Source organism: Meles meles, chromosome 9, assembly GCF_922984935.1.
Source record: "Meles meles chromosome 9, mMelMel3.1 paternal haplotype, whole genome shotgun sequence".
Taxonomy (NCBI): domain Eukaryota; kingdom Metazoa; phylum Chordata; class Mammalia; order Carnivora; family Mustelidae; genus Meles; species Meles meles.
Genome location: NC_060074.1, coordinates 44,094,927 through 44,167,015, shown reverse-complemented (window position 1 = coordinate 44,167,015; position 72,089 = coordinate 44,094,927).

The window sequence follows — 72,089 nt, the reverse complement described above, 5'->3', positions numbered from 1 at the left end:
ATATTATTTGAATTTAAAGTATGAAATGTTAAAAATGTGTATTTTAAATCCTAGGGCAACCCACCCTCCCCCACAAAAAAGAAAGACAGACAGTGGTAAAGCTAATAAATAATAGTAGATATAAAATGGAATCACAAAAACCACAAAATTAATTTTTAAAAAGATAGGTGAAAGGAAAAAAAGAAATGCATATCAGATTAGAAGAAAACAAATCAAAATATGTTACACCTTAATGGACACATAGCTATAAGTACATTGAATATAAATTATCTAAACATGCATTATTTCATATGATCCTCACTAGCCACATTGGTTATTTGAATTTAAATTTAATTAATTATAATAAAATAAAATAAAAATGTCAGTGCCCATTCAATCTAGAAACATGTCCAGGGTTCAGTAGTCACAGGTGGCTAGTGGCTGCCAATTTTGGCAGTCTAGATAGGCAGAACTGACAGTCCTGTTCAACAATGCTCATCTAAATATATGGACTGAAACACAGACTTTTCAGACGGGATGAAACAACATGGTCCCCCTGGATGCTGTCTCAAAAAAACTTAAATGCAAGAAAGCAATGCAATAGTCATAAATATAAAGATATAAGTAGGTTGAAGTAAAACCAGGTGGGATTCATCCCTGGGTTGCAAGGTTGGTTCAACATTCGCAAATCAATCAGTGTGATAGAACACATCAATAAGAGAAGAGAGAAGAACCACATGGTCCTCTCAATTGATGCAGAAAAAGCATTTGACAAAATCCAGCATCCGTTCCTGATGAAAACGCTTCAAAGTATAGGGATAGAGGGAACATTCCTGAACTTCATAAAATCTATCTATGAAAGACCCACAGCAAATATCATCCTCAATGGGAAAAAGCTTGCAGCCTTCCCGTTGAGATCAGGAACACGACAAGGATGCCCACTCTCACCACTCTTGTTCAACATAGTATTAGAAGTTCTAGCAACGGCAATCAGACAACAAAGAGAAATAAAAGGTATCCAAATTGGCAAGGAAGAAGTCAAACTCTCTCTCTTCGCAGATGACATGATTCTTTATATGGAAAACCCCAAAGACTCCACCCCCAAACTACTAGAACTCATACAGCAATTCAGTAACGTGGCAGGATACAAAGTCAATGTACAGAAATCAGTGGCTTTCTTATACACTAACAATGAAAATACAGAAAGGGAAATTAGAGAATCGATTCCATTTACTATAGCACCAAAAACCGTAAGATACCTGGGCATAAACCTAACCAAAGGAGTAAAGGACCTGTACTCGAGGAACTACAGAACACTCATGAAAGAAATTGAAGAAGACACAAAAAGATGGAAGACTGTCCCATGCTCTTGGATTGGAAGAATAAACATTGTTAAAATGTCTATACTGCCTAGAGCAATCTATACTTTTAATGCCATTCCGATCAAAATTCCACCGATATTTTTCAAAGAGCTGGAGCAAATAATCCTAAAATTTGTATGGAGTCAGAAGAGACCCCGAATTGCTAAGGAAATGTTGAAAAACAAAAACAAAACTGGCGGCATCACGTTACCCGATTTCAAGCTTTACTACAAAGCTGGGATCACCAAGACAGCGTGGTACTGGCATAAAAACAGACACATAGACCAGTGGAACAGAGTGGAGAGCCCAGATATGGACCCTCAACTCTATGGTCAAATAATCTTCGACAAAACAGGAAAAAATATTCAATGGAAAAAAGACAGTCTCTTCAATAAATGGTGCTGGGAAAACTGGACAGCGATATGTAGAAGAATGAAACTCGACCATTCTCTTACACCGTTCACAAAGATAAACTCGAAATGGATAAAAGACCTCAACGTGAGACAGGAATCTATCAGAATCCTAGAGGAGAACATAGGCAGTAACCTCTTCGATATCAGCCACAGCAACTTCTTTCAAGATAAGTCTCCAAAGGCCAAGGAAACAAAAGCAAAAATGAACTTTTGGGACTTCATCAAGATCAAAAGCTTCTGCACAGCAAAGGAAACAGTCAACAAAACAAAGAGGCAACCCACGGAATGGGAGAAGATATTTGTAAATGACAGTACAGACAAAAGGTTGATATCCAGGATCTACAAAGAACTTCTCAAACTCAACACACACAAAACAGATAATCATATCAAAAAATGGGCAGAAGATATGAACACACTTCTCCAACGAAGACATACAAATGGCTATCAGACACATGAAAAAATGTTCATCATCACTAGCCATCAGGGAGATTCAAATTAAAACAACATTGAGATACCACCTGACACCAGTTAGAATGGCCAAAATTAGCAAGACAGGAAACAACGTGTGCTGGAGAGGATGTGGAGAAAGGGGAACCCTCTTACACTGTTGGTGGGAATGCAAGTTAGTGCAGCCACTTTGGAGAACAATGTGGAGATTCCTGAAGAAATTAAAAATAGAGCTTCCCTATGACCCTGCAATTGCACTGCTGGGTATTTACCCCAAAGATACAGATGTAGTGAAAAGAAGGGCCATTTGTACCCCAATGTTTATTGCAGCAATGGCTACGGTCGCCAAACTGTGGAAAGAACCAAGATGCCCTTCAACGGATGAATGGATAAGGAAGATGTGGTCCATATACACAATGGAGTATTATGCCTCCATCAGAAAGGACGAATACCCAACTTTTGTAGCAACATGGACAGGACTGGAAGAAATTATGCTGAGCGAAATAAGTCAAACAGAGAGAGTCAAGTATCATATGGTCTCACTTATTTGTGGAGCATAACAAATAACATGGAGGACATGGGGAGATGGAGAGGAGAGGGAGTTGAGGGAAACTGGAAGGGGAGATGAACCATGAGAGACTATGGACTCTGAAAAACAACCAGAGGGTTATGAAGGGGCGGCGGGAGGGGGTGGGGTGGGGTGGGAGGTTGAGGAACCAGGTGGTGGGTAATAGGGAGGGCACGTACTGCATGGAGCATTGGGTGTGATGCCAAAACAATGAACACTGTTATGCTGTAAATAAGCAAATAAAAATAAATAAATTAATTAAAAAAAAAAAAAGAATGGAAACAGAAAAGCCGCTCATGGGCCACAATCACAAGAGAGCTAATGGAAACTTGACAATAGGGGATCTTGCCAGGACTCGAGGGGATCATTTCATATGATAAAGGACTTGCTTCATCATGATGACATGTGATACTAACACATGTGTACCTAATAGCAGAATTTCAAAATAGATAAGGCACAACTAGCAGAACTTGAAGGAGAAATGGACATACTCATAATTATATTTGGAGATTTAAAAAACATCTCTCTCAATAAGTGATAGCATAAATAGAAAATCAATTGGGATGCCCTAGACTTGGGGAACACTATTACCCAAGTTGACCTGAATGACCTTTATGAAAACACTACATGTCAAAACTGCAGAAAACATATACTATTCTCCAAGATAGACAAAATATTGGTTATAAAATAACTCTCAATAAATTTTAAAGGATTGAATTCATAGTGTTGCTGTGTGCTTTATTTTTTTTATCAAAATTGAAGTAAATGATAAATCAGTAACAGATATGTACATGGAACATCTCCAGATTATCAACAATGAAACAAAACACTTCTAAAGAACACATAGGTCAAAGAGAAACTTCTATTTCGAACCAAATTAAAATGAAAATGAGACATAGCAAAATTTTTAGTATACAGCTAATGTAGTTACAGAGGAAATTTTTTACCTTTAAATCCTTATGGAAAGAATTAAAATCCATGACCTAATGTTCCGATGTAGAAACTGGAAAAAGAACAATCTGAACCTAAAGTAAATGGAAGGGAAGAAACTTAAGAGTGGGTATCCACGAAATAGAAAGCAGACACACAATAGGGAAAATTAATAACACTAAGACCTGGTTTATTGAAAAGATTCAATAATCCTGGTATGACTGATCAAGTAAAAAAAGAAAAATATATAAATTCTCAATATCAGGAATCAAAGAGGGGATATCACTTCAGACCCAACAGATATTAGAAGGTCAATAGGAGAATATTTGATAACTTTATTTTTTTTTAATTTTCTTTTAAAATTTGACAGACAGAGATCACAAGGAGGTGGAGATGCAAGCAGAGAGAGGGAGAGGAGGAAGCAGGCTCCCCACTGAGCAGAGATCCCAGGACCCTGGGATCATGACCTGAGCTGAAGGCAGAGGCTTAACCCACTGAGTCACCCAGGTGCCCCTTTGATAACTTTATGACAACAAACACAGTAACTTAGGTGAAAAAGAAATTCTTTGAAAACTACAAATTAATGAAATCCACAAAAGAGATGCAAGAAGAAACAGAAAAATCTCAGTAATCCCAGATCCAATAAAGGAACTGAATTCATAACTTCAGAGTTTCTCCCAAAGGAAATACCAGGCCCATGTGATCCCACTGAAGCATTCTATGAAATATTTAAGGAAGAAATAATATTGATCCTACACAAATTCTTTCAGAAAGTAGAGAGGGGAGGGAAAACTTCCAGACCCATTTTGTGAGGCCAGCATCAAGCTTATGCCAAAACCCAACAAAAGTATTATAAGAAAAGACAACTACAGACACACCCCTTGTGAATATATATGCAAATGCCTTCATAGCGTATTAGAAAATAATATCCAGCAATACATACAAAAAATATCATTTCCAAGTGGGTTTTATTATAGGAATACAAGAAAATCAATCAAACATACTTGTTATAGTAACAGAACAAAAGAGAAGAACCACATGATAATCTCAATAAATGTAGAAAAAGCATTTGGCATTACTTAAACCCCATTTGTCTTTTAAAACTGTCAGCACACTAGGGATAAAATGAAATGCCCTCACCTTGATGAAGAGCATCTATAATCAATCTCTAGCTCACTTCATATAGAATGGTGAATTTGAATACATTTTTTTTCTCAGGGGGGAAATGATGCAAAATAATCCCTCATCACTTCCAGGGAACGTTGTACTGGAAGTCCCAGCCAGTGCAGTACAGTGAGATAAAAAAGAATTTGGAAGACAATGGAAGACAAAAATATGTGTAGAAAATCCTTTTCAGGGATCTACCAGAAAATGAAAAAAAAAAACAAAAAAAAAACAAAAACCAAAAAACAAAACCTGATGGAACCAAGGAATGACTTCCACCAGATGAAACAGCCACAGAACAGTAGAACAGTCAGCTGTATTCCTGCATACCAGCAACAAACAACTAAAAATTGGAAACTTAAAAATCAATGATTATAATAGCATCAAAAATACAAACATGTGGGAATAAAATTAACAAGGTGCGTGTAGGGGTTGTGCCACGAAAATTACAAAACACCGTTGAGAAATGAAAGAAGACTTACGTAAATGAGGAAGGTAATGTGTCATTGGATCCTGAGACTCTCTTGGGTTAAGATGTCTCTTCTCTTGGACTGCTCTATGGCTTTAAGACAACTCAAATCAAATTATCAGTGGGCTTGGTTTTGCACAAATTTGTGGCTTATTTTGAAGTTTATTAAGAATTTCAAGTGTCCCCTAATAGGCAAAAAAGTTTAGAAAATGAAGAAGTTTGAGGATGTAACTACTTCTAGAAGAAGGGTAGATCAGTCAGGGTTTCTACACCTGCTGTTCTAGACATACATGGCTATCTTACTTTCTTAGTGTAAAGTTGTCACCGAAACAAATTCCCAACTCTTCTGGAGCATAGAAAGAAATGGAATATTGCCTGAATCATTTTATGAAGACCGTACAATCTAGATTCCCAAATCTGTGTACCAAAATGGGATAACAGTCAATATACAAACACAGACTGATCTCACTTAGATGAAGGATTACACGAAAAATAGTATCACTGAGAATAAGCAGTGCATTTGAAGGATGACACTACATTATTTAAGGGAGATTATTTAAATAATTCAGGAAGATTAAATATCAAAGAATCCATTTCTTCTACCTAAGAAAGTTAACACTTGTTAGCTGTTAATGGGCATTTAAAAAAATCTGTGCGTGAATCGCCATGTCATTTTCAATGTCAATCAACTAACACTCCAGCCCCAATGCAGCCAGTTAATAGCTTGTGTCTATACTAGCTTTTCTGTTCTTACCTGAAGGGTCTGTTTATTTAAGCGGCCTTTGTGGTTCTTAACCCATCAAAAGTGTTAGTTTAACAAAGAATACCAAACAATTAACCTCTGGTGGAAAAAAGGAAAGGATTAAAACAAGCAAAATTTATCACTTTGTCAGGTTCTGCAAACATCACCTTGAGGAGCTAAAAGCCCCTAATAGAAGAACAGATGCCTATAAAACGTGAATTTCAATTACCGTGCTGTGTGAATTTCTACCGAAATAGATCAGCGAACAGGGTGATGGGTCTGCATGAAGCAGCATGACAGATTTGATGGATGTCTTCCCTGAATTAAGTGGGCGTTGGATTTTGCCATCTTGAGAAAATGACAGAGAACCCCTTGCACGCTCATCACCCTGCAGGGCTGGAGGTCGGAAAAGAGGGGTGTGGACTGGTCCGTGTGGTCCCCCAGCGAGCCAGCTGGCCCTGAGAGCTGCCCAACCCTGCACTGGCTTAAGGTTCCTTCCTGGGAGAAGGAAAGTCAGGGGCTATGTCCAAGGCTCCCTCAGTCAGCCCCAACAACCCAGTGACCTCACGAGTTCTTCTCACAGACACATCGATGAAGCCAGACAGGGAGCTGCCTTCTTCCAGGCGGAGACGGCAAACCTGTGGACAGCAGGTCCAGGCCCCACTCAAGACACATCATTACTCTGCACACCGTCGACATCTTCCCCACCAGGTGACTAGAAGACAAGATGAGATAGGGCTGGCAGGATCGGTTTCCTCTTGGACAACCCTGACCTTCTTGATGGAGTCCAGGTGTCTGCCTGCTCTCCACAGGCTGTCCTGCAGCCCTTTGAGGCCCCTTGGGGCCTGGGCAAGACAGGAGATTACTCACTTGTTCTGTATCTGGAAGCATTTTAGTGGGGTAGGGAGAACCCTGATTTGTGCTCTGAAACAACCACAGAATGTTCCTTCTACCCCATGAGATTTCAGGGACAAATGGGAATGTTATGCCTTTTATAGATCCTGCTGATATTCCTTTCTCAAAATAATCCCTAAAATACAATGGTAGGGAGAAGCTTAGCCTTTAGCTAGGCCTGGAGCCTGAGATGGCGTGTAGTAGGGAATCTCCACCACTGGATGGAAAGTCTCACTCATAATGGATCACGTACACACCTTTTGAGTTTTCTCGTGGGGTCTTCTGCCAAGTGAGTCCTGCAGCTCTCTCTCTGGCCTTGTTCCTTTTCTCCTTCCCCAGGATTCTGAGGATCTTTTTTGTCCCTCTCCATCGGGCTCTGTCTCAGAGGGTAATGGCAGACCCCTGGAGCTTTAACAATCCCAGCTTCTTCATGGAGCAGCAATTCTAAGACAAACTACCTCTTGCCCTTACTAGACCTTTCTCAGAGCTTCCTGAAGTCAGTCAATATCTTACTATTCTAATGAAGCCTCTTGTTAATACAGTATTGCCAAAAAGCCTCTCCTTCCAAATGATGTGGAAAAGAAAGAGCAGAGGTGGGGCCACCCATCCTGCCTGGTCTCTCCCCTTAAAAGCATATACACATGGACTCCACGACGATCTCTGCAGCCGCCAAAACCAGCAGGCATTGATGTGGCCTCCGGATCCATCTGGCAGAATGCCCTCAACTCAAAGACTCTAGGCTCTACTTTTCTCCTGATTTTTTGCAAAGAGTCCTGATGTCTGAATTTTTTTATCATAAAAGAAAAAGCTCTTGCATACCAGGGAAATCTGAAACCTGGCCCCACGTCCTCAGGGGCAAGAGTGCATGGTAACAGGTTCAAAGGACAGAATGGGAGGTGAGGGCTGGTCACAGGGGAGGACTTGTTTGTTTGAAGAGGCAGGCGACTTGCAGGAAGGGTCACTTTTTATGAGCTGTAAATACATTCCTGAGGCAGCTCCTCCAGGTATCCAGAAAGTTCTCAGAAAATGGAAGGGGGATTTAACTTCACTAATTAAAGGGTCTATTGCCAGTGGCAGTCACCAATCTCTGCTCTGAGCTTGTTTATGTAACCAGCCCTTTCAATTGCCAATCGACCACATGTGGCCCTGGTGGCTTCGCGCAGAGACGCGGAGGTTAGATCTCTTAGCTGAGGCTGTGTGGAGCGACACAGCCAGCCTCAGCTCTGTTTGACAGATTCTGGAGGCAAGTACAGTTTTCATGAAAAATACAGAGGGACTGTGACCTCAGGTTAGGAGAGAGGAGGAAAAATGCCTGAAAACATTCCTTCTTTGTCGCAAATTGGTCCTTGATGTAGAACAGTGCATTAGACTCCCTAGATTTGCAACAAAGCCTCAACGGTCATGGTCAAGACTTGCCAGAGGTTTCAGGGGAAATACTGACGTGCATGAAGTTACTCTTCAGGTCAGCGATCAACACTTCTGTCGCAGTGGCAGGCATGCTTAGGAGAAGACGGGCTCAAATTATTTGAAAATTTGACATACACATCTACCAATGAACAGATATTACACAGAAAAATTCCCTACTTGATAGGAAAACCTATGACACAAAACTAAATAGCCAAGAATAAAAATCAGTGCTCTGTCTATGTACTTGAGAAACAGAGAGGATAACATTTCAATTTACAAAGAATGCAGAAATCAGCCCGTAATTAAAGAGTTTTGCTTTTTGTGTCGATTTTAATATCGTATTTTCTGCCTCAAGCTGTGAGGCCTTTTATCCTTGCTCTGAACCAAACTAAAAATGTCTTTTCCTTTCTGATATCTTGTTCCGACTGAGCAATTTCTTATTTCCTGCTCATTGTGTGTGTGTGCATGTGTGTGCACATATACAGCTTTTCTAGAAGCCAGTAATATCCTCCCCTGTTCTAGCCAGACAGAATACATAAAACTCCTTTCACATCCCAACAAGTATAGTAGGTTCTTAAGGATTAGGGACCACATGCATTAGTGAATTGATTTCCGAGGGGCCCAGAGCAATTCCATCGTTCGGACCACCTAGTCACTGGGATTACTCGCCCCTCACACAATGTAGTTTCCATGTGTGATGTGGGCACCTGTTTACCTTAGAACTGCCATAGGCCTTGGATCTGATTTCACCACGGTCCACCACAGCTGCCAAGTGCCAAATGCTCACGGCCACCTCTGGCCACGGCCAGCCACCCAACATTAGCCGGAGGTGAAAGGTCCCATATGTCTCAACTAATCTCAGGATGCATGACTAGTCCAATGTTTTCTTTTTTGTGCCCAGATCCCCATTTTGAAAAAAAAAAAAAAAACAAACCCACAACTGCGTCCACATACTCCTTTCTCATGATTTTGCTTCCTGTGTATGGCTTTCGGATGGCTTCATGAGCAATGAGCAAAGCCTACTAATGTAGAAATGCCAATTCAGGAAGAAATTGTCTATGTTCTGGTGATCCTGGATGAACCCGAATCATTCACCCCAGGTCTTTTACTTTTAAAAGCCAAAATAGTGTCAGCAGCAACAACAACAGACCACAAACCCTCTACCTGATTAATCTGGATTCAACAAGCCCCAGAAAATGCTGGAATCCTTGTGTTTGCTGAGAGGCCCCCAGCACTCCCTCAACAGCCTGAATCAGTGGGCCAACACTAGCCCACCTGAACTTGTAACCTGCATCCTAGCTCCCTAGCTACCCAGTTCTTATTCTGAGCTTCATCCAACAATCACAGCAACTAATTGCAAAGTGTCACATTGAATGTTGAATCCAGGTTAAATAGATTTATTTTGTTTGGTTTGGTTTTCAATAAAGGATTGAGGTAAGTGATGTAGGGTGAAGAGGAAGGGTTATAAAACCTCAAAAAATTCTCCCTTCATGTGAGTGTGCTAAGCATTTCATATAGAAGAGTGATCTGTTCTAACAACCCAATGGGAGGGGGTTCTCTCTAGCTCTGTTTTAGAGATTGGAAGATTAAGAAGGTTGCCCAAATTTACGTAGACAGTAAGTAACATTGTAGGCACCTGATGGCTCCTATGTTCATGCATGATTCTGCTATAACTTGCTGCCTTCTTAGAAGTAACCTAAAATCCTCTCTAGGCAGCATGGCATCCAATATTGGATTCCAAGTGACAATCTGTTCAAGGTGCCTTTTCTTCCTCTGCATGGAAGGCCCTGACAAAGAGTTTTCTGGGGAATTGAAGACAATTTAAAATGATAGGTGGCTAAACTTAAAAAAAGGAAGGAAGGAAGGAAGGGAGGAAGGAAGGAAGGAAATGATATGTGGTATATACTGGACCATCATGAAAAAACTGCCCAGTTCTAGTCTTTAAAATTAAAGCTCACTATTATAAAAGTAAATCAAGGAGGAGCTCACAAAATAGTCAAATGTTTGGAAAACTAAAAAAAAAAAAATGGCAGAATTGCATTTGTCCTAATTGAAAGAGTTCAAGACTTAGAGCTTTCAGGATTGGAAAAAATAATGCAGTTTGACAATGATCAATCTGTGTTTCCTCATCCTTTAGGGAGCAAAAATTTAAAACAATGTTCTTTGAGTGTTGAGTTTTAGGAGTTCTTTATAGATCTTGGATATCAGTCCTTTGTCTGTAGTGTCATTTGTGAATATCGTTTCCCATTCAGTGAGTTGTCTCTTTGTTTTAAGAAACAGATAATCATGTCAAAAAAATGGGCAGAAGACATGAACAGATACTCCTCCAAAGAAGACATACAAATGGCTAACAGAAACATGAAAAAATGTTCATCATCATTAGCCATCAGGGAGATTCAAATTAAAACCACATTGAGATACCACATTACACCAGTCAGAATGGCCAAAATTAACAAGACAGTAAACAACAAGTGTTGGAGAGGATGCAGAGAAAGGGGAACCCTCTTACACTGTTGGTGAGAATGCATGTTGGTGCAGCCACTTTGGAAAACCGTGTAGAGATTTCTTGAGAAATTAAAAATAGAGCTACCCTATGACTCTGCAATTGCACTCCTGGGTATTTACCCCAAAGATACAGTGAAAAGATGGGGCCATTTCTAGATTGGGGGCCCCAATAGATGGGGCCATCTGTACCCCAATGTTCATAGCAGCAATGGTCACAGTTACCAAACTGTGGAAAGAGCCAAAGAGCCAAGCCCTTCAACAGTTAAATGGATAAAGAAGATATGGTCCATATATACAATGGAGTATCATGCCTCCATCAGAAAAGATAAATATCCAACTTTTGTATCAACATGGACAGGACTGGAGGAGATTATGCTGAGTGAAATATGTCAAGCAGAGAGAATCAATTATCATATGGTTTCACTTACTTGTGGAGCATAAGGAAAAATATAAGAAGCGTAATATAAGAAGAGAAGAATAATATAATATAGTATAATATAATAAGAGAAGAATATAAGAAGGAGAGAATTGAGTTGGGGGAAATCGGAGGGGGAGATGAGCCATGAGAGACTGTGGACTCTGAGAAACAAACTGAGGGTTTTGGAGGGGAGAGGGGTGGGAGGTTGGGTGAGCCTGGTGGTAGGTATTAAGTAGGGCACTTATTGCATGGAGCACTGGGTATGGTGCATAAACAATGAATCTTGGAACACTTTTTTTAAACTTGGAACATTTTTTTAAAAATAAAAATAAAACAATGTTCTTAGATGTCTAGTACCTCTGTGCTGTGGTCATTAATTGTAATAGGCAGGCTTTGGTGTTCTTGCGTATTCACCCAATGTAGGTCTCAGGATCCATGGACATCTGCCTGACAATCTCTTGTCATAGGAAAAATGGGAGGTTTTGGAGGCTCAGTGTTCTCTCTGTTGATTTCTCTAATACCGGGAGTCTTTGGAGCTTGTCTTACTTCAGAAGACCCTGGTTTTTGTATATAGAGAATCATTGTCTTCTCACACTTCTTCACAATCCCTAATGACACTCAACTAATCATCTTCAGTGCACAGCCAGGCTCTGGGAGTGCTTCAAAGCTACGATGGCACTCTAATCAAAACCTCTTCGATATCAGCCACAGCAACTTTTTTCAAGATATGTCTCCAAAGGCCAAGGAAACAAAAGCAAAAATGAACTTTTGGGACTTCATCAAGATCAAAAGCTTCTGCACAGCAAAGGAAACAGTCAACAAAACAAAGAGGCAACCCACGGAATGGGAGAAGATATTTGCAAATGACAGTACAGACAAAAGGTTGATATCCAGGATCTATAAAGAACTTCTCAAACTCAACACACACAAAACAGATAATCATATCAAAAAATGGGCAGAAGATATGAACAGACACTTCTCCAACGAAGACATACAAATGGCTATCAGACACATGAAAAAATGTTCATCATCACTAGCCATCAGGGAGATTCAAATTAAAACCACATTGAGATACCACCTGACACCAGTTAGAATGGCCAAAATTAGCAAGACAGGAAACAACGTGTGTTGGAGAGGATGCGGAGAAAGAGGAACCCTCTTACACTGTTGGTGGGAATGCAAGTTAGTGCAGCCACTTTGGAGAACAGTGTGGAGATTCCTGAAGAAATTAAAAATAGAGCTTCCCTATGACCCTGCAATTGCACTGCTGGGTATTTACCCCAAAGATACAGATGTAGTGAAAAGAAGGGCCATTTGTACCCCAATGTTTATTGCAGCAATGGCTACGGTCGCCAAACTGTGGAAAGAACCAAGATGCCCTTCAACGGATGAATGGATAAGGAAGATGTGGTCCATATACACAATGGAGTATTATGCCTCCATCAGAAAGGACGAATACCCAACTTTTGTAGCAACATGGACGGGACTGGAAGAAATTATGCTGAGTGAAATAAGTCAAGCAGAGAGAGTCAAGTATCATATGGTCTCACTTATTTGTGGAGCATAACAAATAACATGGAGGACATGGGGAGATGGAGAGGAGAGGGAGTTGAGGGAAACTGGAAGGGGAGATGAACCATGAGAGACTATGGACTCTGAAAAACAACTAGAGGGTTATGAAGGGGCGGCGGGGGAGTGGGGGGCTTGGGAGGTTGAGGGACCAGGTGGTGGGTAATGAGGAGGGCACGTACTGCATGGAGCACTGGGTGTGATGCCAAAACAATGAACACTGTTATGCTGTAAATAAACAACAACAACAAAAAAAAAAGTCACTGCTCAACCCAAAGACTGTCCAGACTCCTTAGAATTCATGCCATTTTATTTTATTTTTTTTAATTTGTTTATTTATTTTCAGCGTAACAGTACTCATTGTTTTTGCACCACACCCAGTGCTCCATGCAATACGTGCCCTCTTTATTACCCTCCACCTGGTTCCCCAACCTCCCACCCCCCACCCCTTCAAAACCCTCAGGTTGTTTTTCAGAGTCCATAGTCTCTCATGTTTCATCTCCCCTTCCAATTTCCCACAACTCCCTTCTCCTCTCCATCTCCCCATGTCCTCCATGTTCTTTGTTATGCTCCACAAATAAGTGAAACCATATGATACTTGACTCTCTCTGCTTGACTTATTTCACTCAGCATAATCTCTTCCAGTCCCATCCATGTTGCTACAAAAGTTGGGTATTCATCCTTTCTGATGGAGGCATAATACTCCATTGTGTATATGGACCACATCTTCCTTATCCATTCATCCGTTGAAGGGCATCTTGGTTCTTTCCACAGTTTGGTGATTGTGGCCATTGCTGCAATAAACATTGGGGTACAGATGGCCCTTCTTTTCACTACATCTGTATCTTTGGGGTAAATACCCAGCAGTGCAATTGCAGGGTCAACTATTTAAGTCTGAAACACAACATTGAAGATTACCAAGGGAATGGAAGGAGGGAAAATCCGTGTTACCATGAATGCTGTAATGAGAAGTTACTTGGATTGTTGTGGGCGGGAGGGTTAAGTAATGTGATGTTCATGCTTAAACTATCAGTCAAAATCCTGACTGTTACAAAAACAGATCATATCACCTATCTTCCAATTTGAAGTCATTTCTAGAAGGAAAACATCTAACTGTCTACATTACTTTCACAAATAAAATCATCATTCAGTGGAAATGGAGTGAGTTGGAAAGCAGTACGTTCTGATTTGTCCCTGAGCCTTTTTCCATCATTTATCCTGGAGAAAGCATAATGCTTGTTTTCTTTTCCTGCAGCTGTTTTAATAACTCGGCTCTCATGCATCAATCCATGCCAGGGCTCATGTGTAAGAACTCACTCTTTATTCCAAGGAGGTGGCAGAGAAGTTGAACAGGCAGCACAAAGTTAAACATCACAAAAGAGGGTACATGTCTCATAACAACTCAGAGGCAGAGATGATTAAAAATGACAGGGAATGGGTGTCCCTTGATTTCAGAATGTCTGCTTCTGTACAAGAGGGAGGGTCCCCTCTGGTGGAGCTGGGAGCAGAGAACAGAGAGTGGCACCCAGGAGAAAGTCAACATGAGTGGAAATGCAGGCACCCTCACTTCATGGGAAGCACACCTCCAATGGTTGTTTACTGAGGAAGAATGGCAGCATTTCTGACAGCATCTCACATCTCGAAGACACACACACAAAAAAAGAGAGAGAGAGAGAGAAGAAGAAGAAGGCAGCTCCCAGGGTGGAAACACTCCTGAGCCATTCTAAGGGAAGGCTCTCTCCAAAGCTTAATGGGAACAACTGGGTGGCTCAGTTGGTTAAGTGTCTGACTTTAGCTCAGGTCATGGTCTTGGGGTCCCAAGATCAAGCCCCATATTGGGCTCCCTGCTCAGTCAGGAGTCTGCTTCTCCTTCTACCCCTGTTTATGCTCCCTCTATCAAATACATACATAAAATCTCAAAAAAAATGCCTAATGAGACTACAGTGAAGGTCCATGATACACAGGTTGCCCACAGAAGAGAACACAGATATTCTTGGAGCCTCTGAGAATAAAGTTGTCATGCTTTAGCTCATGACTATAGGTTCTGAATCTTTATTACCAGGTGCCCAACGCCCTCGGGTTCTGACGTTGACATTCAATAGTGGGCTTCGAGCTACAGTTCACGCTCTGCAGAACTGCTTTGCCTTCCTCCATCACAAAGCCTTTTCCTGTCTTCTGACCGAGATTCCTAGGAGTTGGTCAACACTGAGTCTACAGTTTGGAAGGAAAAAGAAGGCACAACAACTGGCCAGTTTTCCCTTGACTCTGATCATAGAATAAAGTTCAAGAGTAGTGTCATTCCATACCCATCAGAATAATGAGGTAAGAAAACGAAAAGGAAGTGTTCTCCTTCAAGAGCTCATGCGACTCACAAAGAAATGCTGAGGAAACTGGCAGTGTATGCAGCAGTCACATGACTGCTGGGGGACTGGAGTCAATATAGCCATTGCTAAGCATTTCAGGGTCAACGTTTCATGGGTAGGGGGATTTTGAAGGACACAAATTACTGTTCCTATTAGCAAGTGTTGAAATGAGATTGGCTATCAAGTCTGGGTATGGTGCTTCCATAAAGTGCCTGGATCAGAGTTTTAATACTATTTACCACAGTACTGAAAATTAAGACCAAATGCCAGCAAACAATGCACATTATTCTCTATGCAAACTCTTTCTAATAATTCAGTCAGTGCGAGGTTGAATTTCAAGTCTACCTAGAGAGCTAGATGAAAAACGAACAACGTGAACTTTGAAGGATTTAGTTTCACCCAAGATACTCTGATGTTTTCTTTGTCTCCAGGCAGTATCTCTGTCAATGTTATATGGGTAGTAGTCAGGGAATGTCAGAAGCCACAAGATGCTTGAAGGCACATTTTCACTTCATCTGCCTTTCTGACAATGTTAGTTTAACTTCATCAGGGGGTTGAAGCTGATTTCCTGAAGCAATTTCCAGGGTCCTTGTGCAGAAAGTGAAAACCGTTCCCATTCTTCTAAGACATGTGGTTGTTATTATATAAAAATTCTCTTGTGCCATTCTGGCACAGGCCCCGCCACCCCAACATCACTGCCTCCGTGGATTGGCCTTAACCACTATATTTCAAACGCACTCATTTCCCAAGGCTTTCTGGTACAAAAATCCACTCAGCACCCCCCCAAACTTGGGGAGCTTATCTTCTCTGGAGTTTCACATCCCAGGCCTCACACAGCTTTCCACCATGTGAGGGGGCACAGAGGGGGTCACTGCATCGCCACCAGGTGTCTTAACAGTCCTGGACATTGATCTCCTTCTCCCTGAAAGAGGAGACCAGGGTCATTTCAGAGAGTGCAGTAGAGCATGGGCCCAGGGACCTGGGGTACCTTAGCAGAGAGCAGCCCACCTGGGCATTGGGGTGCCTCTGGTGGAGGCTTAGAGCCAGGCTGCCTGGAGTTGATTCCTCTGCCTCTAATTCTGATACAATCTTGTGGCCTCTAGCAAGTTATTTATTGCCTTCCAAGCTCTCAGTGTTCCCACTGTGAATCAAGTGCCCATCTCACCAAGCTGACATGGGGGTCCAGTGAGCGAGAATATGTAATGCCCTAGGAAAAGTAATTGACATGAAGGAGGTGAGTCATAGATATTAACTCTTACCATCCTTTGCTTGTCAAATGCAAACAAACTTAATATTTACCTCAAAGGCATTTGTGAGGTTAAAGGATTTGATGGGTGTAAAGTCATGGAGCATCTTGGGATGCTGAAATCATACAGTGAATGTTAAAGATGGCAGTTCTTACAGTACTAGTATCTGCAGGACAGATACGATGGCCTGGGTCCTAGCTGGCCAGGTAGCTAGTCTCATGGGAAGATCCAGACATGATCCCATGGAGGCTTTGGATCCTCAGGAGATGGACAGGAGGTGTCCCAGCCTTCTGATGTGCATAGAGCCTCAGGGGAGAGGAGATGTCAGTTTAGGCCCACAGAACAGGTGCTGTGCACAGGGCCAGGCTTGTCATGGAAACTGCTGACGGGTCAAGGGAAGTCAAAGACACACGTCCAATTACCCCAGGTTGTTGCAAGTGTCCACTTTCTAGTTAGTGAAATAAGATACCACCTTTAATGTTCCCTAACATTCTGTCAGAGTCTGGTCAGATTGAGCAAGCAGTGGGAGATACTTAGAAGAGAAGAGGTCAGAGTCTGATTGGGAATGGTGGTAGTTGAAGAAGGTAGGACCGACTCCCCATCTGCCATCTTCTACCATGAATGTGGCTAGCCCAGATGCAGGGGCCAGGGTGCATCTCAACCATGGTTTAATCACGGTCCCAGGCCTCTGCCAAGTTCTAGTCCAAGGATAGTACAGAGAAGAGCTCAGCAGGGCCTCAGGGCTCATAGGAAAGCCGTGGGCATAGAGTGTCCCATGTGCCACTCTTCCTATGACTGGGACCCTGTCTTTTTCTGGAACCCCTCTGGGTCCATTTCTGTACATGATGGTTGGGCCAAATCTACAGTCCTTCTCCTCCACTATGACAGCAGAGCCTCTCCTCAGGCTTGGCTGGGGAAATGGGACCCACCTTCAAGGAACATCATTGCTTTATTTGCTAAGGAACAATGGCTGACTCGTGTTGGAACTTAAACTTTGTGTTGGGGCTGAGTCTTCTTGGCCAGTAGCAAGTTATTACTAACAGCCAATTTGGAAACAAAGCAGCTCTACCTCTAATTCTGAACATATTTAACATGACCCTCATTTTACCTTTTTTCTTTTTATTTCCCCCCTAAGAACTCTTGGCTTTAATAAATTGCTCCGCATGAAGGGGATCTTAGAAAAGAAAGGAATCTGAATTTCTGGTATCCAAGAGTCTATATTCTTAATAAGTACTAAAGTTACTGAAGGACAAAATAATTTCACAACTGTTCAAATAAGGCTAAAGAAATGTGGGGAAATGTATTTGTATCCTTACAATCAGGCAATTAAGCCAACAAATAGGGTGTTTATGTAAATATATATTTTACGTATATAAATGTGTATTAAATGTAAACTAAGATTTAATAATTTCCAGACCTGTAATCTAGTTCATCCTTTTATTTAAAAAAGGTTAAAATCTTTTTAAAATAGATTTTTTTAATGGCTAAAGTGCAATGACCACACTACAAAAGAGTGAGACAGTTCCATTGAACTGAAAAGGGCATCACAAACTTCCTCAGCTTTTCAGCGATGAGCCCTCTCCAAACACTTACTGGTTCATGGTTACTTTCTTTTATTGGTGTTTTTGTTTTGTTTTGGTTTTGTTTTTGTTTTACTGTTTTTCAAGGTGAGATAATCCCACCAGTTCCTCAAGGAGCTTTTCAAATGCAGGCAGATTCCTGCTAAGTGCAAGAACAGTTTACTGGCTTTAGTAACACTCCAAAGAATGCGTGACTACAGGAAGCTTATTGTGGGTTTGAAATTGGGGGTTCTGAATATTCGGGCACAGTACTTGCCAACCCACAATGCCCCTGAGACAATTTTTGGTGAACCAATGCTTGAGTGAATCCAAGGTGAGGATGGATGGAGTGCCAGACCTGGGAGATCTCCCAGAAAGGGGCCCTGGACCACCAAGGGCATCATCCTCTAAAACGTCCTGCAGGTGTTGGAATAACTGACTGACTGACTGACTGACTGACTGACTGAAGGCAGAGTGAAGAATAGTGGGGATGGAGGAAGGAAAATACCTGGCTGTGCCTGAAAGTGGGATTTAAACCAGAGGAGAAGGTAGAACATCCCTCCCCTACAAGGCCATTGCCACTGCTGGGCGTTGGTTCTCAGTCTGTCCTAGCTCCTGAGATAGAAGGTGAGGAAGACTGTGCTGGACAGTGAGGGAGTTCAGTCACCTGAGAGGTTCTTTTAAACCCTGAGAATTTACAACATGACAGTTGAAGAGGGTCATCTGGCCCACTCACATTGACCTTTCTCTGAGCTTAGCCCCTGGGCTTAGCCACTGAGCTTAGCCACTCTGTTCTTTTGCAGACCCTTGGACGGATACTGCTGCCATGCCCCTGCTGTGCTCCCTGTCTGTGTCCTACATTGGGACCCACATTCTGGCTTCAGTTCTGCTTATTGTGTGGTCTGAAATTTGGCTTATGTTCAAGACTCCTAGAAAGAGCTATTCCCCTGTTTTGTAGGCACTTGCCTCTCAGTTTTAATATCTATCTGAGCACCATTTATCATCCCTGCTGACATACTTTTCAGTATGCTGACATACTTTCTCGAAGTCAAAAACATGGTGTGACCCGATGCCCACAGATGGAAGGTTTCTCCAGAGCCTCTGTACAGAACATCACGTACATTCTGAACACTTCAAGAGAATGTGTGGCCTCTATTTTTACCTTCTGGTGGTCAGGGGAGAGATACTGTAGCTCATAACTGTAGGATATACATTGGCCTCTGGGATTCAGACCAGAGCAGGGAAACAGAGCAAGCTGATCACCACTACCTCCTCCTTTGCTCATGGAAGACATTTCCAGTTGATCCCAGAACTCTTTCTTGCTGAGTATAAATGTGGTCTCACATCACCGTTAGATTGGAGCTGACAATCGAGTGACTTTTTTGCTATCCTGGCTTTTCTAGCCAGTTGACGATCCACATTTTCAACAATACAGAGTAAGGACCAATGAGGCTTTGTGGGACTTACAACAATACCCAGCAGGGACTGAGAGTATCTAGCACATGGGGATTGTCCCACTCCTGCCTTGCCTTGAAGCTTACCTGGGTGTGAAAGGGGCTTTACCCCTCTTTTCACCCCTTCCCAGGTTTTCAGAAGGTTGCTGCCAGTCTGTCTGGCTCCATCAAAGAATAGAGATGAACTAATCATCTGGTCACACTTCTGCTTCTCGGGACTGCATATACTTGAGTCTTTGCCCCTAACTCAGGTCCCTAAAGGGATCTGTGCCGCTAATTAAGGTCCTGGCTGGGGAGGGTGGTGCTCCAGGAAGTAGTACTGGCTCTTGAGGGTCAGTGCTTTAATGAAAAGGGAAAATTGTTCTAACATTCTGGCAGCCAGGAAAACGCCAGCCCTCCAATCTCCCCAAAGCAGCCTCCACATCTCCATCCACCTGCAAAGGGCCTCCACACATGGGCTCCAAATGGTGCTTAGGCTCTGCTCCTTTGATGGGGCTCAGTATGAAGACTGTTGATCATGCAGGACTTTGGCTGTAATGGCAGTTGTGTAATGATGTGGATATTGGACTTCCCTTGGCTCTGTCCAGTCCCTAGAGAAATGAGAGTAAATTGGGTAAGACACACAGCTGGGATCATATGATCCACAGAGCCACATAAATCCCTTGGTTGATAGGTCTCACGTTCATAGTGTTCACAATCAAGGGATCACCACACACTGCAATGAGGGTGTCTCTGGTGCTCAGATGACCTTCATCATCCTCCCCATGGGGAAAGAAGCAACCTCCAGAGACGGAAGCCTGCTGTCCTCTGTGCTTATCCACAGGCCCTGTGCCCATGTGGAGCTCCTGCTTGTCTATATAAATAGTGGGGCACTCTGCTGGAATTCAGGTTCCTAGAAGAAAATTTCTGGAAGGAATGCTTTTTTGTGGTACAAGCGCTGGTACACTGTTACCACTAGAAACCATGAGAAGGGAGGAATAAGTAAGAAAATTACCAGATAGGTGTATACATACAAATATGTTCACGCATGAGTCTCTAGGCAAAAATATGTGTTCCTTGCAACGAAACATGATGTGAAACTATAATAGAAATCCTGTGTTATAACCAAGTTAAAAAAACTATCTAAATAAAAAAGTCTCTAATGCCCGACCCTATAAAGTTAGTCTGGATGAGAAAGGCTTAATTGGAATGTTTAAATCATGTTGAAATTATAAGGCTGTAAGACAGGATGAGTTCCAAGTGGGGGGGTCTCATATTTGTTTCTCTGTCAGACACCATAAAATACATCTCAGTGCTATTGTGATTCATGATAAGAAATATCTATTTGGTCTTCATCTTGAATCTGGGCATAGAGCTCCTAAAATCCTTGGAATTATCCAAGTGAGGGGGGTGATGGAGATGTCTTTTGTCATGTTAATGGGGTGACTTTTGGAAAGCACCTAGATCTCTTAAGAACAGGAGGGAGAGGGTTTGGGATTGAGTTCAATAGCCAAGGACCAATTACTGAATCAGTCATGCTTATGTAAAGGAACATCTGCAAAACCTGAAGGTCAGGGTTCAGAGAGCTTCTAGGCTGGTGAACACATGAAAACGTGGGGCAAGGGGTGCATTTGGAGAGCATGGACCTTCCACATCCCTTCCGTATGCTTTCTTCTATACCTCTCCCCCATCTACCTATTCCAGACTTAGATCTGCTCTAATAAACCAGTGGGCCACAAAGTAAAATTTTCTCTGAGTTCTGTGAGCCACTCCAGTTAATTCACTGAACTTGCGGTGGGGTCTTGGGAACCTCTGATCTATAGCTGGTTGGTCTGAAGCACAGGGTCTCAACTACTGAGTTCTGGAATGATGTAGAAGGGGCAGTCTGGTAGGACTGAGCAGTTACCTAAGTAAGGTAAGGGCTGTCTCTAGGTAGACAGCGTCAGAGCTGAGTTAAATGCAGGACACCCAGCTGGTGTCCCAGAACTGCTTGGTGGCATTGGAAAAACCCCACACCAGAGCTGGTGTCAGAATTCCTGCTACCCAGCCCCCCTGTTCTTTGCAGATATCTATCAGGCAGATAACAAAAGGAATTCAGTACACTTGCATTCATAAGATTCAGTGCCCTTCTCTCTTCCTTTCCCTTGTGGCTCAGGAGCCAGCAGGTGTTACCTGGAGGATTTCCTTACACACCTTTATACTTGGTTGGCCTTAGAGACACAGAACAGGACACAGTGTCGTTTGCAGATTTGCCACGAGTTCATAGATCTGATCTTCAAAACAATCCCCTTCCAGATGAGGACCTAAGAGAGCGTCCGTGGCGACTCACCATCTCAGAACTGAGAAGCCCCTCTTCCCGAGGGGACACATGGGCCTGGTGCCAACATCTCTCCATTGAAAACTTTCTCTGCAGGGCACTGGCAACAGGAAGTTTCCTCTCATTTGTTTTGGTTTTCTGTGCTCGCACTATTGAAAACATAAGCTCTTTTGGTGTTTAAAGCCTTTTGCAAAAGTACACAGAATAGTGATTTTGAGAATTAACAGTAAAGATAATTATACAAGCATCAGGGCCTGCAGGAAGAAGCAGTACGTATGTGAAGGGCCCCGGTCCGAGGACCCACAGGGCAGCCGGACAATGAGCCATTCAGTGAGGCTGGAATCCAAGGTGCCCAGGAAGCGGGAGGAAGGTGAGGCCAGTGGGGTCCCCATGCACCCTATATGGTAAAACTGAGGTGCGTTTGAGAAAGAGTCTAGCCTACATGTCGTTTCATTTAATCCCTCTAATGTTGCTAGAAAATAGGTATCCTCATTCTCTTTTGGAAGATAAGAAGTGAGGCTCAGGAAGATGATATAAGATCCTATAATGAGCACAAGGAGGATCTTGGGATCTAAAGCAGATCAGTCTGTCTGGCTTCTCAGTCCATGAACTTTCCTATAGAGATATGCATGTTGAAAAATTAATGTACGCCCATATGGTGGTTTTAAATGTATATCCATGAATTCTGACACTCCTTCCTTAAGAGTTAATACTTAAAACCTCTCTGGCCTTGAACATGGGCAGGGCTTCATGACATTCTTCTATGGAATAGAATATGGCAGAGGTGACAATGTCTGACCTCCAAGGCTTGGTCCTAAAACACATGGCAGCTTTCTCAGATAACCCACTCTGGGGGAATCCAGCTGCCATGTCATTAAGATATGTCAGCAACCTGTGGAAAGACCCACACGCAGAGGACCTGAAGCACCAGCCATGTGAGTAAGCTTGGAAGTGGGTCATCTAGCCCCGGTTGAGCCTTCAGATGACTGTGTCCCCAGCAAATATCTTGAAGGCAAGCTCAAGCCACAACATCGCTGTTCAGTCGCTCTGGGATTCCTGATGCATAGAAACTGTGAGATAATGTGTTAAGCAATTCACTTTGGGGGTAATTGCTACAGAGCAATGGAAAAGTATTGCAGCATGATTTACAGACTCAGAAAATACAGATGCATAGGAAGTAAGAAATATAACCTATAACCTCCCCCCTTTGTCTTCACCTGCTTCCTCCACAAAGCCGGCCAACTAGTGGCCTGGTATATACCCTTCCAGGGCACTTTGCCTCCAGTACAGGGCTTATGAGCTAAATAAGGCTGTGCAAGTTTGCAGAAGCCACCAAGCACCTGAGAGAAAGGAGAGATTATGATCAGGCTTGCCTTGTAGAAAGACCACTAGGTGTTTGCAGAAGCAGAGAGTAATGTGGGTAAGATGGGAGGCAGCCTCAGTGGCAGAGAAGGGGAATGAGAGGTGGAGGAAGGATGAGAAGGTGCGGGACCACAAAGGCAGAGTCAAGAAATGCTCAGAGGTAAAACTTGCAGGACCTACCCCCTTGCTCCAACCTTTTCACACATCAGGGTCATGCATAGGGAGTGTTCAGAAGACATTTGCTTGTTTGAATGAGTCTGACTTCAGTGAAGATCGACACTACTCCATGCAACCACTGAATTTTTTTTTTAAAGATTTTATTTATTTATTTGACAGACAGAGATAACAAGTAGGCAGAGAGGCACGCAGAGAGAGAGGGAGAAGCAGGCTCCCCGCTGAGCAGAGAGCCAGAGGCGGGGCTCGATCCCAGGACCCCGGGATCATGACCCAAGCCAAAGGCAGAGGCTTTAACCCACTGAGCCACCCAGGTGCCCCAAAAGATATGTTTTTTTTTCCATCTTATTTATTTTTTCAGCGTAACAGTATTCATTCTTTTTGCACAACACCCAGTGCTCCATGCAAAACGTGCCCTCCCCATTACCCACCACCTGTTCCCCCAACCTCCCACCCCTGACCCTTCAAAACCCTCAGGTTGTTTTTCAGAGTCCATAGTCTCTTATGGTGCGCCTCCCCTTCCAAATTTTTTTTTTTAATAAACATATAATGTATTTTTATCCCCAGGGGTACAGGTCTGTGAATCGCCAGGTTTACACACTTCACAGCACTCACGATAGCACTTACCCTCCCCAATGTCCATAGCCCCCTCCCCCTCTCCCAATCCCACCTCCCCCCAGCAACCCCCAGTTTGTTTTGTGAGATTAAGAGTCATTTATGGTTTGTCTCCCTCCCAATCCCATCTTGTTTCATTTATTCTTCTCCTATCTCCCTACCCCCCCATGTTGCTTCTCCATGTCATCATATCAGGGAGATCATATGATAGTTGTCTTTCTCCGATTGACTTATTTCACTAAGCATGATACGCTCTAGTTCCATCCATGTCGTCGCAAATGGCATGATTTCATTTCTTTTGATGGCTTCATAGTATTCCATTGTGTATATATACCACATCTTCTTTATCCATTCATCTGTTGATGGACATCTAGGTTCTTTCCATAGTTTGGCTATTGTAGACATTGCTGCTATAAACATGTGGGTACACGTGCCCCTTCGGATCACTATGTTTGTATCTTTAGGGTAAATACCCAGTAGTGCAATTGCTGGGTCATAGGGTAGTTCTATTTTCAACATTTTGAGGAACCTCCATGCTGTTTTCCAGAGTGGTTGCACCAGCTTGCATTCCCACCAACAGTGGAGGAGGGTTCCCCTTTCTCCACATCCTCTCCAGCATCTGTCATTTCCTGACTTGTTAATTTTAGCCATCCTGACTGGTGTGAGGTGATATCTCATTGTGGTTTTGATTTGTATTTCCCTGATGCCGAGTGACGTGGAGCACTTTTTCATGTGTCTGTTGGCCATCTGGATGTCTTCTTTGCAGAAATGTCTGTTCATGTCCTCTGCCCATTTCTTGATTGGATTGTTTGTTCTTTGGGTGTTGAGCTTGCTAAGTTCCTTATAGATTTTGGATACTAGCCCTTTATCTGATATGTCATTTGCAAATATCTTCTCCCATTCTGTCAGTTGTCTTTCGGTTTTGTTAACTGTTTCCTTTGCTGTGCAAAAGCTTTTGATCTTGATGAAATCCCAATAGTTCATTTTTGCCGTTGCTTCCCTTGCCTTTGCCGTTGTTCCTAGGAAGATGTTGCTACGGCTGAGGTCGAAGAGGTTGCTGCCGGCATTCTCCTCAAGGATTTTGATGGATTCCCTTCTCACATTGAGGTCCTTCATCCATTTGGAGTCTATTTTCGTGTGTGGTGTAAGGGAGTGGTCCAATTTCATTTTTCTGCATGTGGCTGTCCAATTTTCCCAGCACCATTTATTGAAGAGGCTGTCTTTTTTCCATTGGACATTCTTTCCTGCTTTGTCAAAGATTAGTGGACCATAGAGTTGAGGGTCGATTTCTGGGCTCTCTATTCTGTTCCACTGATCTATGTGTCTGTTTTTGTGCCAGTACCATGCTGTCTTGATGATGACGGCTTTGTAATAGAGCTTGAAGTCCGGAATTGTGATGCCACCAACTTTGGCTTTGTTCTTCAATATTCCTTTGGCTATTCGAGGTCTTTTCTGGTTCCATATAAATTTTAGGATTATTTGTTCCATTTCTTGGAAAAAAATGGATGGTATTTTGATAGGGATTGCATTAAATGTGTAGATTGCTTTAGGTAGCATAGACATTTTCACAATATTTATTCTTCCAATCCAGGAGCATGGAACATTTTTCCATTTTTTTGTGTCTTCCTCAATTTCTTTCATGAGTACTTTATAATTTTCTGTGTATAGATTCTTAGTCTCTTCGGTTAGGTTTATTCCTAGGTATCTTATAGTTTTGGGTACAATTGTAAATGGGATTGACTCCTTAATTTCTCTTTCTTCAGTCTTGTTGTTGGTGTACAGAAATGCAACTGATTTCTGTGCATTGATTTTATATCCTGACACTTTACTGAATTCCTGGACAAGTTCTAGCAGTTTTGGAGTGGAGTCTTTTGGGTTTTCCACATATAGTATCATATCATCTGCGAAGAGTGATAGTTTGACTTCTTCTTTGCCAATTTGGATGCCTTTAATTTCTTTTTGTTGTCTGATTGCTGAGGCTAGGACTTCTAGTACTATGTTGAATAGCAGTGGTGATAATGGACATCCCTGCCGTGTTCCTGACCTTAACGGAAAAGCTTTCAGTTTTTCTCCATTGAGAATGATATTTGCGGTGGGTTTTTCATAGATGGCTTTGATAATATTGAGGTATGTGCCCTCTATCCCCACACTTTGAAGAGTTTTGATCAGGAAGGGATGCTGTACTTTGTCAAATGCTTTTTCAGCATCTATTGAGAGTATCATATGGTTCTTGTTCTTTCTTTTATTAATGTGTTCTATCACATTGATTGATTTGCAGATGTTGAACCAACCCTGCAGCCCTGGAATAAATCCCACTTGATCGTGGTGAATAATCCTTTTAATGTACTGTTGAATCCTATTGGCTAGTATTTTGGCGAGAATTTTTGCGTCTGTGTTCATCAAGGATATTGGTCTGTAGTTCTCTTTTTTGGTGGGATCCTTGTCTGGTTTTGGGATCAAGGTGATGCTGGCCTCATAAAATGAGTTTGGAAGTTTTCCTTCCATTTCTATTTTTTGGAACAGTTTCAGGAGAATAGGAATGAGTTCTTCTTTAAATGTTTGGTAGAATTCCCCTGGGAAGCCATCTGGCCCTGGGCTTTTGTTTGTTTGGAGAGTTTTGATGACTGTTTCAATCTCCTTACTGGTTATGGGCCTGTTCAGGTTTTCTATTTCTTCCTGGTTCAGTTGTGGTAGTTTACATGTCTCTAGGAATGCATCCATTTCTTCCAGATTGTCAAATTTGTTGGCATAGAGTTGCTCATAGTATGTTCTTCTAATTGTCTGTATTTCTTTGGTGTTAGTTGTGATCTCTCCTCTTTGATTCATGATTTTATTTATTTGGGTCCTTTCTCTTTTCTTTTTGATGAGTCTGGCCAGGGGTTTATCAATCTTATTGATTCTTTCAAAGAACCAGCTCCTAGTTTCATTGATTTTTTCTATTGTTTTTTTGGTTTCTATTTCGTTGATTTCTGCTCTGATCTTTATGATTTCTCTTCTCCTGCTGGGTTTAGGGTTTCTTTCTTGTTTTTTCTCCAGCTCCTTTACGTGTAAGGGTAGGTTGTGTACTTGAGACCTTTCTTGTTTCTTGAGAAAGGCTTGTACTGCTATATATTTTCCTCTCAGGACTGCCTTTGCTGTGTCCCACAGATTTTGAACTGTTGTGTTTTCATTATCATTTGTTTCCATGAATTTTTTCAATTCTTCTTTAATTTCCTGTTTAACCCATTCATTCTTTAGAAGGATGCTGTCTAGTCTCCATGTATTTGGGTTCTTTCCAGCTTTCCTCTTGTGATTGAGTTCTAGCTTCAGAGCATTGTGGTCTGAAAATATGCAGGGAATAATCCTAATCTTTTGATACCGGTTGAGACCTGATTTGTGACCCAGGATGTGATCTATTCTGGAGAAGGTTCCATGTGCACTAGAGAAGAATGTGTATTCTGTTGCTTTGGGATGAAATGTTCTGAATATATCTGTGATGTCCATCTGGTCCAGTGTGTCATTCAAGGCCTTTATTTCCTTGTTGATCTTTGGCTTGGATGATCTGTCCATTTCAGTGAGGGGAGTGTTGAAGTCCCCTACTATTATTGTATTATTATTGATGTGTTTCTTTGATTTTGTTATTAATTGGTTGATATAGTTGGCTGCTCCCATGTTAGGGGCATAGATATTTAAAATGGTTAGATCTTCTTGTTGGACAGACCCTTTGAGTAGGATATAGTGTCCTTCCTCATCTCTTATTATAGTCTTTGGCTTGAAATCTAATTGATCTGATATAAGGATTGCCACCCCAGCTTTCTTCTGATGCCCATTAGCATGGTAAATTGTTTTCCACCCCCTCACTTTAAATCTGGAGGTGTCTTCGCGTCTAAAATGAGTTTCTTGTAGGCAACATACTGATGGGTTTTGTTTTTTTATCCATTCTGATACCCCGTGTCTTTTGATTGGGGCATTTAGCCCATTAACATTCAGGGTAACTATTGAGAGATATGAATTTAGTGCCATTATTAGCCTGTAAGGTGACTGTTACTGTATATTGTCTCTGTACCTTTCTGATCTACTACTTTTAGGCTCTCTCTTTGCTTAGAGGACCCCTTTCAATATTTCCTGGAGAGCTGGTTTGGTGTTTGCAAATTCTTTCAGTTTTTGTTTGTCCTGGAAGCTTTTGATCTCTCCTTCTATTTTCAATGATAGCCTAGCTGGATAGAGTATTCTTGGCTGCATGTTTTTCTCGTTTAGTGCTCTGAATATATCATGCCAGCTCTTTCTGGCCTGCCAGGTCTCTGTGGATAAGTCTGCCGCCAATCTAATATTTTTACCATTGTATGTTACAGACTTCTTTTCTCGGGCTGCTTTCAGGATTTTCTCTTTGTCACTAAGACTTGTAAATTTTACTATTAGGTGACGGGGTGTGGACCTATTCTTGTTGACTTTGAGGGGGGTTCTCTGCATCTCCTGGATTTTGATGCTTATTCCCTTTGCCATATTAGGGAAATTCTCTCCAATGATTCTCTCCAATAGACCTTCTGCTCCCCTCTCTGTTTCTTCTTCTTCTGGAATCCCAATTATTCTAATGTTGTTTTGTCTTATGGTGTCACTTATCTCTCGAATTCTCCCCTCATGGTCCAGTAGCTGTTTGTCCCTCTTTTGCTCGGCTTCCTTATTCTCTGTCATTTGGTCTTCTATATCACTAATTCTTTCTTCTGCCTCATTTATCCTAGCAGTGAGAGCCTCCATTTTTGATTGCACCTCATTAATAGCTTTTTTGAATTCAACTTGGTTAGATTTTAGTTCTTTAATTTCTCTAGAAAGGGCTTTAATATCTCCAGAGAGGGTTTCTCTAATATCTTCCATGCCTTTTTCGAGCCCGGCTAGGATGTTCAGAATCGTCATTCTGAACTCTTGATCTGACATATTACCCATGTCTGTGTTGATTAGGTCCCTAGCTTCGGTACTGTCTCTTGTTCTTTTGTTTGTGGTGATTTTTTCCGCCTTGTCATTTTGTCCGGATAAGAGGATATGAAGGAGCAAATAAACTACTAAAAGGGTGGCAAAGACCCCAGAAAAATGCTCTGTAACCAAATCAGAAGAGACCCCTAATTGTGGGGGGGAGAAATGGGGTAAAAACAGGTTCTTTCAGAAAGTGGTTGATTTTCTGTTTCTAGAGTTGCTGTTCTTCTTCTCTTCGCTCTCCTGTTGGATTTGTAGGTGTTTGCAATGTTTAGATAAGCTATCGAGCTGATCTCCTGCTACCTGATATAGTCTCAGGCTGCTACTTCTCCGCCATCTTGACTCCTCCCCCGCAACCACTGAATTTTAGAGAGTTGCAGCCCAGAGAAATTGGAGGAGAGTCCCAAGGTCTACAGAAGAATCACCCAGATGTCAGCCCTGAAGCCCACACCACTGTGCCACAGGCACAGAGCTAAAGATGGATGTTCATCAGCACCCAGTGTCTGCCAGGTTCTTTTTGGGAACACAGCCATGCCCTCTGTTTGGTATATTGTCTATGACTGCTTTCCCAGTAGAATGACCAAGTGGAGTAGTTGCTATCAAGACCCAATGGCCAAGGGACGCCTGGGTGGCTCAGTTGGTTAAGCAGCTGCCTTCGGCTCAGGTCATGATCCCAGCGTCCTGGGATCGAGTCCCACATCGGGCTCCTTGTGGGGCAGGGAGCCTGTCCCGCTGCCTCTGTCTGCAACTCTGTCTGCCTGTGCTCGCTCTCTCTCTCTCTCTCTCTGACAAATAAATAAATAAAATCTTAAAAAAAAAAAAGACCCAATGGCCAAAAACCTTCCCTCTCCTGTCCCTAACAAGAAAAGTGTGTTGACTGCTGATGCGGACCCCATGTCGGGGGGCAGAGCAGCGCATGCTCAGAGCCAGTGAGCAGAGCAGTGCAGCCCACGGTCACTGGGGTTGGGTCTGAATTTAGAGCCCTTTAGAGTCTTATTCCAGTGCTGCTAAATGGGCTCAGGCAGGGTGACCGCCTGGTCCAAGTCTCTGAGTCACACAGAACGGCTCAGAGAAGCTGCAATTTGAGGTTGGTAGATGTATCCAACAGAAGGCTGGGGGGTGGGGGGTTGGAGGGCTCAGGATGGGCACACACCTACAGCTCCCGGCAGCCTGGCAGGAGGACCTTGGGAGAGTCCATGTGCTTGTGCTCTGCATACCTGCCTATGTCAGAGAGGGGAGCTCTGTGTCTCCAGCTGGGGGACATCCCCAGAGCAGACCCCCCAGAGAGGGAATGCATCTAAACTGCTGTCTGTGCCTCAGGGAAGCCGTCCTCTTCCCCAACCGTCCTGGCTGCCCCAGACACCAGCACAGACCGTCTCCTGTCTTTTTAGTGCTCCCATTCACACTCTCTTCCCTTAGGCAGGTTCTGTTGCTACATCTAAACTCTCACTCTCTTGGAGCATGTTTTTTTTTTTTTTGTTTTTTGTTTTTTGTTTTTTTTTAACCTGCCTTTGCTGCGGTTCAGGCTGACTGGCCCTAGCCCAGAGACAGATCTAAGGGAGAACAGCAGAGAGGAACAGAGTGCAAGGAGAGGACCTGCTCTCCCTGCACATAATACTGGAGCAGGAGAGTGAGGCAGGTGGGAGACAAGGCACATGCTGGAAATGTACCAAGAGGCCAGAGCCATGAAGGATCCAGCAGCAGATGCTAGTTTGGGGAGGAGACTGCCAGTGAAAGCAGCTTTGTCTGGATAACCCTGTATCTGTCTTCTGAGCCCCATGCACTACTCTATCCTCAAACAGCTTGGTCTGTCTATTGCATAGACCACGAGGCAATGGGGTGTCCTCATAGATGCTGGAAAATAGCATTATCAGTCTTGGTCTGCTCTGACAAGGGGGCTTTCTTGGACCCTGCCCTGTGGAGCAGAGCAGGACGTGGCCACTGTGTACCGAGAATGTCAATCTCATAGCCTCCCCTCCTGCCTTTACATTCTTCTTCCCCTGATCTGAAAGCGCCAGTTCTCCAGGAGCTCCTGGTTCAAGAGTGTATCATTCTGAGGCAAGAGAGCTGGTCCTCTAACAATTCAGGCAAAAGTTAGCACTTCAGCGGCCATGGCAGGATGTGATTCAGGGGCATGGGAACTCAGTTCATCAAACACTTAGGAAGCTCCCACGCTGTGCCTGATCTAGTGGCAGGGGACAGAAATGCAAGATGACATGGACTCTGCCCCAACCAGCTTACATTCTAGTAAGAGTTACACATAGGACAGGGAGATCCAGACCCACATATAATAGAATAATGCCTCCTCCCAAAGATGTCCATGTCTTAATCCCCCCATCTGTGGCGATGTCACCACTCGTGGAGGAAGACAAGTTAAAGACCTCGAGTTGAGGAGGTTACCCTGATGGTGCAGCTGAAGCCAGTGTGCCCCAGGAGTCCTGCTGAGAGAGAGGCAGGAGGGTCAGAGTCTGAGAAAGCAGAGGTCCTAGTGACTGGATATGAGAAGGATTCAGTCTGCCATGCTGGCTTTGCAGGTGGAGAAAGGGCACATGAGTCAAGGGACCCAGGCCGCTTGTAAAAGCTAGAAAGACGGGAGTGTGTATTCTTCCCTAGGACCTCCAGGAAGGAAGACGGTCCTGTGGATACCTTGGTTTTACCCCAGGGAGACCCATGTGGACTTCTGGCTTCAAAAACTGCAAAATAAGAAAGAAATAAAATATAGTAATTTGTTATAGCAGCCATAGGACATATAAATGGATGTCACAGGTGGCCACAGCAGTATGCCTGGGGGCTGTAGGAGCATGGAGGGGGGCGATGTCAGCTCAGGTTTCAGGAAATACTCCTGGAAAAGATGCCCACATTGAGTTTTGAAGGGTGAACAGGAGTTGGAGAAGCCCAGAGGAGGCCAGTCCAAGCAAACAGAAGAAAGGAGTAGGACAGTGGTGTCCAATGGACACCATGACATAAATAACGGGACCCACTCCCCAAATTATGTGCCAACAAAGTACAAGGGTGAAGGATGGAGAAAGGATGAGGAAGTGTGTGGGGAGCCCGTCCACATAGGCCTTTTAGGAAACACCATAAGGCAGTTGGTCACATTAACATAGATTATGTTTTCCTTTCAATAGCACACTTTAGAAATAAATGCTTTAATTGTGTTGGTCAACAAACGACTTAACTATCATCGCTGGCTATTAACTAGTTATTAAACTCATCACTTCATTAAAATTAAAAAAATTCTACTGGCTGTTCAGTCAACCCATGAGCTATATCTATCAAATTATCATTCTGACATTTTAAAATACATTTGATAGTGAAATGAATAGGATCAAGCCATCATGTTATCTTGTAAGCATGGTTGCCCCAAATTTCTGGACCATATCAGAAGCACTACTTGGTATTTACCCTGAAGATACAAATGTAGTGAAAAGAGGGGCCATACGTACACCAGTGGTCATAGCAGCCAGGGCCACAATCACCAAACTGTGGAAAGAACAAAGATGCCCTTCAACGGACAAACGGATAAAGAAGATGTGGTCCACGTATACAGTGGAATATTATGCTTCCTTCAGAAAGGATGAATACCCAACTTTTGTATCAACATCGATGGGACTGGAGGAGATTATGCTGGGTGAAATAAGTCAAGAAGAGAGTCAATTATCATATGGTTTCACTTACTTGTGGAGCATAAGGAATAACATAGAGGACATTAGGAGAAGGGAAAGAAAAGTGAATTGAGGGGAATCAGAGGGGGAGATGAACTATGAGAGACCGTGGACTCTGAGAAACAAACTGAGGGTTTTGGAAGGGAGGGGGTGGGGGAATGGGTGAGCCCTGATGGGTATTAAGACAGGCACATATTGCAAGGAGCACCGGGTGTTATATGTAAACAATGAATCACAGAACAGTACATCAAAAACTAATGATGTACTGTATGGTGACTAACATAACACAATAAAAAAAAAGTAAGAAAGAAGAAAAGAAGTACCCGAAGTCCTCGAAAAGCCTGGATAAGAGCCTCCTACCCATTCGAGGAACTGCCTGCTAATTCTGTAAGAATAGGATAATCCTTAAAAAACGCAGAACAGTAATACCTGTCTTGGATACAGCAAAGGCTCTGTCTTGACACCACCTCTGCCATGTACTGCCTGGTGGGAGACCAGGGGGCTTTGTGCAAGTCACTTACTGTCCGACCTCAGTTTCCCCCATCTAATATGTCGGGTTAATAACACCAAGGTCATTGCATTCTGAATGTTAAATAAAATAACAAAGGTAATTAAAGAGTGTCCGCCGTAGCCTGAACACTCCGTGCTCTGCTCCTCAAGGTGTGGGTGACGGGAAAGGCATCATGAATTACAAACTCAGCCATGGACTTGGCAGGAGCAGATGCCACGAGATCCCAGGGTCACCACCAGCCAGAACTGCCCAGATCCTTCCAAAGAGAGAACGGTGTGCAGACAGGCCTGAGCTAAGACATGAGGAGGAAGCAAATTTCCAAACAAACCCAGATTCCCATGGAAAAGAATGGAAAAAGGTCAAGGGGTTTGGACTTCTTTGGCTGCTGCTCCCGCCCTGGACTGTGCCCCGGTTGGTTTTCCTGTGCACTTGGCTCCTTCTGACCCTCTCCCAGCGTCCTTGGCAGGCCTGCTCTGCGGGGCTTAAGTGCGATCTTCCCTGACGCCAGGGTCGTTTGTGATGTCACTGTGGAGATTGCCAGACCTCCCCAGAGCTGACCTTTTCTGTTCTCATTTCCAGGCCATTAGCATCCACCCGGACACACACACATTCACAAGAGCTCCCTGCTTTTAGGCTCCTTTAGAATATGTTTAGCAGATCTATTTTATTTCACAGCTGAGCATTTTTGAGCAGAGCTGGATCCATGATGCTGGAAGGGTAAAAACAACTCAAACCAGTTACTTAGCATCCGCTGCATCTGACTTCCGGTTAGAGTCGAAGGTCATGGAGGCCACCTGCAAATTACTGGAAACAGAGGAACAGCAGGCCCACTGCTTCTGGAACTGCCTCCATCCCCATTGCTGCTCCCTCTCTGCGGACTGTTTTCGTTTTCCACTTGCCTCTGTGCAGGTTTACATTTACTAAAACCCATGGCTGGTCTAGCTCTCTAATGGACATCCTGTTACTCTTTCCCCATTCACTGCAAAGCTTCATGTTCTTGTTTTCATGTGACCATCATTCTTTTAGAGAGTCTGGACTGTGCACCAGGCCGAGTGCTAGATGTGGGAGCGCTTGGTGTCGAAAGCAAAGCTGTGGCCCTGGGGATGCTCATGGCCAGGTAGGGGAGACAGGCCTCTGATAAACAGGTGATAAGGTACCGTGGTGGGTGCCACACAAAGACAAAGAACCCATAGCTCTATGGGGCAAGAGGCATCATGGAAGGCTTCCCAGAGGAGGTGATAGTCCATTTCATCTTCACCATGTGGACTTGGAAGCTCCAGTGAAATGCCCAGGTAGAGATGTCCAAGAGGCAGGTCTGTGTAGCTGGAAGTTCAGGAATGGGGTCTGAATGGAGCAGTACCCTGGTCTGTTGTCAACCTCCTGAAATCTGTAGAGGGTGCTCTCACTATGTTGCCATTTCCATGCCCTTTCCACGGTTGTGCATGATCTCCTCTCTCCTGAATCTCCTAGCCTTTCTCTGTAAATGTTCCCTTGGCCATCTGAAGCTTCTGAAATTTCCCCTGCCTGGCCCCTGTGTCCTGACCCCCTCCCTGGTCAGGGGCTCTGGTACAGCCCTCCTGGTGGTTCCCCTCTTCTGTCTCTAACTACCTCGTCTCTGCACTCCCCTTCCTCCATCCCCTTCCCTTTGTCTGGTCCATTTATCAGTAAAATAGACAAAGGTCCATTAAGCTTTCACATGTGAGAGACTCAGGCAGGAGAGGGACAAATGTCCAGGTGGTGGGGATAATCAGGGAAGTGAAAACACGGCTAAGCCCTGGTCAGGAACTAAGGAGATTGACATGTATTGGCCATGTGAGAGGAGCATGAGTGAAAAGGAAACAAGGAACCGAAAGCAATGTGGAAAACGTGAAAAGAGAAGGTCATGTGTTGAGTCCGAGTGACTTTCAGAGCAGGGAGAGGCCATTTCTGGTAGCGAGTGGTCAGAAAGACTTCTTTCAGGAGAAGACTTTCATCTCTGGGGATGGTGGGCATCACACTTCCTTTATGTCCTTGTCACTGGGGGCTGCCCTCTGTTTGTGTCTGCCTGCCCCCCTAGGCCTTAAGTACTAAGAGGTCAGAAACCACATTCTGCTCACGGCTGTGCACCTGCTTCCTGGCACAGCTAGGCACCTCATGGATAAACAGTAAATGCAGGTGCAGGTGAACTATTCTCAGTAGTCTCTGCCCCATGACTTAGTGTCTAACCTTCTGTTCTTTCCTCCCTTACACTCTCTGTTAGGAAATGCACCTGCTGCTGGCAACAGCTCTTGGTCCTGGGTGTGTGAGGTTCAGCCCACCTTCCTCATTGCACATCACAGCCTGCCCAGCATGTTCACTGGCACCCATGTCTCATGCAAGCTGCATGATCTTTCACCCATGGGGACCTCTCTTGGTGTTATCCCTTCATCTGCCAAAAATGCAGCCTTAGAAGAGGGTTGTGTGCAAGTAGTTTTTGTTGGAAAGTCAACCAGGTAGGGGGTGTGGCTCTGGGAAGAGTAGATAGGGAAAGAGGAAAGGCCAACACACGATATATTCTGCCCCGTGACATCAAGCTGGCCGGCCCCAATGAGACAGGGTGTGGAGAGAGTAGAGTATCTCAGAACTCTCCACCCACAGGATGGAATGGAGAAGCATCACCACCAGGGCCCATCTCCCTGTGTTCAAGAGTTGGTCCATGAGATGTCAGCCCTCCTAAATGTCAGTGGTTCTCATGCAGGAATGCCAGCCAGGTTCCCATAGGCATCCACCGAGAAGTAGGAGACGAGAGGCTGACCCTCAAGATGACCTGCTGGTAGCACGATGCTGACCAGTCTGCATGCAGCTCTTCACCAGAGCCAAGGCTGGGATCAGAGGTGGGGCCACCAGGACTGCAGAGCAGGGCACAGATGGTGTCTAATGCAGACCTCTGTCCACCCGCAATCCTGTTGTCCTCTTAGGCAGCCAGGTTCATTCACTGAGACGTCTGTAGCTCTCTTCGTTGCTAACCCCCTCTATCACTCCTCCCAATGAAGTTTCCTTCTCTCAATTCTTCCCTTGGAGGTGGGCTTCTCCCCTTTCTCACCTTCCTTGTAGTAACTGTAAGTCTAGATATTCAACTCTTCCCATTAGGATTAGCTTAGCCACCTCCCAAGGGACTTGATTGCCTCCTTTATTCCCCTTCCCATCCATCCTCACGTTGCTGCCATATTGGTGCCCCAAGTTACTGTCACCATATCACTCCATGATCAAAGCCATGGCTGCCTCCATCCAAAAACTTGGAACAATATGTCAAGTGCCTTTGGAAGGGACTGGAGTTTCTGCAAACCCAGAGGAGGTCTCACCAGAAACCAACCCTGTCAAGACTGTGACCCCGGACTTCCAGCCTCCAGAACTGGGAGAACATTAACCTCTGTTGTTCAAGCTGCCCTGCCCTTGGCATCCTGCTGTGGCAGCCTGAGCACACAAACTAATCAAACACCAGAGTGAGGTCCTGGAGAAGATCTGGGAGAGGAGAGGACTTGGCTTCAGCCAAGTGGGGAGGAGGGCACTCTCAGGGATGTGTGGCAGGCAGAGACCCACGAGGAAACAGGAAACAGATGGTACACCCCAATTAAGATAATTGGGTGGCTATGTTTTTTTTGTTTGCTTGTTTGTTTGTTTGTTTTTAAGAAGGGACTATTCATGTTGACAAGGGACGTTCAGGGAAAATACGGAGTTTCATTCCAGATCTGCCTAAATGTCCATGTCCCGTACCCATGACTCCCCTTCCCATCATCCTTTCTTTAGCTCTACCTGGTTGATTGAGCTTCTGATTTGTACTCCACCTTGCACCCCTTCCGTATAACCAAAGCCTAGACCGGGACCTCCCCCCAGTCTGCCTGGAGACCACAGAAGAGGATTCTGGAAAGCTGGCACTGCACACATGTTCTTAATTGCATATTCATGGCGCTAATTTCTTTTTCTCTCTGCATGCTCCCTGGGTGGTAAGAAGAAGCCAGATTACTCCATAATCTTTATAATCATTTTTGTTGCCATAGTGACTAAGTGCCACAGCCACTTGATCTCCTAGTGCTTGCCTTCCACCTGCACTCCATCCCATGCTACCACTGATGATAATATGATGATAATATGATCATCATGAGGCCTCCACGTGCCATGCATTAATCATGTTGCCAGCAGGGAGGTTACTCCTGAGGTCACTGAATAGATAAGCAACCCAATCCCCGAATCTATAATGAGGGTCAGAGGGTTGCTTCTGGGTGCAGTTCTGGTATTAGTAAGCATCCCAACAAGAAACAGAAGGCACACTCAAATTAGAAGGACTCAAAGAAGGTTTTAAAAATATCCCCCCCCAAGTTTGGGAAAGGTTTGTGAGGCCCCCCAAAAATGGTGCAGTAGCCCAGGGGAAAGGAAGGTGGGGTGATGAACAGAACATGAGGGGAAAGTCCTACAGGGGAGGCTTCCCTGGATGAAGCCTTGTGACTTCAGTCAAAGGACAGCCTGCCAGGGAGGGGACAGGTGGGTGAGTACCCTGATTGTGCTCCTCCCTCTGCCTCCCTCCCACTGCCTGCAGTGCTCCTCCTATCCACGCTCCTCAGCAAAAACCAGAGGATGCAGCAGTCCATGTTTGCATACCATATTAATCACACTTTTTCTCTTCTATATTTTATGGGGTTTTTACGTCTTGAGGCTTTGCAGACCCGCCCAGGAGCTGACTGCCTCTCTCAGGGTTAGCAAATTCCTAGAGGCAGTGCAGGACTCACCTGGGAGCACACCTTTCCTACACATGTCAAACAATCCTTAATCCAGACCCACAATCACCTCCTTTGTCCAACTATCACACCAAGCCAGCCTCTCTGCTGCCCTAAATCAATCCTATGGCTCAGAGCCTGCCAAAATTATTCAAACGATCCTATCCTATCCTATCCTAAACCACTCGGCTGGTCTGCCATCCCTCACCCATTCCTTCTCACAAAACCACATCCAAGTTCTGTCCCCGGCTTGCCACCAACTCCCTGGACCTCCTGAACAACTCCAACACTTACCCTGTGGCCCTGCATCACTATTGTGGCCCTTGTCTAGGGAACTGTGAGTAATACACCCCTCTCTAATGGCAGTGGTCTCCATGTCTGTCATTTTCCCAGACCTGAACAGTTAAATCCTGGATATAGTTTTAGACACAGCCACACAGGGACAGGGAACAGGGGGCACAGTAGAGAGTTGACTGAAGGTACCCATGGGAATCCCAGCACAGGTGACTTTGAGTTGTTCTCCGAAAAACAGGGGTTGCCAACCTTTCAGAGATCTGAGTAAAGAGCATTCCAGGTGTGGGGAACAGCCATTGCAAAGGCACAGGCTTTGGAAGAAGACCAGCCCTCAGGGGATGCTGTAGCTACCAAGATGGCGCTCCCACGTCCTGAGGCTGCTTCTCCCTCACTTGCCCTCTCTTTCTTTTTCAACTACAATCATCCAGTCTAGTAGGCATGATGCCTACTGAATCCCCAGGCTTTCTGCCCACCTTACCCATCCATGGGGAGTGAACTTGGTCTCTTTGGGTTCTGTTGTGTATTTGCTGAATGCACCCAGGGCTGGGCATTTGATGTAGATTACCTTGTTCAAGCCTGAAGCAAACCCAAGAGGAAGACATTATATCCCCATTTTTAGATGGTAGAGTTGGGGAACCCTCTGAACACAATTCTGGATCCTTACGCACAGGCCTGTGTTGTTTCACCAATGGCTCCAGGGCTATGGGCCTCTGAACATGTGAAACAAAAACAGTATGGCTGTCGTAGACTGAGAATTGAGTCTGAATTCAGTTTCTGAACACAGGGAAGGACTGTTCCTGATTCTCGATTAAAGAGCAAATGCTCTCCAGACAGCGACCCCCTCAGCTCCCCGTGGGATTTCCCCTTGACCTACCCAGGTCACAGAGCTGGGTAGGGTGGAGGGGATGTCTCTTGGACACCTGTCTCCTTGGTTTCTGTGATAGATCACAAGGGAACTGGCACCAGGACAATTCTGTCCCTTTCTACCACTATTGGTGTCTTGGCATTTTGATGGGATTTGGACACACTTACACATGCCTTAGAACATTCAAAAGTCCCAGGTGCCATACTGCAGGGTGTCCCAACTCCGCAGATTGGGATTTTCCCTGCGACGTTCTGTAGGACAATCACTTCCATGTGAACACAGCACAATGTGCCCGGCTGTTTCAGGTCCACCACCCCTGCGTAAACAGGCAGGTCTACCTCAAAGCACAAAAGTGCTTTCTACCTTTGGTTTTTCCTACAAAAACGGGGATACTCACCTGCTGGATGAAGACCCCATTTATCTCAATCGGTAGGACCTTGCCTCCTCCTTTCCTCCACTTTTTAAATGATCCTTGGGAACCATGGCGCTAAGACAGGATCATTCTGAATCTATCACATCTAAATTAACACAAGCCTCCCCAGATCCACTTTTCTTGTCTCCAGCAGGAATAAATCCAGTTGTTATGAGTCCCACAGCAGTGGGTTGTGTGAGCACATCCTCTGTGGGTATCAAGAAAATTGATGTGACTCTAATATACCCAATCCTCCCCCCCCATCTTGCCTGCTTCCCTATGTCTGGTCTCATATCGGCATTTCATTCACCAGTGCAAGCATAAATTATGCTGGTGGAACGTGCATACATAAAGGCCTATGGCTGAGCTGATTTCTGAGCCCATCCTAACAGGTGTCGCTGGGCTGATGCATGTTAATCACAACGTCCACTCGGCTCCCTCTCACTGCCCTGATCACGGCTCTAGGGGTAAATAGCCGACCATGACCCCTGCTCAGCTCTCAGTGCCTTGATTGCTCTATAACTAATCCATGGTCCAGAGGAGAAAGCCTCAGAGCCCGTGTTTTTTCTCATCTCTTCCCTCTACTTCTGTAGGGCCTCGCAGACTCCAGGGGTCAAGCGGCTCCCCAGGCTGGTTTTCGTCTTCTGTGGGCCCGGTGCCCACCTTGCACAGGTCTGCAGACATATCCTACATTTTGTGGAGAATGCCTGTCTGTGGGATGAAAACCTGGCCTAATAGTTGAAAAAGAAAAATCCAGAAAGCCTCAGCACTGAAGGAGGACACTGGGAATTGTGGGCCTTGCAGACACCTCAGACCAGTCTGTTGGCCTGAAACCTCACGCATTCATAATAAGAAAATGTGTCAGTTGCCTGGACGAGAGCCATAGCTGATTTTATGCTGAGCTGGAAGTTGAGCACCCCAAGGAACAGAGCCAGCGTTTACTAGAAACGAAGCTGTTCTCCCTTCCACCTTGGTAGAGGGGAGGCTGACATACACAGGGCCAGGCCTTTCTCTGGACAGGGGGATGGGACAAGGGGGCTCTGGGGTTGCGGTGGGGTGAGCCCCACCCCTCGGATCTCAGTCACTAGGGGCTTTGTCTTGGAGCTTGGCAAGGGCTAATATATTCTCCAAATTAACCCAGCATGAGAAAGAAGCTACTGAATTCAGCGAATAAAAATATAGGATTCCAGTTAAAATGGAATTGTGGATAAACACAGTAGTTTGGTAGTGTAAGTATGTCCCAAGGGTCTGAAATTCACATTTTACTGGGTTTATGTGGTCATGAGGGGGCAAGGACCTGACCCAAATGCCCAAATTCAGAGGCAGCCAAATGCGGTAAGGAGGCAGAAATGGAATGGGAATTGGATCCAAGTGGGAACATGTCTGCAGCAACAGAGCTGAGGCCAGGACAGACTGTCTGGAATGACAGGCTGACAGGACACCCGGCTACAGGCCCCTGAGGCAGGCTCTTGTGTGTTTGACATGGACCTTCCTCTCTCTCTTTCTCCCTTCCTTCCTCTCTCGCTCCCCTTCTCTCTTGCTTTCTCTCTCCCTCCTTTCCTTCTTTTCTTCCTTCTTTCTTGCCTTCCTTCCTCCCTTTCTTCCTTCCTCCTCTTTTTCTTTCTGGCCATGAAACAAATTGAAACCTGATTTCTGGAGTCACTGGGAATCTATCTCAGAAAGTCTGGAAGGGGATAAATAAAGGCTAGTCTGCTTTCCTACTCTAGGCAGATAACATTTCTTAGCCCTTCTAGATGGTAGTGCTCTGGTTAAGGACTAAACACACACCTGGTCCCTGAGACCAGGACCATGGCCTTCTCCATTTGTCCAGCATCTGGTACATAACTGAGATCAAACACTAACAGGGGCACTCACACACACACACACACACACACACACACACACACACGTGCACAGGAATGTGTCTGAGAGAGAAATGAGTCACTTACTCCCCTTAAGCCCTGACACCCGTGCTCGTATCCCATTTCACAGATGAGGGAATTGGAGGTGGAGGCCCAGAGAGTCTACTCTGCCTGCCAAAGTCACACAGCTGGAGGAGTGGGCGCTGGAGCCAGAATCAGACTCACCCTTCCCAGGCCATGTCCTTAACCACCATGGTCTTGAGCTGCCCCCAGGAGCTGGTCATGGGGAACACTTGTCCTGATGGATGACAATGCAACAAACAACATAACATTAGGACAGACCTCCAGGGTGGGTCCCTGTCTCCTGCATCCCCTTCCTGCCCCCTACACATTGCCACAGACCCCCCCCCCCCCCCAGTCCATGTAAACTGCAGGAATTAAGCTGTGGTGTGTAGCCCAGCTCACTAAGGTGTCCCAGCCTCTCGTTCTCTGGCTTTCTCTCCTGGACACAGAGAGATGGCTCAACGGGCATGTAAGCCACATGGAAGGCTTAGAATGCCCCATGATCTCACTCCCTCGGCAGAGATCCAAGAGCCATCCTCTTGCAAGGGTCATGAGGATGGCCCTGGGTCGGGCCTGCTTTCCTTTCTCAGAGAAATATTGGCCAGACCCACTTAGTTTTTACTGAGAACACCCACTAAGGGCCTTCTGCCTCCTCTTTTGAAATTTTGGGATCAAGTGTCATGCCCTTTAAATAGATGGGATAATTTGACCAGATTGGATGAATGTAGCAAATTCCAGGGTCCATCCCAGAAATAATCCCAAAGAGGAAATGATGTGCCATTCTCTTGCATGTGGGGTCCTGGGGGCATGACTTCCTATACTCTCTTCCAGGTGGGAAAATATCAGTCATAGTTTTCATTGGAACGATGATATTTTTAGTGTTTTTTAAATTTAGACTTTCTAATCTTTCCCTGTCGCTAAACAACTACACACAAATAAGATGCACTGTTTCTAGCCCAAAATAAACAGAGAAAATAGTTTCCCAGATACCACAGTCCCTTACCATGACAGACAGCACATGCTTGCCACTGGTCTGTGCCATGTTCTCACACTGGGCCACGGTGGGTCAGCCACGCCCCATGACAAACCGGATGCACCCAGACCACCAGGGTAAAGTCCTGCACCTCCCACCAAGGTCTGTTTGTTCTGATTCAATGAAGCCCCATTGTCAGCCCTGCCCTTCTCTGTAGCCAGTGCCAGGTTATGGAAAGAGGATGTTCTAAGTCCCAGTTTGCCTCCAATCCAAGAATCAGGGGTCTCAGGACTAGAAGGGAATTGGAGCCTCTTGACACCACCATCCCCCCTATATGGCCAGGGGATTCCCCTAGATCAGTTCTGGAATGGCAGTGACTCTTGCCAAGGTGACCCCTTCAAGTCCAAGCAATTCCTTGGTGCATTCTGGCAAGTGTGCTCCTTCCATCCACCACAATCACATCTGCTCTCTAGGCTACACAGAATGGCTAGCCCTCCCCCCACATCACACACAGCACAGTATCTGAATGTCACCCACATAAAAGAGTGCTAATTTCTCTTCTTATCTGGATGGTGTTTCAAAGGATTGTTGAAAGGGTGGATTATTCAACACAGTGATAAGGTCACTATAGAAAGAGCTGAGATGCCCTTCAACAGAATGGATAAAGAAGATGTGGTCCATATATACAGTGGAATAGTACGCCTCCATCAGAAAGGATGAACACCCAACTTTTGCATCAACATGGATGGGGCTGGAGGAGATTATGCTGAGTGAATTAAGTCCAGCAGAGTCAATTATCATATGGTTTCACTTACTTGTGGAACATAAGGAATAACATGGAAGACATTAGAGGGAAAGGAAAAGTGAATTGGCGTAATCAGAGGGGGAGACAAAAGATGAGAGACTGTGGATTCTGGGAAACAGACCGACGGTTTTGGAAGGGAGGTGGGGAGAGGATGGGTGAGCCTGGTAGTGGGTATTATGGAGGGCATGTATTGCATGGACTACTGGGTGTGGTGCATAAACAATGAATCTTGGAACACTGAAAAAAAAATAAAATAAAATCAATATGTTAAAAAATAAATAAATAGGAAAAAAAAAGGTCACTGGCTAACTGTTTAGATCCTTATCTCCACTGATGAGACAAATACATTTCAGCCAGACTAGAGATAGAAAGTCTCTCTTTCAATGAAACTATAAAATAATGAAAAAAAATTTAAACAGCTAGAAGAAAATGTCAGCAAAGCAAGCAAACAAGCAAACAGAACCATGTGGTTGGTTTAGCCTTTCTAAGCATAATTCCAAAATCATAATATGCAAAGAAGGTGTTCATTGATTCTTCTGAGACCTAAAATTACAACTATTCATATATTAAAGGAACCCATAAAGTATTAAAAGTAAACCAACATATTGGGAATATCTGCAGCACGTAGGACAAGTCATTGGAATCCTTAATATAATAGGAATTTTCTCAAAAGAGCTTTTTTTATTATTATTTTTTATTACATTGGTAAAAAATAGCTTTAAAAAGGGCACAATGTATTCATAAAATGATAGATTTGCATTAAAATATTTAATGAAAATATTTAATATTAATATTAATTAAATATGTAATGATTTGCATGAAAATATTGAAAACATTTAATTTTGCCAATAAACAGAGAAATTCAAACTTAAATATTGATGTGTTCTACCTGTTAGATTAGAAAAGGTTAAAGACACGTAGAGTGCCTTGTCTGGATGCAGGTCTCGGTGACGGGAGTCAGGGAAACGGCGAGATGGTGCTGCAGCGAACCGTGTCCGTGTGCACCTAGAGTATATTCACACAAGCATCTGGAGGCAGCAGCTCACACATGGGAAAGTAGGAAGAGCGTTGGCAAAAAGGCTTGGGCACGAAGCTGAATAATCCGTTTCAAATCAACAGCTGAGACTCTGAAGTTGAATGTCTTAAACATGGAATTAAAAGAAATAAACTTTCTGATAGCTTAGAAACAAATGCTTATTTATTAAGGGAAGGTCTGGTATCCACAGCAAAGCCTCTCATAATCACTGAGACAAGCGTGATCTGTTATGGCCTCACATAGGTGCTCAACGGTAATTCTTGAAAGATGGTATCATGGGCTATCTCTAGAAGATAAAACTACAGGTAGCTTTCATTTTGTTCTCCTTGCATATCTGCACTTTACAATTATTCCAAGATAAGGATGTGTTCAATAGACTCAAAAAAAAAAAATGAAGTAGCACTTAAGATATGTTTTATTGATAAAATAATTGAAAACCCACACATGCACTGCTGGCATGGCTGTGCAGAAATGGGCACACTCATACATTGTTTGTGAAAATGTAAAAAGTGCTGGGAGTATTTGGGGAAGTCAACGTGGCATGACTGACTGAGCGCCACACAATGGTTCATTTCTTTCAGCTGTGTAACGTCCCACTAGAGGAAATTATAATGAGAAAAACTGCTCTAGGGGCATGTAGGTGGCTCAGTTGGTTAAGCATCTGACTCTTAGTTTCAGCTCAGGTCATGATCTCAAGGTCCTAAGATCAAACCCCGTGTTGGTCTCCCTGCTTAGTGGGGAGTCTTCTTCTTCCTCTGCCCCCTCAACCTGTGTGCTCTCTCTCTCTCTCAAATAAATAAATAAAATCTTTAAAAAAAAAAAAAAGAACAAAACTGCTGTAGGTACATAATCACTACAGCTCAATGCATTCATGTGGGAAAGTGAGTCCTCTTATAAGGAACTGTGTAAATGATATGAAACCAAAGAACACTATCCTGCCATCATTAGCATTATTGATGCTAAAGATATTTTTATATTTGATATTTTTATCTGATATTTTTAATTTAATAACACAGTTTTGTGTTTGTTTTGAAAAATTATTGTGAAATCACAAAAAACATTTCAGAACTGTGAGTTGGTATGCATGCAATAAAGGAAAAGAAGGGACCCCAAACTTGGAAAAATGAGATCAATTTTATTGGATGGGTGAGGAGCTGTAGATGAGGGTTTTGGGTGTCCAGTACCCATCTAAGAAGTTTCCTATGGTTTCGGTAAAAGGACAACAGAGGGGACACACTGAAGCTCTTAGGACTTGCTCTTTGTGGAAACAGGAGGAAGATGGCAGAGCAGGAGTTGGCCTGGGTCCCTGAATGGTTAGACCTCACCCACGGAGCAGGGTCAGCTGCCAAGCGGAGACACTGAGCCCCACTGCTACTTATGTGAGGGCTCAAGCACTGTGTTAAATTTGAGGTCCCTTAGGCAGCTGGTGTCATGGCAGCTAGCATGTTGGCCATTCCAGTCGTTGCTTTACTACCTGGTACTACTCATCTTCCCATTCTCTGAGTCAACATGTACGAGATTTGCCCATTATGGAGAATGCTCTTCCAGCCCCATGGTCACCCTGTTCATAATCTCAGGTCCCCTTGCTTTCTGTCCCTAAATGCAATCCCCTCCCAAGGCCTCCAGTTTTTTCCTGTCAGTGCGTTCTTCCCATGTCCCCACCACAAGGGACCCCTGCTGCAGACTCTCAGCATCTCAACCTGTCTTCACCCGGAGCCTCCAAAGAGCATCCCTTCTCTCCTCTCCCCACTCCATCCCTCCCTGCAGGCTGACAGGGCTCAAGTGTAGCTCTGCCCAAGCGGTCCCTCCTCATCAATTACCAGTGCTGTGTACTGCCTTCAGAGGCACAGATCTCTCTTCTGGATATTGCAGAACCTCAGCAACATGCCCGATATCCTTCTAACCTTATGTTTGTGATGGCCCTTCTGGAACTTACTTCCAGCAAATTAGGTGGCTGCTCACATCCCCACCTCCAGGAAATTGCGCATGCTTTTCCCTCAACTTATAATTCTGTCCACTCTGCCCCAACTCAGGCATTCCTACTCCCCCAAGAGCGAAACCCTACAGATCCTATAATTCTTCAGCATGACAATCCTACAACCCCCAAAAGCTCTCTAGCATCTCCCCAAATCTGGGAATCTGACAAGCCTTTTATTCTTTTGAAACCCTCAACACCGGAATCCATTTTACCAGTGTGCCCAGGGTCCTCAAGTGTGCCTTTTCTGTCTGTCTGTGGTCCATGTGGCTTTGCTTCCCCAAACCCGGCATTAAGCGTAGAACATGCACACCACACAGGTTCTCAGGAAAGCTCTGAAGAACGGCATGCCATTGGTCAGTAACGTTCCTAGGGTGAAGCCCCTGTGCTCTCCCTCTCAATTCCTGATTTCTCTCATGATCTAATTGTCTTGGGTCTTTTGAAATTAGGATATACTAAGAAGGTAAGATACCATCATTGTAAGTGTTAGAAAACATCATGAAAATCCAAACATTGTTTCTTCCTTGTCCAAGAGATAGCTGCCCATCCGCTCACCCGGCTTGGATTACAGGCTGGCACATGCCGGTCTCAGCTCTGGATAGGGCAGCTTGGGCAAGTTGGAGAAATCAGCGCAATATGATTGAGAGAGACCCCCCCCCCCCCCCAGAGCCTCTCACACCCTCCAATCCCCTGGCCCACTCTACACGCTGCATTTGGCACAAGAGGCGGGCAGAGAGCCCCCGTGGAGAGCGCAGGGCTGCAGAAGGGGCCTCCCACCACAATAGCCCGGAGCCTGGCGGGGTCTGTGAAGTTGGCTCGAAGAGCTGGAACGGCACGCATACTTCCAGCCCCAGACATTTCAGGGGCCTGGAGAAATCTCGAATCCCTTTGGAATTTCCTGAGCATCAGCCTTTTGAAATGCCACTAGCGTGAACTCAGCCAGCAACATGTGCAAACCGGGAGCGGCTGGAACTCTTAATACAGTGCTGGTGGGAACAGACAAGGCTCAACCCCCTTGGAAAACACTGTTGTTACTCAAGTCGGGTTCTTGGGCCCGACAACCACAGAATCAAGGTCGGACCCAAAAGTCAAGGGCACAGGCAAGGCCTTACAGGTGCTCCAGCTCCAGCGGAAAGAGACATACTCCCCCAAAGAGGAAACACCCTCCTGATGCACGGGAAGTTCCCTCCCTCTGCTTCCGGCTCAGGTCTAATATGCTAATGAAGGAAGAGGTAGTGAAATGCTTGTCTTGATTGGCTGGAAGGACCTTGTTCTGATCGGCTAGAATCGGATTGTCCTGATTGGTCGATATTGGCAGGCTACTCGAGGCCCCTCTTCCGTGCTTTTCCGAGCCAGGGTTCTCTGTTTTAAGACCCGCTAGAACGCGGGACCCTATCCCGGGCGCATCCTGGCTCAGCTCCCTAAGAGAAGCAGTTTGACCCTAACAACCAAAGAAAGTGTCCCAGGCACACAGTGCTTTCCCCTGGGCTTGTTCCCATGGTCCCTGTCTCAGTTTGAGTGTTTCTTTAAAAGTTAAACACACGTCTGTCATATGCCTCAGCCATTCCACTCCTAGGCATTTACCCAAGAAAGAAAAAAAGCAATATTCACGCAAAGACATGGACACAAATGCCCACAGTGGGTTAATTGCGCGACCAAAAGGTGGAAACACGCAGCGTTCATCAATAGGTAAATGGACGCAAAACAATAGGGATGTGCCTGGGCAACAGGACACAGGGGAAACAGCCGTGGATACACATGATAACATAGACAAGTCCAAAAATAACGAGGTGCAGCGAATGAGGCAGGATAAATATGAGTGCATGCTCTGGATTGCATTGACCTACAGTGCTAGAAACTGCAAAGTCATCTTCCTGACAGAAACGGGATTCATGGCTGCCTGCAGCCAGACGTGGGGCAGGCACAGGTGCAAGGGAGGGAGGACTAGGGACTGCGAAGAAGACTTGGTGGTGATGGGCATGTTCTCCACATGGATCGTGGTGATGGTTGCATCGTAAAAATGTCAGCGTGGATCACACTGTACACTTCCAACTGGTGCAGTTGCTGCCTGGCAATTATACTTCAATAAAGCCGCTTAAAATCTCCAAGTTAATTACAAGTATATGAAAAAGGATCCTTATTGTCTAACGTCCTCTTTCTAACTTGTAATAAATTCACACTGACAGCGGAAAGTTAGTTCACACGGAGAATTCAAGGCAGCAAACTTGTTCTGTGTCTTCCCATGCACAGAATACTTACTGATACAAGAGGGGATGGGAAAAGGCCCTAGCCCATCCTCAGTGTCAAGAGACAAGCAGAGTAGGGGAAAGTGAAGCCGAGTTCCTCACTAGAGAAACTGTGAGTCGGGTCTTTGGGAGTGCCCAGAGACAGAGACCAGAACCTGGGCAGGAAGGGGGTCAGTCAGAACAGAAAAGCCCTAGAGACTCAGGGAAATGGTCCAGACCCTGGAGCACAGCCGCGAGCTTCAGCATCTCTGGGAGAAAAGGGACTGGTGCTCAGAGGGGTCAGGTCAGACAGCAAGCAGGGAAGGAATGGGTTACAAAATGGGATCATTATGGGAAGTCTGGCCAAGGGGGACAAAACAAGAGTGGGGCTCACTCTCCCAGGACTGTGGGCTGCTTAGGGCAAAGCCAGAAGTCTGAGACTGAGCCTACTGGAGAGGGCTTTGGAGAGGTCTGTAGATGGGGTGTTCAGAGCGTGCTACCAACCTGAAGGTCCCTTCCCCATCCTCCCTATGACACACTACAAGAGGGCCTGCTTCAGAATCCAAGCTTTCAGAAGGTGTCCTGGCCAGTTGTCCTGCCCCAGGATGGGACATGTGATAAAGCTACAGCAGGACCCCAGGTGGGTGTCGTGAGGACGAGCATTCATTCAACAAGCATTTGCTCATCCTGGTGCTGTGGTCCGGTGCTCAGCGTCAGTGTATGCAGGTGAACTTGACTCTGATGCTCATAAGAGAGCAAATCCTGGCCAGAGACAGTGAGAGAATGGGACACACATGGCAAATACAGTATCTGGCATATGACAGCTACCCTGTACCCTGTAAATGCATGCTGCTGGAAGGAGGGAAGGAGGGAGGGATGGAAGGAAGGAAAGAAGGAAGGAGGAAGGGAATGAAGGAAGGGAGGAAGGAAGAAAGTAGGAAAGGAGGGAAGGGAGGAAGGAAGGAACGAAAGAAACAGGGCCCCACTTTCCAGATGACCCAAGCCCTATCACCAGTCAGACGCGGGGTAGGCTGCTCCCATCCCTCTTAGATTCAAAAGGAAGGAGGAACAGTTCTCAAAAAATGCCCAATAAATTTTTATTAAAATTAAACTGTGTACCACAGTCAAACCAGTTGTATAGTTGCTCCCTACACACACAGTGAAAGTCAGTCTGTGTGTGTAGGGAGCAACTATATTTCATGTCTGACCAGAAATGCTGGTCTGCTGGCCCTAAGAGGAAAAATTACAATCACAACTACAAAATATAAATTAAAATAAAATAAAATAAAGAAGCATCCGTCCTGCCTTAACTTTTAAAATAATCATCATGGAACTTTAGAGCTCCTGCTCTGGGCCAAGCTTTCTTCCTCCCCAAAGGAAATCGGGTGGCATAGAGTGAGCTCCAGATCCTGGCGTCTCCTAATGTTTGAATTCTACTGAGTTCTGAAATCTCGTAATTGTTTCCAGGGCCTTTCTATGGAGAGATGTGTCCTTTTGAGTTAGATGGAGCTGGTGTTCTCCCCTTCAGGTACGGCTCTGAGCAGGCAATGGGATTTCTGTGCAATGGAATCCCCACAGCACTTCACAGCCAGAGGATCAGAAAGGGCGACCTAATTTCCTGAAAGAGATTCGGGGCTAGAAACTCATTCCGAAGCCCAGCGATTCCCCACAGTGCTGAACAGGACGTACGTTGCAGCTGAATTTCTGAACTTTTTACCTCGTGGACCTCTATGGGAAGCTTAATTCACACCACTCTGTCCTTGGCCAAATTCCTTTTAGATGAGAATGGGGCATCAAGCTTGGTTCTGACCATGAGCTTGATTCGGTGGGGAAAGGCCTGTGCCTTTTGGGGTGCTGGGCCGGAAGAAGCTGCAGGTCCTCACTCTAAAAGCACAGGGCCCTGGGGTCTCGTGTTCCATGTCTGGAGGGATGAACAGGAAGTACTGGGAAGGAGGGGGCAAGTGCCAAGCCCCTGGCTTGTGGAACCACCACACTGGCCAACGGAGAGAGTGATGGGAAGGCGTTTTCCTCCTACAGGTTCCTGCTGTCTATATGGCAACAGCTGGGGTTTGGCAGGGTTCATGCTGATCATCTGGCCCAGAGCCGGGAGCATACAGCCCGTGGATGCACAGCCCCTTCATGGCAATACAATTATGAATGAAAGTCTCAGTGCAATTACAGGCCACACACGCACAGGGTAAGGGGTCCTGGCATGTATTCTCCAATCGCCTCAGTCCCCTGTGCATGCTTGGCTGGCTACCTTCAGCTCTGAAATTCCTGGGCCTTTTGCAGAGAATATGACTTCTGACTTCATCTCAGGTTCCCAACAGAAGAGATAAAGTTCAAGACTATAATCAGAAGACTAGAAATTTCTTTCCGAGACTTCGGCCCCCGGGGTCCAGCTCTCCTCTGTATCTCAGGAGCCTGTTTAGTGACAGCCATGTCAAAAACAAAAGTAGACACAATACCAGTAACAGCCACAGCCACTACTAATAATGACAATGAAACAATAGAAACAAGAGTTCATAATAATAATGGCACTAGGAACCCTCACTTCTTCAGTGCCTTCGACAAGCCAGGACTGGGACCCTGCTCCGACACTGGCGATTTTTTCCCTCTTTTCACAAATGCAGACGCTGGTGGTCAGAGCAATGGGTAGGCATCCTTCAGTCACGCCGCTGAGATCGAGAAGATTCTAGGTCATGTGGGACTGAAGGTGAAGGGCATTCCCTTGAGTGCCTGGACATGGCGCATCAGGCCAGAGCACAACTAGAGAGTTCAGGACCCGAGACCCTTTGGCAGAGCTGGTGGGAGGTGGTCTCTCCAATGCCGCTGCCCTCTCCCCGAATACCTGCTCTTCCTCTGCTGCTGGTGTCCTTCCTCTCCCTCACTGAAGGGTCTTCAGGATGCTGTGCCACTTGCCCTTTAACCTGCTGACACCTCCATCAGCAGGGCTGGTGTGGGTGGCCCTTCACCAGGAAGCTTCTGGACTTGCCTGTCTGGGCTAGTCACCCAACCAGCATCTCTAGATCCAACGTGCATGCCCTCGTGTGTATCTGCAGCAGACCACAGCCTATCAGCCCAGTGGTGTCTGCATGACTTACCTCCATGTCCCCAGCCCTTGCAGTGTCTGGAGTAATAAAGGCAGTGATGAATACAGGAACAGATGCATGAAGACAGGATACTGGCTCGGGTGGTTCTTTTCAGCCTTTCATGACCCGTATTCTTGCAATAAACGTAAACATCATGTGCCGCCTCCCCAACAGGGCTCAAAACCCCGTGGGACACCCATCAGCTCTCCTGCCCAGGCCTGTTCCAGTCACCATGGGTCTCCATCTGCCAGGGAGCTGTCCCTGCTTGGTTCCTATGGTCTGTGTTACCCAAATGATTGTCAATTTATTTCATCATCCAAACATTCAGCACAGAACACGTTTTTCCAACATGAATACTTGCTTCACACCTTCTGAAGTCTGATTCTATGCCTAGGGTGAGGAGAAGGGAGGACTCCTTACTATCCAGCCTTTGAAAACTCACTGGGTGATGGAGTCAAGGTAAGCTGACAGGAAGCCATGATTTGATTACAGTCACAGGAGGTCTAACTCGAGGTGAGGAAGCAGATTTTATGACACATCAGAGGAAGAAGCAGCACAGCCTGACAGGTTTCTCTGGGGTGGAGTACTTCTGGAGGACCCTGAGAGCAAGGGTAGAGGCCATGTCCTGGTGGGTGGCAGGGTTGTCAGCCACCAGTGACGACGGAGCAGAGCAGAGCAGGGGGAGAGCGCACAGGGCAACAGCTCCTGTAGTGGGTGGAGAACAGGTCCGAATCCTGCAGTCCACTGAGGACACCAAGCCTACAGCATCCATGAAACAGCTGGCCAAACTTTGGGACAGCTATGGGTATCTCATTGAAGTTCTAGTCTTAGAGGAGATGGACAATGAGAGACCTGCACCTGTCACCTGTCTTGGAAACCTTGGGAATCTCAGAATCAGAGGGAAAATGGGAGTCAGTGCAAGAGACCTGGGCAGGGCTGAGGGGCGGGATGGAGAAAGTGTGAGACGTTGAAAAGAAGCACTGTGTTCTCTGAGTTCTAGAGACTCGTCCGTAAGCCCAGTGTGGGGCCTCGGTGCTTTTGCAAGTGTGTTTTTCTCACCGACATACTATACAGTGTGATGAAATCACAAAAATTCTCCAGGACCTCACCATTTTCTTCCATTTGTGGCAAGAGAGAACTAAAAATATTTACCCCTTTACATAAGCAATATAAAAATAACAGCTTAAAAACAAGTCATGCCAATGCACTGAGAGGTTCATGGGAAAAAAGTCTGCTGTGCCAAGACATAAATAAATGAATAAATATGATTAATTATATGAAGGCATGAAGTCCAAAGATCAGGATGGCTCTTTAAGATCCAGGAAGATCTGCCGTTTGGGACAGTTCCCTCACAGCCCGGCCTCCCTTCTACATTTATACACTTTCTAATGTTCACTCAAAAACTTTCCTGGAGAGCCTGGGGGGAGGGGCGTTCTGGGGTTGCAGAGCTGAATATGACCAAGTCCTGTCCTGGGGTTATGCTGTAAATAGTTGTCCTACAAAGTGACCAGGACCATTGTAGCAACTCTTCCAGAACCTCAGAGAAGAAGGGAAAAATCCTTCAGTACATGATTTTAGAACAACAACATTTAGACAATTTAGGGGCACCAGGGTGGCTCAGTCAGTTGAACACCTGACTCTTGATTTTGGCTCAGCTCATGATCTCAGGGTCACTGGGCTCTGTGCTCAGTGGGGAGTCTGCTGGACATTCTTTCCTTCTCCCTCTGCACCCTCCCCCACACTTCTGCTCACTCTCTCTCTCAAATAAATACATATTTAAAAAAAGAAAAATAATTTATTGAGATTATTTCATAGGGTAACCAAAATATATCCTAGAGAGATTCTAGAAGGACATATTTAGTCACTTATTTTGTTAAAAGTTGCAAAACTACAAGACAACAACCTTTAATCATTGTATCTTGGGAGGAGGTTGAGCTTTTTAAAGCAACAGAAGAAATTACCAAGAAAAGATATCTCATTACTACAGAAAAATTTTAAATGCCGATACTGTAGAGATATAACCAAGATTTCAGAGTGAAGGAATAAAGAAAGGATAAAGAACACATACTTGTAGCAAATATGAAGGCAGAGGGTTAATTTCACAGCAAAGAAACTGGAAGAATAGGGCTGGGGTCATGAACCAGGATTCACCAAAGGAAATACGATTAGTAAACAAACACTTGGGAAAATTTCCTGCAGTATTAAGGATGGAATAAATATAATTAAAATAATTACATACCGTTTGACCTATCAGGTTAACAAAGCTTATATAAATACACATCACTGCCAGAGAACGTACAGAGACACAATCCCTTTGGCTGCCGATGGACAATACTTATCCAGCCCTCCAAAGCCCTCTGTGGGAGACGGCCCAAATAATCTAACTTCTGGGAATCCTGAGGTAATGCAAACAAGTCCCGTAAAAGCTTCAGAGAGAAAAAAATCTCATCACAACATCATTCATAATAATGACAAACTGATAATATCATAAATGTCCCCCAAAGAGACACAATGGTTAAGGGAACACTCTTTGGCAAAAGCGATTACTGCACTTCTATTTTAAAAGAGTCCGTCATAACAAGAGAAATATGTCTGGTTGAATGTTAAATGGAAAAAGCAGAACATAAACTTGAATCTACTGCATGATCAAACCATAATAAAAAGGATTACATGGAAAGTCAGAAGAGATATGCCACGATGTTTTCAGGCTGGGATTAGACATGATTTGTGTTTCCATCTCGTTCTGCTTGTTTACATTATACAAATGTGCTTTAATGAATACGTGAGTGGCTCTCAAATTTTAACACACATTAAGGATCACTGACATACTCCTTAAAAATGGGGACTCCCTGGCCCAGATGACCTGATCTATAGGATCTGGAATCTATATTTTTATTAGCCTTCCAGAGGAGTATACAATCTGCAGTTTTGAAATCCAGGCTCTGACACCAGCTGGGTGACCTACAATTCCATTCAATTCTGATACTCACTACCCAGAGTTAGCATCAGACCTCGTAAATCAAGGGCAAGTTCCCCACGAGACTGCCTTTCTTCAGATTCCAGCTGCAGATGGGATCCCAAAGCTCCCCAGAACTCTGTCCAACATGGCTACAAATGTGGGGGTTCCCACCACCTACCACCTCACAATTGCTGATCTGCTAGGAGGACATACAAAACTCATGAAAGTGCTAAACCTACAATGACAATTTTATTTTAAAGGATACAGACTAAAATAAATAAATAAATAAAATAAAAATAAAAGGATACTGACAAACACCACGATGAAGAGATGCCCAGGGCAAAGTCTTGGGGAGGCCAGGATGGAGCTGACACGTCCTTTCCTGGAATCCAGGCACACCACCCTCCCAGAACCAACCAGAAAACTCCCTCACACCTCAGTGTTCTGAATTTTTATCTGCTGTTTTATTATCTAGGCACGATTGATTAAACCATTGGCCATATGATTGAACTTCATCTCCAGCCTACCCCTCCCCCCTTCCCTCCTCCCCCGAGGTCTGGGTGTGAGGCACAAAAGTTCCAACCAACCCTCAATTCCATACTTGGTCTTTCCAGAGTGGTCAGCTCCCCCCTGGGGCCCCTCCACCTAAGGTCCCACCTTATTAGCATAAATGTGGGTGTGGTCAAAAGTGTTCTTTATAAATAGACAGTTCGGTTATGAAATTCCAGGGGCTTTGGATCTCTTGTGCCAGCGATGGGGACAAAGACCAGATGTAATCTTTATTGTATCACAATGGCCCATAGCTAAGGCATTCCCCTTGGAATGCACACAGAATCTCACTCACAAAGCTGCAAATTTAAATAAGCTTGGGAACTGCAATTTAGGAGTTTTCCAGGCTCTGGAAAATGTCCCACCCAAACCTACCTGGATCAAGGCTGCTGGAGCCAAAGTGATTAAAATCCTATGGACCCGATTTGAATAGATGGAGCTCAGGTGGCACAGAAGAGATACAAAGCAGATCCTTCACCAAAAAAATAGCAGCAAAGCTGGCTTTATGGATAAATATCATATATATATGTTGCTTTTCACCTTAAACTCCACCCAAATAAATGTTAAGCCTCTCAATGAGTGAATAAACAAAACAAAAATATATGAATATCCATGCATCTTGCCTAAAGAAGGGCCTCCAAGCAAGAGTCACTTACATAAAGTATTTTAAATGTCAACAAAGGCAGGAACAAAAGCAAAAGAATGCACTGCAGAGAATTAATGGGGGTGTTTCAGAAAGGAGTGGCCCATAGCTTCAGCCACTGTGTAAACCACATTTGATTGTCGAGGTTAACTCGGAACCAGGTCTTGAAGACCACTTGAGATTTAGACAGGTGCGGACTGGGGAGAAAGGTCCAGGTGGCCCAGGACAGCCTGCAGCAGGGCCAGGGGACAGCGGAGCCTTGGGGTGGCCTGGCTCAGTTCTCAGGTTACAAGGTTACAAAAGTCCTGCATAAACAAAGACCACCTGGCAAGTGACACCACCTGCCTCACTTCATTTCCTCCTGACTGTCAACATTGACATTTGCAGACTCTTTGAAAACACACTTAATTACTCCAGCAAATGATAGCCTCTCTGCAGGCAAGTAGGTCTAATCCGAACACCTGATCCAGGATATTGACTTTGCTGGGGAGAATGGCCACCTCCACCTCAGGGACAATGAGCCCAGATATTTCTTACGTGCTTACAGGCAGAGTTGGTTTTCTGGTTATTTTCTCTTTCATCAAGCACATTGAAAGAGCAGCTTTTTGCATATTGTAACCAGGAGAGGCAAGAGATCTTCAAAAATAGATCCCTCCCATCAGGGGAAGGAAAAAAACAAAACAAAACAAAACAAAAACCCCGAAAAAACCTTGCGAATAATACCAACAGAGGCAGCATATTCACACCAGACTCGCTGTCACCTTCCGGGGATGGTATTTCAAAGAAATGATTAGATTTATCATTAAATGCAAACTGGTATGTTTCAACTTTATCAACTTTCATGGGAAACAAACACATCTGAAATCTCCAGCATCCGGAACAGAGGGTGTAATTTACAGAGCCCGTGAGAGGTCCACATTTTTATTTTTATTTATTTATTTTTTTTAATTTTTTATTTAGAGAGGTCCACATTTTTAAAAGCATTTCTCTCCTGATTTACAAGAAAGGACTGAGATGCTTACACAAAGGGATGAAAAAATATATCCTTTTATAATTACAACCTGGCTTTTTTTCTTGAGTCCTCTTGGCTAGGGGAAGGTTGGGGAGGGGGAGTGTAGACATGCTCGGCACTCTCCCATCAAAAAAAAAAAAAAGAGCAGAAGCGGTTTTTCTCAGGGACAAATCCTAGATTCAAAATGACTCCATTAACGTTCACCAATTGTGAAATTCAAGACCACATTTAGGACGCCTGTGCTGTACTCCTGGGGTGCACACAATATCCCCCAGGATTTTCTGAGGCCTTCTTTGGCTCTCCCAGCAGGCAGCAGGGTCCCTGGACGATCTCCATTTCCTAGAGCCCTGATTTGAAAGATCCCAGGCCTGAACTTGATCTCATTTACAGACTTTAGTGACAGGGTCTCACCTTTAATAAGGTGGTTCACTTCCTTTTAAATCAGGACAGTTTTTGTTTGCAGAGCTGATGGAAGGTGTTCCTTGCCAACCTGATCTGTTGTTGGCTGAGGACAAATACCATTGGAAGGGAGTGTTTGGTGAGAAGTGTTTTCTTTAGAAAGAGGAAGATTTTGCCCTATCTAAGAAAACAGATGGATACAGACTCCTTGTGAAAAAGCCGAGACCTCGCCAGATTTTTAAAGCCCATGAGTGCTCCTAGCACACACAGATTGTGTTTGATGCTTTTTTCCTATGGAAGTTTAATAAAAGGTATTTTCTGTACACTCTGGGAGGAGAAAATGGAGAGACACAATTCTCCTTTCATGACATCCAGGAAGTAGCTGGAGCCTGTGGTTATTGACAGTGAAAATCTGAGTCTTGGGGGGCTCAGGGCCTGCCCTGAACCTGCCCTACGGTCCCACCCCTGTGCTGATTTTGCTTCTGTACCCAGCTCATCTCAGTGGCTTTCCCCACAGATTGCAAGGACCTGTTTGTACAGACCTTTGGCCATTGCCCCATTAGACCCAGGATTAGGGCTGAGAAGCTATGTGTATTCACTTCAGCAACCCAGGCTCTTGCACGGGAGGAGGAGGGGCCCCAGGGGACACTCAGCCATTACTCAATGACCCCTTCTTGAAGACAAAGAGGCTTTAATGACACCTGCCCTTTGTTCAGAAGGATACACAATTTTTTTTTGTTTTATGTAAGTTTTTTCCTGTATGCTGGCTTCTCTCCTTACACTAATAAATACGTTTAAACATCTCTTATCTTTAAGAGAAGGAAGGAAGGCAGACACAAGACACAGAAACAAGCAAGAAGAGAGGACACATGGGGCACCTGGGCGGCCCAGTCAGTTGTGTCCAACTCTTGGTTTTTGCTCAGGCCATGATCTCAGAGGTGTGAGATGGAGCCCCGCATCAGGCTCTGCGCTCAGTGGTAAATCTGGGATTCTCTCTCCCGCTGCCTCTCCCCTCACTCTTTCCCTCTCTCTCTCTCTCTCAAATAAATAAATAAATGGATCTTTTAAAAAGAGAGAGGACGCAAAGAAAGAAAGAAAGAACAGAGGATTTGCCAATTCCGTCTCTCCATCTGGTTATGCCACCATCAGACCTCTTGAACAATGAGGTAGTTGTCCTTTCAACTTGACCTCACTTCCTTATCCTTTGACCTCAGCTTCTCACTTTCCCCACGTCTTCCATTCTGACAGCTTTCCTCCTGCACCCAGAACTAATCAGGTAATAGGGTCTACCCTTGGGTACCAGGTGCCTGCTCCCCAAAGGTCATTATCCTCTTCATCAACACCAGCCCAGTTTACTACCACTAAACCAGTAATACCAGTACTCATACCAGTTTAGTGTGGTCGGGCAGAGAGAAGGTCTGAACTTCCAGACTCCTTCTTCCTTCTTCTTAAAGTTGTGTTGACTCTTCCATCACCTGCAACCCCCCACACCTACCCCACCTCCATCATCCAAAATCCAGCACACAGGCTTGCCTTCTCCTTCACAGAAGTAGTGGAGATCATGGAGCAGAAGGAGGCTCAGTTTTCCTGGCATCTTCACTGCTAGAATTATACCTACCTTGACCTTCTTTGCACTGGGGGTCTGTTACTGAAGAACAGTTGGAAACTTAGTGGCATAAGACAGTAATGAATGTGTATTATCTCACATACCTGAGGAATTCAGGAGATGCTTAGCTGTTAGGGGTTCTGGAACAAGGTCTCTTTTGAGTCAGGGGTTGAAGTCTTCTCAAGACTTAACAGGAGCTGCTGGATCCGCTTCCAAGATGTCTTACTCCCAGGCCTACTACTATAAAATCTTAGTTTCTCACTGCCTTTTGGCAAGAGTCTGAGTTCCTCACCACAAGGACTTTTCCATTGATCCTTGCATCATGGCAGCTGGCTCCGCCCAGAGTGTTATCCAAGAGAGTGTGGGGTCAAAGCCACAAGGACTTGTACAATTTAGCCTCAAGTGTGACACTCCATCAGTTTCAGTGTTGGAGAGACCCACACCAGGGTGTGAACAGCAGGATGCAAGACTCCCTGGGACCATCTTGAAGCCTGGCTATCACATGGGCCTTTCTTCTCCTGGCTTTGTCAGTGATCCACTTTTCAATTTTATCTCTAGTCTCTCCCTGTCTACTGATTATTTGCCTAAACAAGTGCATCCAAATATCTTGTAATTGAAAAAAGGTTCTGGTCCCTGTTATTCCTCCAAACCGCTACTATGGTCACCAGAGAAGTCCTAGTCATCACACCCAGTGAGCTCTATGACTCAGGTGACATCTCCAGACACACAGGCATAGGAACCCCCACTTCTTCCCAAAGTACCTTCTCCTTCAGCTCATCAGGCATCACCTGCTATCATGCATTGAAATATGGCCTTCCAGCTCACTTTGGGCAATCACCGTCCTTCAGAACTGGTGTCATCCAAAGCGTAACTTGCAACCATGTGCCAATCCAGCTCTTAAGTAGATGCCCTCATTCTTCATCCCAGACAACAAGGGTTGCCAGCTGGCTCTTTCTCAGGTAGTTTCCATGCCCTTTCAGACCACAAGAGGACCCACCCACATCTCCATGGAGATGGTGTCTATAGGCTTCTGGGAGGTCCCACAAGCTCAGTGGCCTTTCTGGGGCCATGTTGCACACCTGACTCCTCTCCAAGGCTTGGTGTCCACCTGGCATCTTCAGGAAGGGAGGCACAGGATTCTTCCATTCCAGGACCTGATGTGACTGAAACTAGATCATTCCTAGAGGAACTTAGCTAGAAGAGGTCTGGTGGAACCAGGGCTCCTAAAATGAGTCATGACTCTCTTGCTTCTCCTCCAGCTCATTTCCGCATCATCATTAGGGGCTGTTACCAGGATTCCAAGAGGAGGGGAAAATGCAACTGAAATTATTGACAAATAATTGGGCCTCCCAGCCAATCCTTTCCCTCTATTTTTCTAACTTGAGGTCAAAAAGTTCATCAATTCAACCTCTGGTTTCTCTTTTCATAATCCTTTTCCTCCTTGGGGCAATACCAGATAAAGTCTTCCAGCCTGAATAGGGGGAAATCCCAGGCCTAAGTTATGTGTGTGACAAACCCAGGTTAATAACTGCATGCCATCTCACCATGCATGTGTGGGCTGGTAACTCATAAACTCCTTCCCTGCCCATGGCTGCCTGGACAGCCCCGTGAGGCCACTGCATGGAAGGCTCACATTTGCTTGTTACTCTATCTCTGCTTCATTCTCACTGTTCAGCCAATTCTGACACCACAACTTCCTGCCCCTAAACCACAGACATCTTCCTACAGAGAGCTAGGGCAGGGCTCCAAGTCCCTGCTCCCTCGGCACCTAAACCTCCTGGCCCTGTAGGGTAGATAAAGCTGTTTGGATGAGAAAAGGCTAGATTCTGGTCCAGAAGCATCTGTTTCATTACTTTAAAAAGATTTTTTCCAAGATGGCATTATTTCCTAGAGCTAAAATTCTTCAGTTTCTCTCTCAATATCTACTGGCAATGATTTCTAAGCTTAATGTTATTTTATTTATTTATTTCAAGATTTTATTTATTTATTTGATGGAGAGAGAGAGATCACAAGTAGGCAGAGAGAGAGGGGGAAGCAGGCTCCCTGCTGAGCAGAGAGCCTGATGCGGGGCTCGATCCCAGGACCCTGGGATCATGACCTGAGCTGAAGGCAGAGGCTTAACCCACTGAGCCACCCAGGCGCCCCTCTAAGCTTAATGTTATTTAAATTAGGTCATGCCTTTCCCAAAAGTCTTCTTCTGGGCATTGACCTCACTGATAGATTCTTCACATGCAGGGCCCCGAAAAAACATGATATCACCTGAGCAGCAGTAGGTGCTGGGACATGGTTCAGATGCTCAGATGCCCACTGTGCATGAGTCCTGGTTGCTGCTGCCCAAGGCTTCATCCTCCCAGAGTGAGTGGGCACTGCCCTCCAGAGTGGAAAGGGCAGGAAGGGCTTAGGTTCTGGGCTGACAGATGCACCAGGTTTGGGTTCTGCCTCAGCTTACTTCTGGAATCTGGCATTCTTGGGGGAGCCAACTTTCACTGAAAGTCATTTCTTGCCCTATTGATGTCAAGGATGTCAACTTATTTGACCTGTGGTGTCCCTCTTCCTCCCACTGCCACTTCCTCCTTGTAAATGTTCTGATCACTCTCTTACCAGCTGATCAAATGAAAAGATCCAGGAGGAGAGAGATGTGTTGGAGGAGGAGCTGGTACAAGAAGACCCAGCCATCACTTCCAGATGCCACCAGAGCTGCTTTCCACCCACAGTAAAAGCAATGTCACTAAACACTGCACCCGTGTGCACAATCCTGGGGAGGCACTGAGACACCATCTGTCAACTCTACGCCCCTTTCCAAGTCAGGGCCACCTTGGGACCAGTGGCTCTCCTGGCTTAGAGTTGTTGCCCTCCTTAACACATCTCCTGTGACACAGGTGGCCACTAAAAGCTGAGAGCCCTGCCTGGAGCCTCTCAAGATGCACAGTTGGCCTTTCAGGGGCATCTGGGAAGAAAACTTCTCTGTCCTGCTAACACCCCCAGGCATGACCTGGAGGATGCCATCAGGAGATGAGGTCAGCTGTTCAGGGCACTTTCCTGTCCCATCTATTAGCACCTGACCTGCCACACTTGGCTCATGCCCTGGACAAAATGTTTGGGTCTTGTTCAGGGCTCCTCAGGAGTTCCCATTATCAAGATTTGTTATCACAGAATGAACAGGTAGGAGCTGCTGTGTGACCTACGGCCCCACCAGTCTTCAACCCTTCATGTGATGAAGTCCCTACTCACATGTCATTCCTGGCAGCTTAGTTGAGGCAACAGGGGCCTTCGGGGACCTGGGAGGCTCTCTGCCCATTGAGGAAGTGAAGCTGGGGAAGCTGTACTGAAGAGACTACTTGGTTGTTTCCACAGTGGAAAATGCTGGGAAGTCACTCATGGGGGACTCCTGAAGGTAGCAGAGACCATTATCAATTAGACTTTGTCAGACATGGCAGATGAGAAATGTAAACAATGAGGGTGGGGCCCTAATTCACAAGGGTCAGGGCCCTAAGAAGAGGAGGAGACACCAGAGCACTCTCTCCTCCACTCAAGAACTCAGGGAGGAGGAAGGGATCTATCTGTAATCCAGGAAGGGGATCTCACCGGGAACAGAATGGGTTGCATCTTGATCTCAGACTGCTAGCCTCCAGAACTGTGAGAAATAGAAGCCTGTTGTTTAAGCAGCCTCACTCTCCCCCCCACCACATCTACAATGTTTTGACATGATGGCCTGAGCACACCACTACAGTGTCATTGCAGCCTATGGTCAGAGCCCTAGGGACTCATGTTAGAGACCCATAGAAAGGCAAGGATAGGGACAAAAACTGAAAGGGCCACCCAGCACTTTCCCTGCTTCATACAACACACCGGAAGGTGGGGGGGGGGGGGGATGGTCTTCTTCACTTTGTTGAAAACTCCACTGCTCTGTGCTTTGGGAGAGGTGGGCTGCTCCAGGAAGAGAGGATGGGAACAGCAGCAGTGTCCACATGATACTCTAGAGCCCAGAGTCCCAGACCCAGGAGACCTTGCAGTGCTTGACTGGGAAGAATAGCCCTACTGGGCACTGTAGCCACCAGGAAAAACCAGCAAGATCCAGTGGACTCAGGCATACCCCAAGGGAAAGCAGCATGACCCAGAGAAGGTTCATGTCAGGCAGCCGGCCAGACCTGGGGGAGATCTGTGAGCCATCCTGAGAAAGTCCCCAATCGTTATAGAGACAGGGGACTCTCCCTGCTGTGGCAGGGGTCCAAGGAGCAGGGAAGACAAGGAATGCGCTCCATGAAGTGCCCCCATTTGTAACCACAGTCCTGATGGGACCCAAGTAAACCCCAGAACTGTCATTCCTCTGTACATTCATCTATTCAACAAATACCTATTGATTACCTGTTGTGTGCCAGGCATTGTTCTATATTGTCTTAGTCTGTTCAAGCTTCTGGGACAAAAATAGTATCAGCCAGTGGCTTGTAACAATAGAAATTTATTTCTTACTGTTCTGAAGGCTGGAAGTCCCAGACCAAGGCACCAGGTGCTCGGGTGTCTGGTGACGTATTGTCACCTGGCTCACAGACAGCTACCTTCTCCCTGTGTCCTCACATGGCAGGAAGGGCAAGAGAGCTCTTCAGGGTCTCTTATAAGTGGCACTGGTCCCATTCTTGAGGGCTATGACCTCCAGACTGAATCACCTCCTCAAGGTCCCAACTTCAAATACCAGATTTCAAGGAGTGTATTTTGGAAGGACACAAACATTCAGCTTATAGCATATGCCCTGGAGCTTCAGTAGTGAACACAGTACACAAGGTCTCTTCTAGAAATAGCAGTTATATCCTGAAAACGGAGGCAGACAACAGACAAGTGAACCACCATGTAAAGCCTCGTCTGAGAGAACAAGAGGTAGGTGTACGTACGTGCATATCTATATAGAGTCTAGAGAACCGCATACATACATATGTATGCATGTATTTGGTCCCTTTCTTTGGGAGTCAGTTACTATGAAATTGTTTTGGTATCTTCATAAAGTTTTGAGGGAAAAGGAGAAGGACATGGGGGTAAACACGTGAGCCCTGTTCTTGAATTGGATGGAAACTCCTTCTAGAACAGGTGGGTCTCCCTTAGACTAACCAACTCTCAGCCATTATGCATCGGGTAGTGGCTCTGGGGTGCCTGGTCCTTCTGACAATGTTCCACCATATGGGAAAACTCCTTAGTGTAGCTTAGGAAGACTTGGCCCTTCTTGGTTCTGAGGGAAAGTGAAGGGTGTTAATCTGCCCGCCTCCTCGCACACGAGATCTTGCCAAGTTCCATTTCCAACATGCATCAATGTGTCACCTCCATTTGCCTTGTCATTCCTGGAACTCCTTTTCCTACTGGCAATCCCAAAGGTTGCCTTCTGAACACTCCAGTGTCTAGAAGAGCTGAAGCACATTAAGGCTGTTTTAATAGGCACAGAAATGCAGTGTTAAATCTCTTTAGTGGTTTTTCTTCTAATGTTTTTTTTTTCTTATATATTACAATCGTTCGTGTGTGCCAATGTCAACTGTTAAAAAGCAATAATGTGATTACTATTAAAAAGCAATAATGAGGCTGGAAGACTAGCTCCCCGCTTCCCCCCACGGGAATCCTGTTGGCCAACAATAAGCCCCACACAAACGCGATGCCCTTTTGTCCTCAGAGCGTCTTCTTACCTTTTCTTGCTTGATCGCAGCATCTCAGTCACATGCGCAGGCCAGTCTCTATCTCGATCTTTTCTTAAGGAACAGTGTTCACATGCTTCCCTCAGCTGGTCCCAGGCAAACTCCCTGCCGAGTCCCTGCTATCCCTACTGGAGCAGATAACCTGGTGAAACCTCTCCTTTCTGTCTTCTCCAGCACCCCCCCAACTACAGTGACCATTAATCTTGTTACATTGCAGCAGGATCTGCAAGAACCCTTCTGCTCACAAATGTTGATACCGTCCTCTCTATACCTGGGGTATTGCTGAAGACTCCCCATTTTGTTAGCCCCTCCTAAATGCGGACAGTGCAAGCATCCCAGGGGGAGGAAGCCTGAAAGGAGAAGGCTGTGCTGGCCGGCGGGTCCTTCTGCCCTGCACCTGGACCCAGTGCCACAGGGACCCATTCTCTGCCTTGTGAGGAGGTGGTGACTCCAGCATGTGACAGAACAGAGTGCAGGCTGGAGGAATCCACGGTGTCTGGCTCTCAGGGGATAGTGGAGGTTTCGCAAGAGAGGCCACGCAAGAGAGGCATCACGTTGGGGAGCTCTGCCAAGACAAAGGGTGTGTTCTGCAATAGTTTGAGCCGGCAGCCTTAGAGTCACCATGAGAGCCTCACTGAGCTAATGTTTATTGATGCTGTTTTCTGTTAATTAAATTAAATCTCTTTCTGAAACTGTGCTGGCAGGCAGGGCTGCCTGGTGGGGTGGAGGGGGTCTATTTTCCCAGGTGCTGGGTGGGGCTCAAGCCAAGGGAAGTAAAATACGATCCCCCCCAAGTGTGGAACTCCCCACAGCAACCCTGCCCTTCTTGCCAGAGGCCCCCTCTGTCACCAGGGCTGCTCATGGATTTCGGCACATCTTGCTTCGATTCATTGTTTTATGCATAAAATTCCGTGCAGAAAAATAAAACCTAGACATAATGATTTTGATTGGAAATTACTGCTCTCTAACATAAAACATATTAAATGTCATTAAATTTTATGGATTATGATTCCCTCGTGGATGGCATGCTAGCCCTGCATTCAGAAAGCGGTAATTTAGTGAATTTGCATCCGCGTGATTTATCTAGAAGACCTGAAATGCCATCGAAATGACTTCACTTGATACTGATGCACTGAAAACCCGAGCTGTTAGTTTTTTAATTACTGCTGAACCTCTTTATTTGCTGATTTCATCTTTGCTAATTCACTTTCTTTTTAAAAAATTTTATTTAATTTTTTATCTTTGCAAATTCACTTTCTTGCTGAGATTTCTCTGTAACTCTAAAATCAAACACTCGCGGTGTTTTGCGGTCTTTCTGGACATGCCCAGAGCAGCAACAACTTAGAACCACACAGAGCCTTGTCCCCAGCTGAGGAGGAACAGGGGTCCTCCACCCCCAGGTCCCAGCTCTCGGTGCTGTGGGCATGTATCCCTCTTGTGGTCTATTTAGTGCCACATCTTTTGCTTTTTCGTGCTCTTGTTGGTGACTTCACTGTTGAAAATGGCCCCCAAGTATAGCCCTGACGTTCTCTCCATGTTCCTAGGAGCCAGGAAGCTGGGATGTGTTCGGGACAAAATGCATGTATTCGGTGAGTGGTGTGTGTCATGGAGCTGGTGGCCATTAGTCAGGGCTCAGAGTGAACAGCCCAACTCATGGAGAAGATGTGCAGGCCACTGAGGCTGTCCCAAAAAGTGCCGAGGTCACATCCACAGCCAGGGCCTGAGGAAGATATAGAAATCTAGACTTGCGAATTCGTGCGACGCACACTGAGTTGAGAGAATGTAGTAGCAGGAGCATTGTGTGAGGTGGCTAGCTGGAGAAATTTATGGTCAATTACCCATGGTCCTGAAGACAGTAAACCCTCTTGGCTGGGGTTTTATTATAAAGAAATACTCCGTGTAATCAATTATGGATAAGAAATATAAATTAAAGTGTCTTTATCCAGAAACGCACATAAAACAAGGTTACATATTGACAAGTTGTTACCAGGGGTGTGACGGAGGCTATAGGGAGCCCAGCCCTGTGTCTCCCCTGGGAGCTGGCTCATATCTACCAAACATTGTCTGTGGCCCTCTGTCGAACATAGCTACCTTGAACAATGAGAATGGGCCTGAGGTTTGTTTTTTTTTTAATTTTTAATTTTTTTTTTTCAGCATAACAGTATTCATTGTTTTTGCACCACACCCAGGGCTCCATGCAATACATACCCTCCCTATTACCCACCACCTGGTTCCCCCAACCTCCCACCCCCGCCCCTTCAAAACCCTCAGGTTGTCTTTCAGAGTCCATAGTCTCTTATGGTTCGCCTCCCCTTCCAATTTCCCTCAACTTCCTTCTCCTCTCCATCTGAGTTTGTTTTAATTACAAAAGTTATACACACAGAAACTTTAAAATATGAGATTGCTAAGGAAAAATTTGTCTCCTAAGGATAAGAATGGTTAAAATTTAGGTTTATGCCTTTTCTGTCTTTCTTCAACATGTCAGTGTCTGTAATTACATTTTACACCATGGTCTACTGCTTTATTTTGCAGCATTACCTTAAAAGCCATGCTTTTCTCAATGAACATCTGCCTACAACCTGATTCTTCATAGCTGTGTAATATTCCACCCCATGAATTTACCCTGATACGTGTGTCTCTGTGGCTGAACAGCATTTCCAGGTGTGGCTGTATGGGTTGTTCACTGCACAAGAGCCCCAGTAGAGGAGCTAATGAAAGAGGAATTCAGCTTACATGGAACTTGCCAAACCAGGCATCCTGGTTGGGGCTGTGTCTTCTTGGTGGAAGGGGTGCTTGTCAGGCCATGAGACCATGAGACCATGAGACTGGGCACTGGCTGCCCAGCAGACACACCTTTTCCCCCATTTCTTCATGGGGAAGAAAGCCAGGGGAGTCCCAGCTTGGACTCATAGAGACAGTGAGGCTGTGAACCACTTCACTCACTACACCTCCCAACCCAAATCACTGACTACTAATTAGTGATCAACTCCGAGAAGTGGGGTGAGTAGGTTAAATGAAATCTTTATTACTTTAGTGATAACCATTTTAGGAAAGAGAGTTCAGATGAGCATAGGCTAATATAAATTCTACTTTTAGGAAAAGCTCTCACGGAGCACATCAACGGGATGCCGATGCTAGCAGGGGCCCCAGGAGAGTGAATCCAGCTTTCTGGAGAAGAAAGCAGCACTTACACACACACATAAGCTCCGTGCGGATCGTTCTTAACCTCTTCCTGAAGGCTTACAAGTAGCCAGGTTCCCCTGGCTCAACCTTGACCTGGAAGAGGATTTGAAATAGGGCAAGAGGGGCTGGCACTCATGTAAAGCCCTTTCCATGCCAGAAATTCTGCCTATTACTCTCATTCTCTCAGGGAGCTTCCCTGCCCAGCTGTGTCTTCTGAAAAATTAGATGAAGGGGCGCCTGGGTGGCTCAGTGGGTTAAAGCCTCTGCCTTCGGCTCAGGTCATGATCCCAGGGTCCTGGGATCGAGCCCCACATCAGGCTCTCTGCTCAGCGGGGAGCCTGCTTCCCTTCCTCTCTCTCTCTGCCTGCCTCTCTGCCTACTTGTGATCCCTGTCTGTCAAATAAATAAATAAAATATTTAAAAAAAAAAAGAAAAAGAAAAATTAGATGAGGAAATTGACCACCTTCCAAGGTCCTTTTCTGCTTGAAAAAAATCGTCCTTACATTGTGTGTTGCTAGACGTGGACTTTTATTTGGAGCTATATTTAGTATCGGCACTTGAATCAGAACATTCCTGTATTAATATGCTATAATGGGTCTTTCCCAGGCCCCAGACTCTCTCCCTCAGTCGCCCCCATGAGCTGTTCCTACAGGAGTTTTATCTGCTGAGCCCCCATTGCACAGGACTGGGGAGACCCCGGCCCAAGGTCTACATTGCCCTGCTCTTCGTCTGCTTCCCCTCTGAAGAACGAACTGCAGCCATTTAGAACAAATAAACCAAACAGATGGGAGAATGCTGAAAGTGCATTATTTTGTTTTTTAAAACACTTTCTTTCTAAATGGCTAAAGTGTATTTTCCCTGTTTCTCCTTCCAGGCAGCAGCTTTGTGGGGCACTAGCGTCATCATCCCGGTACTCTCCCCAACACTTCCCAGCCCCGCGTGCACAGAGCCTGCGCCGATCCCCAGCCTGGCTTGTCCACCTTCAGCCAGCTCCTAAGTGTGACCTCCACCAGAGATGCCTCCGCCCAGGGGTTAACTCTCTTCTTCTCCCTGAAACCCTGAGTGAGTATCTAAGAGGACACAGTCTTTCTAGGAAAATGTTACAAAGGGTAGAATGGCCCACTAAGCAGTTAACTTTGGGACCTCAGGTTCAAGGCAAAAGCATGAGGGGGCATTTCCCCTTTCTCCAAGAGGCTGACCACTGCTATGCCTCCCAACCCAGGGCTCAGGTCTCCCCTGATCCGCTGCAGTGAACTCCAATCCCCAGATCTCCAGGTGAAGGGGATAAGATGTGTATTCCTTGTGCTACAGGTGTGGGATGGATTTTCAAAACAAAGAGAAGGGACAAGGCTTCAGGGGAAAGGGAAGTGCGATCCCCAGACAGCTGCCCCCCCCCCCCCCCCCCCCCCCCCCCCCCCCCCCGCCTGGGAGCAGAAGGGAGGAGGATCCCAGCCCTGCTGGCAGGCACTAGCCCAGGGTAGACAGTCCCCTTCCTGGGGGTAGGGAGCCTAACCATTGGGGGGCTGAGTGTCATTGCCTCATGCCGAAGCAATGCGGAGTGGGGAGACCCCAGGGTCATCTCTCTCAGGGCTCCCGGAGCAGCCCACACACAGCTGAGGACCACACTCCCGTCTCCTCGGCATCAGGGAGCCCCGGGGCTCAGGGATCACTGCAGAGAGGAACGGAGAGGACCCTCAGAGCTTCCCTGGGCCTGTGTGGTCCAGCTCCTCAGCTGTTCCTTCGAACTCCAGTTTCTGCACGGGCTCCTGGCACCTCCTGAGACCCGACCCATCAGTTACCGATGCCTGGGACTGCATCCCACACCAGCAAGACTCCCCACATCCTGGGTGCCGTTCCCGGTCCTCACCCCAGACTACAGAACCCGACCTCCTCACCTCTTCAGCGATTATGCACCAAAGTTCATACTTCAGATCCTTTGCCTCTCGTCTTGCACTCTGAAGACTCCTGCTTTGGGGCCCTCGAAGTTAGGGGTCTGGAGCTTCCACCCCTGCTTTGTTATTCCTTAGCTGGGGAATCTCAGGGAATGCATTCATGTTTTGTTCGCCGGGTGTGTCCCAGAGTGTGTCTCAGAGTGTGTCCCAGACACCGGCGCGTGGGTTGGTACCAGTCCACAGAAAGCGTGCTGGGAGTGTATGGCTGAATGAAGATACTGGGGACGACAGTGTCTGCATGTGCTGTGTGGGAACTGTCTCTCCTTTACGCTAATATCAGCTTCCCAGTCGAATTTATGGAGGAGGAGTGACCAAATGTTTTCAGGATTGAAATTATTATTATGGTAAGTGGTAACTACTTAATTTTTTATCTTATTGACCCTCTTTACATGAGAAGATTAGAAGTTGGGGATTTTATTGGGGCCAATGCCCTTTATTTTGTTTGTTGTATTTAAAAGTTCTCCAGAGCCCAAATTCCAGGAAGCAATGAGCTCAATGCTTTTTGTAACTCTTTTCATATGTACAACTATGGAATTACTTGACTACAACTAAGGGGGTTCTAATACCCTTGTCTGAAGACATTTTCCACAACGATCTTCAAAATCTCTTAATATGTTCTTGTGGCAAATCCCTTTAAATTTTAATAGGATAATTCATTTGGTCTGTTTTGAAGAAAATGTTCTCTTTTCCAGGTAGAATGTTGCTTGTCCCTATCTGCTTTGTCCCTCAGGAAGGTCAGGTTTAAGCATTCCAATATAGTTAATATACTGGATATACGATGTATTACAGTTTGCTTTTTTGTTTTTCTCTGCCTTTGTGTTATGTTTGGTCTTATTTTTATTTTTTTCTGACTTTTTTATATATTTATTTGAGAGAGAGAGTGTGTGTGTGCGCGCGCACAAGTGGAGAGGTGCAGAGGGAGAAAGAGAGTCTCAAGCAGACTCGTTGCTGAGCATGGAGCCCGACACGGGGCTGATTTCACAACCTTGAGATATGTCTTGAGCCAAAACCAAGAGTCAGAGGCTTAACTGACTGAGCCACCCAGGCACCCAGGTCTTATTTTTATTTTTTAAATTTATTTTTATTTTTTCAGTCCCCCCCCCGCAAAAAAAGCCATGTCAGAAACTCTTTTAAGATAGAGTATGAACAATAAATGCAGAATTTTTAAAAAGTTAAAAATAAGAACACACTAATTGAAAAGCTGTTTAACTTTTGAAGAGGAAGTTCTTATAAATAAACACAAAAGGATAATGAAGACATGAAAAAAATGTAAACTTCCCAGGAAGCAAGGAACTGTGTGAATTTACACATGGAAAGGTTTCCCGCCCCTTCCATACTCCAATACAAAAATATAAGTTGGTACAACTTTTAGGGCAGAGGATTTAGCAATAAATACCCAGAGATTTAAAATGCACATGTCTTTTGTCCTAGACTTTCGTTCCTTGGCATTCCTTGTTAAAGAACATGATTAAGGATGTGTTTATTGGTTATTAGTTATCAAGATCAGTTTATTGCTTGTCAAGGTCATTTTAATCAGGATGGTGATAACATGGAACAACTGTAGCCACAACTGAATGTCAGCAGCTCTGCACTCTCTGGCTGATCATGGTCCGTCCTCATGACGGAATCTTCTGGAATCACCACGGATGATCTTCTGCTAGGTGTTACTGCCCAGTGAATACAGCCCATTACCAAAGAGCCTGTCTATTGAAATTTAACCATCGGAAATAAATACAAACAAGACTAGAAAGTTATCTGGAAGTGCCTTTGCAAACATGAAAGTAATCGACACCATGAGGGACAGGTCTTTAAAGAGACATTTCTACCCTCTTCTCTTCACTTACCTCCATGTTCTGATCTTCTCCCCCTTGCAATGAGCTTATATTATTTTTATAGAAAGTTGAATTGTTTTCAAAAATAAAAAGAGAGACAATGAGTGCAACCTGATCGTAGTAAAATAATTGATCATAAGAAAACCACTTTTCCCTTTGTTCTTCCATCAGCATATATTTAAAACATAACACACAATTTGTATATGGTTGATAAGAAATGTCCCAATAGTCTGCGATGGACTAGGGAGTCTTAGATTAATTTCAAAGTTGCTATTATTTTCTTCTGGGTTTTACCTTAACATGAAGCACCAGCCTTTGATGGGGGGAGTCTGGGGAGCCTCATCTGACAGCAGTATACAATCCCAGTCCCCTTCTCCTGCTTGTTCCTGAGAGCTGTCCCTGCAGCCTGAGCTTCTGGGGAAGTCTCAGATATATCGTACATTGTCTCTATTTTGAGAACTTACCAAGTCAACAACATATTTCACATGGGGATACAAATGTAACCAAAACATGATGCCTTGGGATCCAGGAATAACGGACAACAATAAAATCCTCCTCAAAACCGTACAGCTGAAATCAGCTCTTCCTTTATAAAAACAGACACCCATTCCTACCTCAATGACTAGGTGACACAAACCAAGAAAACTTCACCCAAAGTATCTGGAGACATAGATGGTCACATCCGTTGTGTAGAAAATGAGAAACAGAGGACAGAATTTAATGACTTCAACACACCAAAGTCCAGATGAACCGCTTACACTGGTCTTCTAGAATGTTGACCCCAAGCCCATGATGGCCTCCCCTCCAGGCATGCCTTTCCCTGCTCACTGGTTCCCTCCCTCTTGCTCACATCCGCCCTCTTCTTCTGTCTCCAACTCCTTTAGGTGTAGG